Raw genomic sequence first — 72,089 nt, forward strand, 5'->3', positions numbered from 1 at the left:
GGTATCTGAGAATCTACTCAAAATATTTATGATTGCTCATTCTTTCTTTTTTTAAAAATCTTTTCCTTTTAGGCTACTTGGAGTTTATTATAGGCTGCAGCATATCCTGTTGTTTGTTTCTAGACCCCCACAGGCCATGATTGGCTAAATTGGGACTGTAAATTCCAACGTTCTGTGGGGGGTTTCTTCATGATTTCCCCCCCCCCCGTTGACTAGCATCAGTATCAGCATTATTATCATTATTAATATCAGTTGATGCCGATTTCACGAGGTTGCACAGCAAAGGATGTGTGATTTCCCCCAAGCTACTTTCCAATTCTCTTTTATAACTTTTGCTTGACCTTTCTGATTTTTTTTTCATGTGAGGCCAAGCAAAAAGGGAAAAGGGAAGGAAGAGAGTCTCTCTTTTTTTTCCAATGTAAATGAAGCCACTCGGTTTCATCCCTGCCCGGTGACACACTGGCAGGGATGGACACTTGGTTTTTTTGCAAGGGTCTAACCTTTGACCTTGCTGTTTTTTAAGTGGTTTGTCTAATCACCAGGCTACGCTGCTAACTTATGATTTGACTTTGTGTGTCTGTGTGTGTGTGCGTGCGTGTGCACTTCCATGACCAAGCCTACGGTGTGGGTTTGTGGCGTGCGTTTGAGGCTCGAGGTTAAATGAGGAGATGCCAGAGGGAGAATGTTGGCTGCAGCAGAGATCCCTTTGTTTTACTATATCAAGGTGAACTACTGATGTAATTCAGCCGTCACATTTAACAAGCATATTGCACCCGGTTCAGGGTCTGATATCCTCATTACCCTCATTACCATGCTGGTTTGGATAGACTTTCAAAAGCTGCCCTTTCATCCTGGCTGTGCTTTGTGTAAGATCTCTCCAAGGAGGTGTGCTACGTAGCTGTGTGGCTCACTTAATTCGTTGCGAATCAACTCAGAGAAATGCAAGTGTGTGTGTGTGTGTGTATATGTGTGTGTGTGTGTGTATGCATGTGTGAACTTGTGTGTGCACGCTTTTGTGTCTGTGTTTGTAGACCAAAGAATTATAGCCAAGATCAGCCAGAGACCCCTGAATTATACATCACCTGCTACCACGGAAGCATTTGCTGAATGTGCCTCGGCTAAACTTGAGGGTGTGTGTGTGTGTGGGGTATGCAAACGCATAAAACATGGGTTTTTTTTTTATTCTTCCACTTTTTTCTCCCCAGTTGTAATTGGCCAATTACCCCACTCTTCCGAGCCGTCCCTCCTCCCATACATGTGGAGTCGCCAGCCGCTTCTTTTTACCTGACAGTGAGGAGTTTCTCCAGGAGGACGTAGCACGTGGGAGGATCACGCTATTCCTCCCAGTTCCCCCTCCCCCCTGAACAGGCACCCTGACTGACCAGAGAAGGCACTAGGTGCAGGGATCAGGACACGTACCCACATCCGGCTTCCCACCCACAGACACGGCTAATTGTGTCTGTAGGGACGCCCGACCAAGCCGGAGGTAACACGGGGATTCGAACCGCCGATCCCCGTGTTGGTAGGCTACGGAATAGACCGCTACGCTACCCGGACGCCCCTCATAAAACATGTTTTTAGCTCGGCTCCTTCGTATGAAATGAGAGGGGAAACATTGTTCTCTACGGCTTTGACAAATGAGTTCAGGTCTGGTCCACGGATGTTTTGTGTCATAAAACGAGTTACACCCTCAGCTTTTACATTTATAGGGAATGCTGTGGCATTTTTGTGCTTGCCAAGGTTCAGTTACAAGCTGCTGGTTTGTAATTTCCTGGTACCATTTCCAAAAATTATGATCCGTTTTTAAACTTTAACGAATCACTGCAGTTCGCCTCAATATTCAGACGGTGCACATTTTCCATCAGCTACCCAGAGTTCTTTGCAGTGGGAGGTGATGGGCACTGATTTAAACAAAAGTGTCATCTGTGGTCACACCAATGACAAGTGACATTAGAGTGGAGCAGTCCCCCGGCACTTAGAGAGATTGGGCTGGGCTTGAATGGCCAAGGGATGTGCGGCGAGAGCATGCTTAGAGGACACCGCTCGTTTGTCAGGGTACTCCATATTCATAGACACATAGCAGGGATGTGATCATGGTGGTGGCCGCCAACCACATAAAGTCACCTCCCCCCTCTCTATTAGGCTGATAGCACTCTGCCCTCTACCCTCCCTGGGGAATGGAAGTCAATGAATTGGGACCGGCGGTGACTGGCAGAGGTAGATTATGGTACCGTGCTCTTCAAACAGCGCGGGTAGATTTGTTTTACCCCCACGCACACAACTACCCACATCTCCAACCCCTCTTTCACCAACCCCTCATTCCCCCCCCCCCTTACCCTTCCTCCTGCAGGGATGGTGTCTAATCACAGAGAGAATCTGGTGCCTTTGTTGCCCTCCTGTAGTTTATTTGGGTTAATCCACCTGTTTGTTGCCGAGTGATAGAATTCCATACCCGAGGGCACGAGATTCTGGGAGGTGCATGGGAGAGAAGAGAATTAAAAAAAGAAAGGTTTTTGTTCCACCTGGGTGTGTGACCACTGCTTTGAACAAGGACAGAGGAGACGAGATGTGAGTAACATGGGGGTGGGGGTAAGTGTGTGTGTGTGTGTGTGTGTGTGTGTGTGTGTGTGTGTGTATGTAGGATGTGTGTGTAGTATGTGTGTGTAGGATGGGTGGGGAGGATGGTGACAGAGAAAGAGTGGGAGTGGATAAGAACAGGCTGCAGGGAGGGAAAAAACCCCAAAACAGGACAGGTGGAGAGAGACGGCGGTGTTATGCTGTGTTGCCTCCTTTAAGGATGAATGTCACTTTGTTCTTCGTCTTTTTTTTCCCTTTCTTTTTCCGTCTCTCTCCCTCTCTTTCTCTCTGTGACCATCTTTCTCCCACATCCTCTCTTTGCTACTGTCTTCTCCACCTCTGTGATATGTTAGTCCTTACCGAGACCCCCCACCCCCTGCTCGTTCACACCATAAGACTAATCTCCCTCCACTGCAGTGGATAATTGTCTTTCGCCCGGCACAACAAAGAAGCATTCCAAGCATCCATCCATCTCTGACTCAGACGTAGCCTGCAGCCGGCGACACGCGGGCCCTCCTCCGCTGGACAGGACCGCGATCAACTTACGAGGCCTCCATTGGCCCCCAAGCCAACGGCGGCTCATTTATTACAAAGCAGTTAAAAAAGATAGTAACCTGAGAATGTTTCAGTGCAAGAAGTGGGCGGACGGCAGAGGGACGGAGAGAGGGCAGGGTGGATAGTAGATTGAGCGGGAGGAATGTGGGATCTGCTGTTGTTACAGGGAAGCTGTTTATCTTGTTGGCACCCATGTGATGTGGTCAGGCCATTCACTGTTAATGTGCGGCCATTGCGACCCGTTCATAAAGTGTTCCCCGCTGACGGTGCTGCAGTGGACTGCCGAAACTCCACGCAGGATCAGGTACTTCCACACAGACTTGATCTGTACTTGGCCTTAGGACTCTAGTCATCCTCAAATTATTCTTTCTAAAATTACTCTTGTGCAGATTAGGAATGCGAGTGCAGCAGTGAATAGTTAATGGAATTGTCCGGACAATCAGCGACATGTTTGTATTGTCTGGTTCGCTACCTGTGCATATGTGAGTGTGAACATGTGCGTATGTGTGTTTTTGTGTGTTACCTCTGTGTATGAATCTGTATTTCGGCCTTACTGTGTGAGTACATGCCCCGTCTCTTCAGTCGGCCAGCGCTGTGCTGTGCGCTGCGCTGTCCTGTCCTCTCTATGTTCCCATCATCCCTAGCTGTCCCCTTCCATTAGCCCTGACAGCTATTTGTCTGTCATTACTGACCTCAAAACAGCGCAAACACTCTCCATCACCACACACTCGCACCCCAGCCATGCCTTGCACTGCAAAATCATTTGTGCCTTCGTTGTAGTTCACGCTAATTATGTAGCACGCCTCCGCCGTGTTATGTGCTCTGGAATGCATTATTACAGACGCCAATTCAACATATTTTTTGTTAGGCCTATTAATCATTTCTTAAATTGGTTAGTTCAGGATGTTTCATGAAGTGCACATGTTCTTTTAAAGCATCATCGCCACCGCTGTCTTTAAGAAGGAACCAGAAACAAACTGGATATCAGCCTGGCGGGCTGGAGTTGAGCTGTAAGACTATACAGTACTCAACCGCGAATTAGGGCTGTCACACAACACCACTACATGTATTTCTATCTGTAACTGTCTTCGTCCATAAAATATATTTATTTGTCTCTGTGTCCGCATTTGAATCGGTCTAAACCAAAAGACATTCTTATTTTGTGTAGAACTGTTTCGGATTATTTTGGAAATTAATCCTGCTATGTTTGGATGAGCAGGCCAGTGATTAAAACATTATCTGACAAGTGACAGACGCGTGGACTTTGTGGTGCCTCGATACAAACCAGACTGAGTTGGCGTTCACAGAGTTACCATTAAGTTATGAGAGAGAAAGAATTATGGCTGTGTTGCAAGTTTCCTCTGGGATTTTACTTTTTGCCTGCAAGCGCTCAGATCAAAACTTCCAGAGGGAGGCGTCTGGGTAGCGTAGCGGTCTATTCCGTTCTCTACTGATACAGGGATCGCTGGTTTGAATCCCCATGTTACCTCCAGCTTGGTCGGGCGTCCCTACAGACACAATTGGCCGTGTCTGCGAGTAGGAAGCCGGATGTGGGTATGTGTCCTGGTCGCTGCACTAGCGCCTCCTCTGGTCAGTCGGGGCACCTGTTCAGAGGGGAGGGGGAACTGGGGGGAATAGCGTGATCCTCCCACGCGCTACGTCCCTCTGGCGAACCTCCTCACTGTCAGGTGAAAAGAAGTGGCTGGTGACTCCACATGTATCAGAGGAGACAAGTGGTAGTCTGCAGCCCTCCCCGGATCAGCAGAGTGGGGCGGAGCAGTGACTGGGACGGCTTGGAAGAGTGGGGTAATACGCCAAGTACAACTAGGGAGGAAAAGGGGGAAAAAAAACCAAACTTGAATAACGTGTCTCATATTAGGATGACATCCCTATCTGTTTAAGATGCATTGTTTGTGCCTTCCCGAAAAAAATGTAATCATATTTGGCTATATCCCTACCGCTGATACTGTCCTAGGATATATAGTCGGGTAATGCAGTGCCGGTGTAAAAAGAAATGGCTCGATGCACTACAGCTAACAGTGTACATCTGTGAAACAGGGAGGTCACGTCCTGCTCTTAAGAGATCAGTCTGCTGGATCCAACAGCGAATGTGTGTGACTGCGTGTGCGTGCTTGCGTGTGTGTCTGGCTGGCTGGTTAGTAGCTTGGCCATATCTTTCTATGTTTATATGTCGTTGCGTGCCCACCAATCCCTTCTCCAGTAATGGCACGGCAGACACTCGCTCACCCTGCGAGCAACAAAAGCAGTCAGCTTCCAAAAGTTTGCTTGTTGTCGGAGCAGGAGCCAGCAGGAGATTTATCCCGGGGATTAAGAGGTGGGCATCTGCTTCCGTGTCTGCAACACGTGCATCGGTCTGGGAGCCTGCATAGATGAGGGAAACAGGCGGGTATTTGAAGTATGCCAGCTACACTGTCCTCTCCCTCCCTTGTCTTTGCATCATGCCCACCTCTCTGTAGTTATCTCTGTCTTCTCCTCCCGGCCTCCTCACATCTACCTCACAATCCCATCAGCCCCCCTCATGTCACTTCCAAATAGACAGGATGGCAATTAAAGCCTTTCAGCCTTGATTCAGCTACTTAGGGGAGATCAAGGTTGGATCCTTTTGGGGGGGCTTTCTGGGGCCTTCTACCGGCATATTATCTCGCTAGGGTGTCATTACCACCCCATCCACTCTGTCATTACGCACAACCTTCCCCTTTGGGGAGACTGAAGGTCTACTTGGCTTAAAATAGAGTTTGTGTATAGTATGTGATGGTGGTGGTAGTGGTGTGTGTGTGTGTGTGTGTGTCCAAGAGAAATGAGTACGGATGAGAGTGCAAATCTATATTTGTGATGAAATGAATAGGTGATGATAATTGGAAAGGGATCTGGGCTTGAAATGGACCCATGTGGAGTTAAGGTCTCCGGGTGAGTTGCAGGGTGCATAGATTGAGTTTCCAATGTGTACGTATGTACGTGTGTTGGGGATTGCGAGGCTGAGTGTGTGCAGGGGGGATTATTCACTCGCCGTCTGTTGTCCTTTCACCTAAAATGTTCCACTCAAGGTTTTGGATACATCGATCACCTGCTTGGTGCCGTGTTGATCCGCTGTCCGTTTAACCCTAGACATATGAGTCAATTCTCCTCGGTGCTATTTGGGGATTTTTTCGAGCCTAACCACAAAGCAACAATACACACCATGTGAGCTTGAGTCTGTACTTACAATAAAACACATATGATAAAATTAGTGAAATTACTGTTCTTCTAAATTGGTAGGTATAGTAACATCTGAAAGACCTAAAATTAGCAAGGGATGTTTTACATACTACCTCCCACTGAGGCAGCAAAAAATGCATATGAACTGAATCATGTCTCCTGATGGCTGCATACGAAAACTTACATTAAGAAGCCAACATTAATTTGTAAGCCATTCAGAAAGTAGATGGTATGGTTGACTCTGTGTGTGTGTGTGTGTGTGTGTGTGTGTGTGTGGTTCTTGGTGTATATTTAGATTAGGGAGTGAAACATGATTGGACTAATGCTCAATGCTGTGCTGCAGTCATGAGCAGCAGGCTGCGGTAGCACAGCCCAATAACATAACCCAAGTTCCACAAACCCCACCACACACTTCATCAGAGCAAGGAGTAAACTTAGATACAGTCAGTCAATCTCTCTCTCTCCCTCTCTCTTTCTCAATATTTCTGTCTCACTCACACACACACACATACCATGCATGCAGCATGCGTGCAGTTAAGAGAAGCCAATAGACAGTTATAGCCATTAGACAAGTTTCAGCTTCCCCCTGCATAATCCCCCCCATTAAAGCATAGCATAACGCCGCAGTAGTTTGAGGCAGCGGATCAAAACAGATCTTTATCGCCATTGCACAACCTTTATAAACATGTATTACCCAGCACAGGAAGCTAGGAATTAGCATACCTAGATTAGGGGAGATTGAAGATAATGAAGGCTGATAGGGAGTTGCACTTTTTGCATTCTGACAGCCATTTCCAGCTTCTAGAAGGAAAACTTTATGTGACTGCTTTCAAGTCCAAATAGGGGCTCAGCAGTGCGCTCTTGTGGTCAGTTATAGTAGAACCTTGGCAGGTAGGTTGTTTTTTGTTTTTTTTTCCCGTACTTGGAATGGTGCTGGGAAATTCACAGCATGTTGTCCATTGCCAGGTTAGTCTTACTTTACTCAATAGCTCCTCTGATGAAGCACACCTCTGCCTCTGTGATTAACTTGCTCTGCTCAACGGCTGGGCTAGCATTGTGCTGCATTTTTTTATTTATAATTCATCCTTTGCGGAGGCTGCCACTGAGGCAGTTTTCTGGAGAAAGACGTGGAGTTACCGTCGCTGTCACAGCTGGCTGTGAAGTAAGCATCCGGGAAGGTAAGGAGCTAAGCACACTGCCGGCAGGCAGACACTGAATCCTAATGATCTACGCAGTGCACGGTAGCCTAGGCTCTTCTTTCTGACTGTCTTGTAGTTACAGCCATGGCTTTAGGCTGATTCCAGTGATCAGAAAGAGAGTCAGAGAGCTGAGAGAAAATGAGGGCTGGGGGGAGTGTGTGGGTGGGTGGAGGCAGAAAGGGAGTGGTCTGCGTCATGATGGACACTGATATGAACTTGGAGAGACATGTGAGTCAGAGGAATGTTACCCTTTCACAGGACTGGCTGCATAACCCCCCCCATGTGTGTGTGTGTGTGTGTGTGTGTGTGTGTGTGTGCGCACACACAAAAATCTAATTTACCATGATCGTGACAGGAAAAGAGAGAGAGCATGTGTGCACAAATTCAATTTTTTTGTTTTTTAATTTTGTGTCATGGGCGTGTGTAAACGCATGTCCCCTCATGTGTATCTACACACACAAACTTGTATACAACCGCATGTGTCTGTGTGCATGAGCCCGTATATCGGTTGGTGGCTGCTTTGTGCCTGTGCATTCATACTTTTCGGTGTGTGTGTCAGTGTGTGTCAGTCTCTGTGTGTACATGTATGAGCATGCATGTATGGTTGCGTGTGTGTGTAGGGAAGCCGGCCAGGCGTGGGTTCCTGCTGATTGTGCTGGTGATCAGGTGATGGTGAGGCACCAGCCTACTGCCGGGCCTTAGTCTGGAGGGGAGTACTCAGTGAACAAGACTGATTTCTTTTTATTCTGTCCTCTTGTATTCTTCTGTGTCCATCTGTCCCCATCTCTTTTGTTCTGTTTCTCACCCCCCCCCCATCATTTGGTTATCTGTTTCTCTCTCTCTCTCTCTCTCTCTCTCTCTCTCTCTCTCTCTCTCTCTCTCTCTCTCTCTCTCTCTCTCTCTCTCTCTCTCTCTCTCTCTCTCTCTCTTTGTGTCTATCTCAATCACACACAGACACATACACAGACATGCACAAACACTCCTACACTCCCTCTCTCCCTCTTTCTCTTTCAAATGTCTCTCGTTCTTACCATCTTGCCTTCACTGGCTAAATGAATTGGCCATTCCTGCAGGCCCGGGCAGAGCCGTGTGCAGCCCAGGGCCTCTATAGGAAGCACGCAGAGCAGATCATGAGGGCGGCAAGAAGGGTATGAAAGAGAAAGGACAAGAGACAGAGACAGAGACACACACACACACACACACATACACACATGCACAAGCAGATGGCCAGCTATCCGTCACACACGAAATAGCATTGCCAGGAATAATAGAAAAATCACAGCTTTGCTTGAGCCTCAAATACTGTAATCATAATAAGCCAGTCATTTCAGTTCATGAGAGTTTCCCTCCTCGGTGGTTATGACATAGTTTGGAAGCCCCAGTTTGTGTCGCCGAGTTAAAAGGCAGACAGCCACACATTATTCTAAACTGTCGACCCTGGGTTCTGAGGAGCTTCCTGTGCCTGGTGTATTCTGATGTGCGTGCATGTGTCTGCAAGAGCAAGTGACACAGAGAAAAAAAAAGGACACGAGATCCGACGAGAGACAGTGTTGAGCTCCCAGTGCAGCTCCGGCCTCTTTAAATCATCTCGGTTACCCAGAGTTCTCTCAATAATGTATACGCGGGCGGAGGGTAGGCTTTCTCAGGATTTAAAGCCAGCAGTTAGCTTGAAATCGTAATGTGCTGCACACACTAGGTCAATAGAATAAATTATGTACGCTGAATGACTAGTCACTAAGGCTGCTGCGGGACACAGCCTTTCACATAGCGGCAATGATTTCTGGTGGTTTATGTTATTTCAGTGTTGGATGCCAATTACGATCAGATAATGTGTTTGGCTAATAAATTAATTTCCCGCAGTTTATCCCATCCGTGTTTCTGTCAATGAATGAGCCATGTCTTGCATCGTTGTCGCATAAACGATGTCATGGATGGTCACAGATTCATCAAATATACCTTGCGCTCTCTTCTTACAAATTTTATTACACAATACATTGAAATTTGCTTTGCTGAATTCTACACTTTACACGACTTTGCTCTGTGTGTTTTTTGCATGTCTGTCCGTCCTAGAAGAGGGATTCCCCCCCCCCTTTAGCTGCTGAGGTTTTTCTGTCTTTTTTAATTTTCCTGATAAGGCTTTTCTTCTGGAGTTTTTCCTCATTTGAGTCGAGGGTCCGAGGAAAGGGGGTGTCGTATATTGCACTGATTGTAAAGCCCTTTGGGACTACCTCGTGGTTTTGGACTGTACAAATAAACTTGACTTGACTTGACTTCAGTTATGTGCTTGTTGTCTGCCCTAACCTGTCCTGATGTCATGTGGAGAACAGGTGCCCACTTCACTGCTTGCCAGAAAGGCCACTTGGCACCCAAAGCACAACCCCCCCTTTCTCCATGCTTCTTCTGCCAACAGACCTGGCACATCTGTGCCTATCCTGGGTGTCTTTTGCCAACCACCCCTTCCTCCATTGTTCTCTCCCGAATGCACCCAATGCCCATGGGGGAAATAGACTGAATACAGTGAAGCACCACCTACACAGCCTGTTAGATAATCTCAAGACATGAAAGACTCTCTTAGCCTAGATTCTAGAAACGCCCTCTAATACAGCTTTTCTCTCTGCAGTGTACATAACGAAAAGCACAAAAATGGTAATTTCTACCAGCTCGTCTCTCCGTCACTTCAGTTTCTAACCGCAGAATTACTGTGATTAACTGGTGTGAGCGCAGTCTTGTGTACACGTGGAAAAATAGGATTTTTCTCTACTTTACAATCATGGTCGACAGCTAAAATATATTTCATAAAATAAAACTGTATAATATACCCTATATTATCGTATGCATCGTATCACCGTGAGTTTTATACGGGATTATGTCGTAAATGGGAAATAACCGGGTGAGATGACAATCTGGCTTCTCAAATATGCACACACACACACATGATGCGTGCGAAAATATTCTCTGGAAAAATAATATTTTCAGCCTCAATTTGGTATTGCTCCTTGCCTGTGAGCTATTCCTTCACCACAGCAAACCCAAACATGTGTCCTGGTGTGAAATAGGATTGATGATGTTTGTGTGTGTGTGTGTGTGTGTGTGTGTGTGTGTAGGTGTGTGTGCATGCAGCTTTTGGGGTGGGGGTAGTGGGGAGGCCAATAGCAGAGTTATCAGGGCCAAGCAGGCTTGCGAATTATTCTAAATAAGGGAATCATCCTTCCCGCCTTTGATCTCTCTTTGCCCCTCTATTTTTAACCCTCCTCCTCCTCCTCCTCTGTCTATACCGCACCATCCCAGGATTCCTCCCTACCTTTCCCCCCACCACCACCCCCTCTCGCTCCACCAGCTTAGAGCCTATTTTCCCTCTGTTAACGCCATTTCCCGTCATCCTGACTCTCTTTAGCCATCATTACCGCGGCCGAGTGTGTATGTGTCTTAAAAAGTGTTTGCCTGTTTTTGCATCATCACCTTTATATGCATATATGCCTCAGAGACACAGGGAGCTGCCGGTGGTAATGTCCGGCCCGCTGGCCAAGTCCCTGCACAGCAGGCTGTTTAAGAGCTCTGATTATGGCCCCCGCGAGCTCGCCTGGCAGGATTCCTGGCTTGTCTCAGGATTTAACAATATCCAGATCACGGCTCTGGTCATCTCAGTTCTTCGGCAGCACTGTCTGTCTCTTGCACATAGAAACACATACACACACAGACAAACACACACACGCGCACACACACGCGCACACACACACACACACACACACACACACAAGTAAACACAGCTTGCATTGCAAGGGCCAGTCAGGAAAACCGAAGGAGGAAATATGCGGAGTTTGGACAGTCAACATAACGCCCTCTCTCGTAAAACCTCTAGATGGCAGGAACAGGGTTGGCACCAGTTGTTCCCATGTCACAGGCAGCGGCGCATGAGCACTGAGTGTGGCTTCATTATGGCGCGGTGCGTTTATGTTTATTGGTTAGCTTGCTTCCGTTATTACCCACTGATTCTCCAAAAGGACGGATCACACATGACTCGTCCGGTCAGGAGGTCTGGCTAAGCTGCAAGGTTATGTCATGCAAGCAGAGTAAATCTAAGTGGGGACCTCATGCAAGAAAGCCACAAATACAAACTCGCACAGGTCACACACACCCCTGCACTACACAGCGATATTTTTGATTTACAACGTGTGCTGGTCTCCAAAGTGAAGTTTAATTTAATGGGGTAATTATACACCGAGAGCAGGAAGCAGCCTTACTCTGATTTACACACACACACGCACACACGCACGCACGCACGCACGCACGCACACAAAGTCGCGTAGAGATAGGAGCCGTCTTTGCTCCAAGGGCAACTAGCCCTCATCGCTCCTTTCTCTCTCTTTCCCATTGCCATTTAGTTTCATGCGTTTCATTTACTCCTGGGTCAGCCGCTCTCACGGCCATCGCTGTGTTTGTCTATCTGTCTGGCTTGGTGGCTGTGCGGCTGACTGACTGACCTATTTCGGAGGCAGCAGCAATTTCCATGTTCAGCTACAGACTTACTGGGGGGCTGAAATCATTATTACTGTGCACTGGCTAGGCATCACTACCTCGTGTCCGTGCATTTACACGCATGTATACATAAGGACGCACACTGAGCAACGCACACAGGCTACATATCACAATGCTGCACAGTGTCATGAGAAATGCAGGCAGGAGGCAGCATATTAGTCATGATGTTAGTGACCACAGCCTCAGAGGAGGAGCTGCCTAAATCAGTCATGGAAGAGGAGTTTAAAGAAGGAGCAGCTATAAGGCCTCGCTTCAACTTTCACCGCAACACAATGTTACAGGGAAGCGCGCACAGCCCAATCGACTGGCCAAGGTGTGCCAGCCAAGCATTGTGTGAGACGTCAAGTAAACTGGCGAAGTTCATCCAGGTGAAGACTATGGTCCATGAAATCAGCTATGGTTGATCCAACCTTCTAGATCTACTATATATCAGCCAGCGTAGAAGAAGGGAGGAGACAGGTTAATGACGATTGCGAAAACAAAGACTATGCAAAGAAAGAAGATTTAAGTACATTATAATGGGGTACGATGGCAGGGGCCAGGAGCGAGAGTTTGAGTTTGTCCAAAACTGCAACACTGCTTGGGTTTCACACTCTGCAGTGTCCGGTGTGTAGCGCGGTGTGTATTTACACTGATGAGTGGTGTAGGATGGGGAGATAATCACAAGTCCATGCATCCATGCTGGCTGCTGTCAGTGGTGGTGTGATGATGTGGGATGGGCTTTCGTGGCACACATTTGGCCCCTTGGTAAAAGTGTAACTCTTAACGCCACAGGATATCCGAACTGCGTGCCAATCAAGTGCATCCCTTCATGCCAGTGGTGCCTCCCATCTGTGAATTTTTTTTTAAAATTTTTTCAAGAGGATGATTCCCGATGCCACGAGGCTTGGATTATCCAGGAATGATTCCACATGACATATTCCAACATGACAACGAATTCATCCTAATGGGTTGATGTGCCCAGTCGCCAGATCCCACTCCAATTAAACAAACGTAGGAAGCAATTTAACCAACTATTCAGATAGAGATCCACCTGCAACACAGAGTGTTGGAGCTGGCGAGAATCAGCAGCCCTGTCGAAAAGAAGTTGTTGGGTCAATTCAGCGTTGAATGAATTGATATTAATAATGAAAATAATAACAATGAAATGAAATGAAACTGAAAATGCACCAAGGAAGCATTAGAAGTCATGACAAACTCCCAAACATGTGAAATTAATGTGCAAGAAAAGATATATCCTTGGTGTGTGTGTGTGTGTGTGTGTGTGTGTGTGTGTGTGTGTGTGTGTGTGCATGTACTGAACTGTGACTCAGTACGTGAGTTTAGCTGAGTCTATGTGAAGAGAGAGAAGTGCGGGCATGACAGTTTGTCATGAGAGAGGCAGAGTGGTGAGTCAGCCTGGGAGGAAGGGACCAGTACCGTCTGCCAGCAGGAAATCTAATGGGTGTCTGGAGCACCTAAAGTGATGAAGCAACAAACTTAAGTCTTATTGTGTGCATGTGTGGTTTTTTCTGCATGTGTGTGTGTTTTGTCTTTTTGTTTTTTACTGCTGCTTTGAAAAGCAGCAGTAAAACTTTTTTCACAAGTACTGAGAAATTACAATTACGTCCTAAACAAGGAATACACCACGACTAATGATGATTATAATAATAAAATGATGATAACTTGTGTCCATGCATGTGTTCATACATGCATGTGTGTTTATAGGTGTGTGGCGTAATCAGTGGAAGAAACCTACATGTCTAACAAGGTTAATGATGCATTCCTCTTGCCCCGAGGCCCACAGATGTGCAGCAAAAGGCAGCTGGACTTCAGCTGAGATGGCACAATCACAGAGTCCCAAAAAGTCAACCTCTCTCTCTCTCGCTCTCTCTCGCTGTCTCTCTCTCTCTCTCGCTCTCTGTGTGTCTGCTTCTCTCTCTTTAATCCAACTTGGAGGCTGCATCTGCTGAAATGGCGCTCCTCCATGTGGCAGCTGTGTAAATCTTTTCAGATCATGTTTAAGTTGACTCAAAGTTTAGAGGAAGTGCAGAGGTGTCGAGCAAATGCACAAATTACCATGAGAAAGTGGAAAGGAGGAAGGCAGGTGGATTGGCAGAGACGAACTGCAGTGGGAAGTGGAGCAAGCAGGAGAGCGAGAGAGAGAGATAGGAGGAAGGAAGGAAGCGAGAGTGGCTTAGAGCAATCCCAAAAAGGAGAACGGGAGCGCTTTAGGTCTCGGGGGAATTTGAAAGCCGCAGAAATCCAGTTGCGGATATTAAGAGGCTTAATCTAAGAGCTTGCTGAGGCTGAATTTTGCTGTGTGGGCCCCATCAGTATCATCCTTGACAGAGGTTAGAGAAGAAACAGGGAGGGGGTTAAGGAGGAGAAGAAGAGGAGGCAGATGGAAGCGGTGACTGGGATAGGGAGCCGCGCATGTCATAATGACAGCCTGATATCCCTTTATAGGAGAATTAAATATTGACTTAGTATGCAGGTGTGTGTGTGTGTGCGCGCGTGTGCGCGCGCGTGTGTGCATGCTGTATGCACTTTCCCAAGTGCTCTTAAGAGACTAACTCTGTCCTTAAGCTCGACTGAGAATCCATTTAAACAGAAGGTTGGATACAGTCAGAGCCAGGGAGACGTGTCAGACATGAGTAGTGGAATCAGAGTCTATGATTCATTCATTCCCCAATTAGACATAACTAAGTGATCCAACTCAAGTGTGCTAGCTAGGATGACACAGAGCAACGCATGCTGAGACAAAACTCATTATCATCAAGCTGCAGATTTCTCCCGGGAGAGGATAGAAGAAGAAAAGAGCAGAGAGGAGACTGGCAGGCAGGTGGATGAGAGGGATCCCCTGCTGCCTCCGGAGCATTCGTTTCTTCTTTTCCCGTTCCTTTGCTTCATTCGATTTGCTTTAGTATAACAAAACGCCTCAGTGCCGAAGAGAAGTACGTAAGGCTCACAAACCCTCAATATCGCAGTGCTTTTGCGCGGCAGTGTCATCACACTTTGGCACTTCAGATTTGACAAGTTGTCAACAAAACCAGAGTGTCTGTCCACAACCATCCATCAATTGTCTTTGATGGCCAAAATGCTATGTGCTTTTCAGAGATTTGTGATCGTGTGCCGCTCTCGGGTGCCCCACAGTTTCCGTCTGCACCGTCTGCAGGGGAAGTGTCGAAAAAGCCAGCAGCCTATGCAAAGCAGTTATGGTTTATTGTACTTTCACTGTGGGGCAACCAGTGCACCATGTACGGATGAGCAAAACAATGAATGTTTGTTTTTACACTCTTTTTCTACCTCTCCCACTCTCCCTCTCTCTCTCGCTCTCTATCTGTCCTATCTGCTAGGAGGTATAAACCGGGCAGGGGCAGCAGTGCCAACGTTCTTGCGGACCCCCACGGTGATCCAGCCCCACCTGGACATGAAGCCATTCCTGCAGTTTCCCATGGAGACCGCCCCACCACCACACAGCATGGGCCTCTTCCACAACTTTAACACAGTGAGTTAACACACACACACACACACACACACACACACACACACACACACACTCATGCAAACATTTACTGCAGTCATTGGGGGGGGGGGGGATAAGGAGGATGTCGGTGCAGTAGAGCTTAAAGACACAGCAGAGTGCCTCGACTAAGTAAACAGACACAGGGATTTTCAGAGTTCTCATGGTGGTCACGTTCTTAAAAAAGACTTTCCCTGAGACCCAAGCTGTGTGTCGGGCATTGTATCGGCTAATCTAGCATATACTCACTTACCGTCAAGTGCTGCAGATTGAAGTTGTTTTTCCATTCAGAGTTTTGTAAGATTTCATGAACGTGGCAACACAACAGAAGGATACTATTGGCAGAATGAAATGAAATTTTGTTTGAAACTGTACGAAGCGAGAGGTTGAGACAGGAAATGCGTTGGCCATCAACTTCACTGTTTTAATTTGTGCTTCCTGGTGCAGTCTGTGAAAGGCGCTGTGCTGCTGTGCATCCAAAACGCATGTTGGAAACGGCAGAAAGTGGCGCGTGTGTGCGAGATACCTGTGCAGACTATCTGGTGAGACACATATGCCGCTGCCCTGAACTACACATTTTCTCCATTATTCAAATCAAAGCAGCGGCAGATGAAGGGGAGGTTTGAAGGCCATGGTCGTGCCCAATACTTCAAACCCTAGAAATTGTGTTTGATGTGCTATTTGGCTTCCGGGCGCTGGAGTCCTCCTGCGTCCCCATACTGTGATTAACATCTGTACATTTATATTCCACCGTGGGGACATTTACAATTTACCCGTCTCAGCATAATATGCCAAGCGCTTCCCCGGACTCCATTAAGGAGGGAGTAAACTCATTTCTAGTCAGCAGTATGTAAAAACATCTTAACACGTATAGGGGGCGATGCTATTTCTGGAGCACATGCCTGTGACATTTACTCCATATGTGTGTAGATGTTTGGGTCAGCCCCGTACATTTGGCAGCAATATACCGGGAATGGCATAACGAGGTCTTGTCGCCATGTATTCGGTATGTGCCTTGACTGCGTGTAACACTACAAGGAGAGTAACAGCAAACACCATAGCAGTCCAGAGACTGTTAGCCACAGTTTCACTGTGCAGCCATTTTAATCGTCCCCCATGGGCCATAACTGTAAGCACTCTCACTGAGGTTAAATCAAGAATGGACCCAGCAGACGTGCTAGATTAATAGAGTTAGTGTTAGTTTCCACTCGCACATCTGTTATTATAGCCCTGAAATCATTCTCTCTCTCTCTCTGTGCCTGTCTTACTCAATATCTCCCATCGTCTCACTCTCTTGCCGTCTTTGAGTCGTTTCATCCCCATCTGACGGTTTCATTCACTCCTTTTTTCTCGACGAATGTTCCCCTCACGTATCCCAGCACTCTCCACTCTCCTCCGAAGAGAACCGAGTACGTCTGCAGGTCCACAGGGATGTTGTGAATGTTAATAGCTTGAGCTGCTGCTAGTCACAAAGCAGTGGTGTTTTGCAGCCCTCTGGCCAGGAGATGGGGCCATAGGAGAGGCTCGGAGGACAGACTGACCTCAGCGCCGATGCGTACAGGGACACACTTTACAGGATTTACTGCATTCTGTGCAGTAGAAATAAAACACAGAGTGACTGACACACCAGGACGATTCACTCGCACGGGTGCGAAATGGGTTTTTAAACGAGACAAAGAAGGGAGAGGAGGATTTGGGGGTCTATATAGTACATGTTGCAACAGTTGTGTAAGAAAATCTGGCTTTGATTGCTGCACTTTAAGGTCCAGTTGTTGACAGTGATCATGTGTTTCAGTTAAAGTGAAAGCCCCTGCCTTTAGCTGTTTACATGGACATGTGTTTAAAGTTGTTGAGTCATTTAGTCAATTTATATTGAATTACCTAAAGTGAAATGAATGTTTTGTAGCTTTGTTTTTATTGCACATGAGGTTTTTAGGAAGATAAATGTGTGCACAATGAAGGATATTCATGTTCTGCTTTGGTCAAACCCTGATGAGTCACTTTGTGTTTGATCATAATATATTACTTTTCTTGGACTACGAAAAAGCATGCCAAACGTACCAATAATGCCACCTATTTTCATGTGGTTTTACCTTTTTTCGGAAATTTTCCAAAAGCAAGTGTTACGATTTTGAAATATGATGAATATCCCAATATAAATTCAGTTGATTTGAGAAAATTCTGCAAAGCAAACGATTTGCATAAGCAATAAAATGAATTAAGCCTCATCAGTGACAGATCTTTTTCACTCGTTTTCAGTAAAATTCCCCGGGTGCTGCATGGTGGCTGCCCACTGCTGCTAGCTACACAGCTAGGATGGGTTAAATGCAGAGCACACTTTCCCTACGGGGATCAATAAAGTATCTCAAAATCACAATAAAAAAAAAAAACCATTATCATTTGTGTGCTGTTCATTTACAGCACTTCATTTGACTGAATGAACGCAAAGTGTAAGCAGGATTAATTTACTATAGTTGGATCAAAGTCCATTGTTTTTGATTATTGTTCCTTACTTATGTGTGTCTGAACAACATATTGATAGTAAAATAAAGTCATGTGCACTATTTCAACAAAGGCACCTTATTACAGCATTAATTAAATCAGGTCCCTGTACAACAGAGTGGCGCTTTCAAACTAAGCTGGCCACCAGCTAATTCTGTTATTCTCTCATCCTCTATTTACAAGTCATCTGTGCTGAGTTTGTACAGTCTTAATGAGACCGTACTCCAAGTTGAGTGTTATCCACCCCATAGCAGAGAAATGGCCTCTCCCCAAGCCCTATACAGTTTTAATGGCTCTCTAATGTGATTTGTCCTCTACCTGCCTGTCTGGCCCAATGTGCCTTTAGACAGTGACGAGGCTGAATAATTTATCTGTAGCAGCTGGTCTCAGTATGGAGATGCACATGCACGCATGCACACACACACACGCACACACTTACAAACATGCATGCACGTGCACGCACATGTGCATGCACTTGTGAGCCGAGACACCTGCCTCAACATGGACTCGCTCTGCCTGCAAAGTCAGGAATTTCCAATGAAGGTGTCTAATCATGCGAAGCAGTGCGCAGACTTGTTGAAGCTCACCTGCTGCAGCGCCCTCCCCTCCCTCCTCCCCTCCCTCCCTGTGCATTTGCAGAGGTCTCTCCTTCGCTCTGGGCCTGCATCTCCTATAACATTAAGTTTGCCGCGTCTGTTTTGAGGTTTAACAAGCTTTTAAAGTCCCATCTTTGTGGCATTTAATTTAATGTGTTGTCCCCCCCCCAGTACTTTTTGTATTATATATTTGCCATTTTTATTTTGTCTTTATACATTTTATAAATCAGCTCGTTTCCCATTTATTTTGATTTGTGCACAGTGCCTTGTGTAGCTGCTGCTTTGAAAGGCACACTATAAATAACGGCTGACTTACTTGCTTAATGACCCTCTCCAAGCAGGTTTTTTCAATGGCCTTGGGGGTCCTAATCAGCAGCAGTTTACCTTTTTTCTTCTTTTCTTTTCTATTGTTTTCTGTGGTTTTTATTAATGCAATTATCTTCCAAGACAAATCTCCCGCTAGTTGTCAGGGGAAACACCAACCGCCATGGACCTTCTGAGAGCCTCCACGGGTTTTAACAGGCGGAGCGGTGTAATACTTACAGAGATGAATATGATAGCCCATTAGGGTGTGTTTTGCTTTGCACAGTCACACGTGGGTCTACATCACTTCTGATGTGTCTGTGTAATGAGGTCTTGCAGAAAGTGCTCACCCATGTGCATGTGATTGAACAGTTGGTGGTCAGTGTAACGTGAGGTCAGACAGGGATGGCATACAGTTGATGCGTGTGTATTTTTGTATGTTAGTGTGTTAGTATGCTAGTGTGCACGCGCCTGTGTGTGTGTGTCTGTGTGTGTGTGTGTTAGTGTACGGTTGAGCATGTGGGTTATGGTTTGGGGGGAATGCGGTTTTGAGTTTGTGGTTGGGGGGCAAAACTTCTGCTAAGCTTAGGATGACATTTGATAGATGATGAGAACCGAGGGAGGGAAGAAGGGAGGGTTGGGAGAAGGGGAGGAGAAGAGAGGAGAAGAGAGCATGACACACAACACCGGCTGCATCTGGACGGATTGTTTGAGTATGCATGAAAAAGAGGGAGAGGGGGAGGAGAAAAGTGGGAGCATACAGTGAGGGAAAAGTACTACAGGGAAGCGTGAGAGAGGGAAAAGAAAGAAGAGCGGAGAACAAAGGAGAGGAGGCTGAGCAGAAGAGACAGGCACTTGTTAGGTGATGTGTCAGTGAAGAAGGAGAGCGAGAGAGAGATTTTGGAGAAAACCCTCACGGCAAACACTTACTTCTCTTGGCAGCAACTTAGACACGAGGAGGGGCAGAGACAGACCCGAAAGGAGGAAAGCAAACAGAAAACTTAGCCGGCAATGCATCACTAGGCACCAGTCCCATTGTAGTTTGTATTTGGCATCGATAGCTAACCAGGAGTCTGAATGAGTGAAGACAGAATGCCACACGCTCTCACCCTCACACACGCCGAGACCCAAACACACACCACAGCTAGCAGCACACACACAGGAGGACCAATGCAGCTCCAAGCCCCAGCAGACCCAGAGGAGAAGAGGGTGAGTACTTAAACACAAACATTAGCGTTGGACACGTTCAGAGAACTGGAGCCGGGGGGAGACCTATTCACATTAGGCACTCCTCTGTGCCTCAAACTGGGCCCAACTTGAAAGTAAAACTTGTTTTTTTTTTTTACTATTTATTATTATTATTATTTTTTTATTTGGCATGCCTCAAAATTGACTGTCTCTGCCAGAAAAGTCCTTCTGAAAGTCGCAGCAGCGCGTTCTTGACCGCTGGAATTCAACACTCCCCAACAGTTCATCGTGGTGCATTGATCGAAACACACTATGGAGAGAGGGGAGGGGCAAAGAGTGATTGCGGGGGGGGGGGTACAATAGAGAAATAGATAGAAAATAAAGGAGTGTATTGTAATGTTCAGAGATGTATGGCTGGACAGACATGTCACTGTTGGGGACTAGAGCCAGTTTCAGAGTTTGCCCTGCATTAACAAAAGCCATTTCAGCATTAAGATATTGATGGCCTATGGAAATGCTGTTATGGCCCCCGCAGGATGCTAAAAATCAATAGGCTCTGTGGTTTACTTTCACCAGCCAGGTTCCTTACCATATTCAAATAGGAATTCCTAAATCACGTCTCTAGAGAGCGCTCTCATTTCAGGCCGAAAGGCTTTTTTTTATGACATTTGGATGAGGCATGTTGAGCAGGCACTTGGCTGCTGGATAGTGCTTTTCAACAACTGAGTTGACTAGCGGGGTCATAACAGACCTCCACCCAGAACACTGGGTGGAGGTCTCCAGTGACTCACTGTACATTACTCCACTAGTGGCTAGTGGGTCAGTGGTCATTAATGTGTCATATACATACATACGTGTGTGTGTGTGTGTGTGTGTGTGTGTGTGTGTGTGTGTGTGTGTGTGTTTGTGTGTGTGCGTGCGCAGCAGGGTGGGTAGGAGGGGAGGTAATGGCTTGGACACCATTCAGTTATGCTGGATGTAGATTTAGCAACATTTACAGTTGCTATGATTTCATCTGTTCGTCAGAGGAATAAACGGAAAACCCCACAGTTGACTGATGAAATATGTTACTTTTGTAGGATTTATCACGGGGCCCAGCTTGCTGTTGCAGACTCACTGCTTAGCGATTCATGCCGTTTCGATAGCTATAATCTGCTGACGTCATTGCTCAATATCCTTTCCTCCTCCCTTCATCACAGCAATAGCAGCGAAGGCTAGTCTATAACAAGGTGGAAAGGATCAGTTTTTTCTTTTGGGGGGGGGGGGTTGTGGAAGTCAGAGTGCAGGGAAGACAGCCAAATGAGATAAGAATGTGAGATGTGAGGATGTCCGGCCGAGGTCTCTTGCCTGAGAACAGGCCCTTTCTCTCTTTCTCACTCATTTTTTCCCTCTGTCTTACTTTTCTCTTTCTCCCTTTGTTTAATTTTGTCTGTCTGTTTCTCTCTCGGTCTCTCTATTCTAGATGAAAGAGTATCTGCCTCATCCTGTACCCAAGACAGCTGGCTTGCCCCCCATCATGCCCCCCCATCTCTCTCTCTCTCTCTCCTCTTCTTACTTTCTCTCTGCTTGCCCTGTTTTCTTGGGGTTGCCAAGTAACAAGCCCTGTGTAGAATTTCAAAATGTTTTTGTTTGACATACGAAAATATTCATTTCAGCCTCTCCCTCCCCTCTGTCACTCTACAGGCCAAAATCCTGAGCCATTTTCATATTAGATGAGACTGTAGCTGCTGGTGCAAGGTAGCTAGAGGGAAAGTTTGATGATTAGCCAAATTAAACTCAGTGATGAGCCAAATGGACTAATTTAGGCTCTGTCAGGTTCTTGGAATCAACAGGGTCGAATCAGAAATGGTGTGTCTTCTGGAAAATTCCTTCACTGCCTTACCAATACAAGGAAAATGTTTTTTTGAAGCCCCAAGCAGTAATTTACCGCATTGGTTAGTGCACAAAACTTACAGAATCAAAACAGATTTGTCCATCAGGCCAGGACACTTGCTTGGGGAGTTCCTGTTTTATGTCACATAAGCTTTTATTTTGCCTGGCCGAGCTGTCTGCCAATGCTTGCACATGCTAGACGAAGTGCCAGACAATTGTCTCTGGTGGAACTCTACACCAGCCATGGGCTCCAGGCTAATGCTAATGTCAATTAGCCATGATCGCTAGATAAATTCTACTTCAGACATAGACAGATAATAGTGTGGAGACTGTTCAGGTCAGTGTAAGCTGGATTTCCCAGGTCTTTTTGTCTGGGACTATGTTTAAATGTGGGTACTTAGCCACTAACACACTAGCGAGCTGCTAAAGCGAGATGGTTAAATTTATACGAGGTGCTTAACATCCCCCAGTGATGGACATCCCAGCTGAAACAATTAGTACCAGGCTAGCATGAAGCTATTGTAACAACCTGATTTGAATCATAAGTAAGGCTTTAATAGGCTGTATGCAATGTGTGTGATTCCCAGTTGTAGCAACACTCTTTCAACACTCAAGACCACTGGCTGCTAAACACACGTGTAGCCATTCTGACACTGTTAAGCACACAAAAATTGTTGAAAAAAACATTAACTGCATTCAACTAGTCAAATTATTGCATTCCGCTGGCAGATTTATTCAATTATTTTGAGAAGAATGTTATTTTAAGGGTGAATATGAGACAAAATGACTACATACATTTTTTGCTGGAGTCAGTGAGTTTGCTCTCTGTGCACAGATGTGTATGGTAATTTGATTTCTTTTGGGCAGTAAAATGGTGGACCACTGGTGGTCCTGGCGGTACATGTGATCTGTGGCCTCTCTACTAACCACTGGCCTCTACCATCTGGTATAGGGGGCATATTGCATTCAACCCCTATCAATATGATTGACTGGCCTGTCTACTCCAACCACTGGGACTCTTGAGTGTAAAAAACTATACTGAAGGAGAACTTTCTCACATATTTCTCTTATCTCCTTTTTTCTGTTTGTCTTTGTCTGCCTCCCCCCCTCCCTTTCTCTCTCTCTCTCTTGTGCTGTCTTTCTCGCTGTCAGATGGACCCGGTGCAGAAGGCGGTGATCAATCACACCTTTGGAGTTCCACTGGTTAAAACTAAGCGACCAGTCATCTCCTGTAACGTCTGCCAAATCCGCTTCAACTCCGAGGTACAGTAATAGACTCCAGTGCAACCAAACATAGTGCACACGTGTGTGTGTGTGTGTGTGTGTGTGTGCTCTCTCTATCTCCGTCTTCCACATACACTAAATACCAACACAAGTACAAATTCACACACATACACCGTGCACCCAGGAGACTTATCCAAAAAGAATGTCTGTCCTGTTTGTTGTTGTGCATCCTCCCCGCACCGCATATCGATAGAGAGGACATGTTTGGTACATTTTGTTTGGGTTATGTTTTGGCAGTTGAGCCGTCGCTGGAATTTTAGGAGAGCAAAGTTAGGGGTTCATAGAGGCACTAAGCTCTGGAGCAGTGGGCTTCGAGTGCCAGTGGAGACGCCCAGAGCGTGAAATTGGATTTTCTCCCCCATTTTCAAAGGGATTTTCTCTTGCCAATCAACATCAAAACAGCTTGATTAGGATCTTGCACATGTTGAAAGTCAATTTCGCATTAGCATCCTGTGAAGTTAAAATCTCCCCACATGTATGTGGCAAAGCTGCATTTTCCTGTTTTTGTACCACTTGATCATTCCACTTGCACAGCTTCAGCTCTTTGTCCATATGGTGTGGTTTATATTTCTAAACTCATAATGGGAGTTTAATTGCAATGACAAGTTTAGTAAATTTCAAATGACACATGAAGGAAAACAGCTATTGAGTTGTGAAGCAGTACTTAATGTGGAGTGTAAACGATCCACTCAGTGTTCGCTAGATGCCTCGGTCCGATAGGATAGGCAAATCACAGTATCATTGCCGGATCTCATAGTTATTCTTTCATGCAGTGTATAATTTGGCTGTGATGGTCTGTATTTTTGAGACACAAACTTCAGAGCCAGGGCAGTCTATTCCCCATAGCACACGATACAAGGGAGTGGACCTGAGCTATATATACCCACTTGGACCTACAATCATGGCTTCCACGTGGTCAGGGATCTGCAAGGCTGTAATCTTGGGCCTCAATGCTGCCAATGTTTCTGTCTGTATGTTTTCAAAAGCAACAGGAAACAGTGTGACAGGGATGTTTATATTATGAAATACTGTAGGAAACGTGATGCATCTTCTCATATAGTGACTAGCTTAGTAATAATAAACCCTGCTGGAGAAAATTACGATATAATCAAATGTAAAACTTTGAATACATTTCGATAATAACGCCAGCCTTTGACTTGTGCACAGAAGATATATAGATTTACAGTGGTAGATTGTGGCTAAACAACGAAATATATCAGACACGTACAATGTAGGGTATATTTTTGACATCGTATTCAGCCAAATATTTACCTTAAGACTAGAAAGCTTAGCTTGTCAGTGGGAGCTTTTCTAACACATGAAAACATATGCCGAGAGGGGCGAGGAATACTGCTCGTAACCTAGAACGTGACCCTTTTACAAGACACATAAGCATATGTGTAAATATTGATGCAGTCCAGCCAATTAGAGCTAAGCGCTGTACCTCGCAGGGAACTGTCAGTGACCCAAACAGCTGGGACATTCTGAAATGGACCCTGAGATGGGCGGTTTTCTGGTCTACTTTGCTGCCTCCAACCCCCTCCCCCCCTTACACAGACAATAAGCTCCTCCACTGCGGCGTCCCAACAAGACATTGGTTTACTGCACAAGTGACTCAAGGCTTAGGTTTCATAAGAACCTACTTCCCTCAATCAAGCTCCTTTTGTGTGTGAGTGGTATGCGCATACGCACACATTCATGTGGACGCAACAGTTTACAATGGAGGGAGGATTTGCTGCATGGCTCTGATGGCTCATACGACAGGTGCTCTTTAGCGGGGCGAATGAAAGTACAAGAAACTAAATCCAGGAATCCAAAGGAGTTGAATCAAGTGCAACTGGACTTGGTATATATCCGTGAAGACGTTTCGCCTCTCATCCAAGAGGCTTCCTCAATTCGTGCCTTTCTGACTAGACCAAGCTAGTCTGACTGGCTGGTGATGAGACTCAGTATTTATCCTCTAGGAGTCGTTGCCAGAGCTATTGATATGCGTGGCTCTTTGTGATCAGATGTTTACCAAAATCCAGGAAGTCTTGCTTGATATTAGGCCTTAAGTAGCACAGACAACCATGGAGAAAAGCTAAGGCACTCCGTCTTCAGGTGAAGTAATACTGTGAATGTATTCTTCAAGCATAGAGGCAGCCAAGCAGAACAACACGTATCAAGTCTTCATCTGACATAATCAGTAGGAATAATATATACCAGCCAACACATAAGGCCTTGTGTATATAACCAATAGAGGGCGCTAAAACAATAGCATGGGCCCCATACATACTACATACATACATACTACATACATACATACATAAATGCCAAAAAAAAAAGAATATACAATAAGACATAATAACATTAAGTGATTTACATTAAGTGAAAATATATTAAATCCTGAAAATACCCAACAGTCACTGATAAGCAATAACATTCATATGGACACATTTGTGTGTTAAGGTTAGGTGAGATCTGCAACAGTCCTTTGAATCCTGCCTCCATGGAGCAGGTGACAGACAGAAGACTGACACACACACACACACACACACACACACACACACACCCACCCACAGATACATACAAGGACCCAGTTGCTCTCAAGCATGTGTGACTACACCTCCGCTCTGCTGTCATGGCCACTTCCACTGCAAACAAGAATAAACACATACTGCAGCATATCAATAATGTCACATATGTATATAGCAAACTCTAGATAAGCAGTTTTAACCTACAAAATTAGACTTGAGAAAACCTCTTCCTCACGTGACAGCAGAAATGACTTCATCAGGCAAAGGCACTGCCGATGGAAACTAGCCTATTAGCTAACTCGGGTACATTTACATTTCTTTTGAATGTTGATTAATGTACATTGTCCCTTCCAAAACAAACGTTTAAACTAAACTAAGCCACACTTTTCCTGTTTTAGATTTGGTCAGGAAGGTCAGGATAAAGCTTTCATGGCTGAAAACACAGTTGGATACATCCCAGGCTCCTGTTTTTCATTTCCTCGAACATAACATAATATAACCTTGACAGTGACATTTTGCTGTCATCATCTGCCATCTGTGAGTTGATTTGATTACACAGGCTAAAGGAAGCTCTGAGGGTATGCCAGATCATCATCAATGTATCTCTCCTCAGACGACCCAGTCCTCCCATTTTGCACCCACTCCTCACTCCATTCATTTCAGGTGTTATTTTGCCATCATACATTTCCAACACAATACAGCTTTCTCTCTAATTCTCTTGGAATTTCTCTCTCTCTCTGTTTCTCACTTTTCCTATCTCTCCACCAGTCCCTCTCTGTCTCTTTCTATCGGCCTCTGTCCCTCATGCTGCATTATTTACAATGTAGAAAAGCCTCAAATTGGCTGCCACTACTTATTATAAGATGCATTCGTCAAGGGCATGGATTAGACTGGCTCTCACAGCCGCAGTGCATCTTGGGATGCAGTGAGAGAAGCGGGGAGGGACAGGGGGGTGGAGGAGCGAGGGGGAAAGAATGTGGGGCTGCTTTACCCCTGATGTCACTGCGTCTCGTGGGGGTGTAAGGTGCTAAAGGGTAAAATGTGTTGAATAACCTTGGTTGGTGTGCTGCATTAGTGACATCACAGGCTCCGTCTCGCTGCATTAGCCGATGTCACTGCTGCTGCAGCAAGGCTAGACGGATGCACCCCCCCTCCCCTTCCTCCTTTTTCTCTCTCCTTCACTGCTTCTCCCTCACTCACCGGTTTTTTTCCCTCCCTCTCTCTCCTCCTACTCACTCACCGTCACAGTCCCTCTCTTATTCCCCCCCCCCCCTTTCTTGCTGGTTTATCTGGAGCAGCAGTTGTGGTCTTTTGTAGCATCCTGGCACTCTTTTTAGAAGGAGAGTCATGCAGGAGGAAACTTGTACAATGTGTACCCTCCTTATAATGAAACGCATACAGCACTTGATCCTCTCTGTGATTTCCGTTTCTTTTCGTATCATTCCCATTTCCCCTTTTCCAGTTCTTCACATCATTTTAACTTGCCCTGTAGTTCTGTTGCAGGGCAGCATGCCTCCTCCACCCTCTCTTCTCTATTTCCAGTGCCTTCCTTTTACACCTAAGTGCTTGGCAGTTGATCTCCTGGCTTGGCAGTGGAGGTTAAGAATGCCATTCTGGTCGCTTTCCCTTAGAGCTCCCCACACCACCGCCCTCCTTCCCCAACGCGCCCATCAATTCCCTGTATTCCCCATTTCATCTCACCGAGATCACTTCTCTTAAAACATAATCCCTCCCTCCCCACCTCCACCAGCACCTCCACCCCAACCCCACCATCACTCATCCACACTCATCCACACTCATCCACACACACACACACACATACCTTGATCTACAGGCTTTGGCCTGGCAGCTTCTTAAGACCCCTGTCAAAGGGTACAGTTACAGATCAGATGCTAAATCCAGAGCCCAGACTTTCATCACCAATTAAAACCGCCACGTGGCTTTGTAGACTCCAGGTCATGTCTTCTCCTGCGTACCAGACCAGGACAGCCTTAGAGCACACAGATACATGCAGGCATTACTATTCACCATCCACCTCCCTTGCCAAGTCAGTCTATCTTCAGAAACGAGCCTCTAGTTTGTTTAAGGCATTCAGCCCAAGAAATTATTTCAGACATTTCAGCACCTGTGACTAACTGTCAGCAGACTCCAAGATCATCTCTCTGCCCAGCAATAGACTTGAATCCAGCTTCTTAATAATTATCTTGATCATGGTTCCCTTGGTGGAAATATGATTTGGCCTACTAAACATGCTTCTGGATATACATAAGGACCTTTAGGCAAGCTATTTTGAGGCTTTCTAATGATGTAGTTCAACAGCGACACTAGTTTATCAACACACTATGTTTGTTATTATGTCTGGCTATGTGTGGTTGAGAGAAAGCAAGAAAATGTGTGAGAAAAAGGAAGAAAAGAAAAACAGATGGCTTACGAGAAAAACACAAATGCCTATCTCTGTTTGTGTGTGTGTGTGTGTGTGTGTGTGTGTGTGTGCGTGCGTGCGTGCGTGCGTGCGTGCGTGCGTGCGTGCATGCAGTGGCATTTCTGGCCATTCTGGCGCCCTAGGCAAGATCTCCAACCCCCCCTCAAAAAATAGCGCCATCTTCAGGGGAAATAACCTTTCTAGCTTAGCTTAGCTTTTCTAGTTCTAGCTTAACTAGGTAGCTAGCTTAGCACACTACATTTCAAATAGCTAAAACCAGAGACAGACAGGTGCTTTTAAAAATGCGCATTAAAAACATACCTCTATACCAGCAATATTCAGACTTGGCCAGCTCAGAAGCCACATTGACAATTTTTTTTGGTTTTTTTGGAAAGAGCCACTTTATAAAAATATTCCTCCTCACCCAACCTTCGTAGGGTCATAGGTTGCTCTTACTGGGAAATTGAATTAATAATGTTACTGCTAGAAACTGTGAATCGTGCTTTGATGGAATGCACCAATTATCATACAGAGAGAAGCCACATGAAAGTAGAGCTGTCAGAAATTGGAGTTTTAGATCATTCATTGAAATCAATATTCAGCATGGAACATTGTGAAACAATAAGAACTGTTATTAATTTTCTCCATGGCACTGGACTCAGTGGAGTTCTACAAATGAACTGTGGAGGGCAGCAGTACACCTTTGCTGCGTATAGTCTACAGCAAATAGATCAGAAGAAGAAGGTTACCGCTGCAAGTGTCTCAGACAATTATATCTGGTGAAATATTTGGTTAAAAAGTGCTAGAAAATGCAAAATTGAAGACTTAAAAGAGCTGCAATATAGTCAACAAAAAGCCGCATGTGGCTCGGGAGTTGCAGTCTGAGTACCACTGCTCTATACTTGTATCTCCTTTCTTCCTCATCTCTCCTCTTCTTTCTAAACTGCACCCTCGATGGCTTCGATGCTTTCATTAGTACAGGCAGACTGGCCGAAAAGTTCAACAGATGCAATAAACAGTCAACTGGTGCACTCACCCACCGTCCACACCTGATCCCTCCCCCTCCGTCTCTCTCATCATCTCACTCATAACAAATAAGTCTTAATGCGTGTGTTATTTGTTTTATTTTTATAATCATTAAAAATACATATAGATTGTATTGCCCCCAAATATATCTTTAAGGCGGCGGCGGCGGGGGGGGGGGTTCCTGCGGCAGATGCCCTAGGCAACTGTCTAGGTTGCCTGTGCCTAGAAACGCCCGTGTGTGTGTGTGTGTGTGTGTGTGTGTTTATGCCAAAACTACATCCTACATCTCATCTGTCATGTGCGAGCCACTCTGTACACACAGAAACACATACACACACATGCACACAAAGACAGTCCGCTCTGATGTCCCTCTACTCCCATGATAGATGAACCACCTCTGTTGTTTACCCTCAGAGCAAACACATTAGCTAGAAGCTAGCTTTTCAACAAGAGATTAGCCATGCTAGCCTCTGTAATGCAACTCCATGCTGTGTTTTACTCTGCTGGAATGTGTGGCATTCTCTAGGCCCCGAAAAACTCTAGACTCAAAGTCTGTAATCCTTGTGTATCCCAACTCTGACATATTGCAGATATGCCCTCTGCTGCCCGGTAGTGTGTATATTTTGAGTTTAGCCCCTCTATAGGCAACCAATTAAGTCTAGGTTTGTCCAAGGGCCACCTAAACCTGTCCATGGAGCAGCTGGGGCCGATCACTGTATTTATGTTGTAAGATACCACGTCTGCCAGCCTCCCATCAATAATGTATACTGTAAATGTGCGTGTGTATGTGTGTTTGGTGGGGGTATAGTGGCTTATGGGGCCTTAAGGCAGACAGTATGGCATCCCATCAACCCAGAGTTCAACTCCCCTCGGTATGTCTGTCAGCCTGGCTGTAGTAATGAAAATGGCTGGAGCCAAGGTACTGCTGGGGTGTCCAGAGAGTTTTAGGCTAAAGGGATCTGTGAAGGCTGCATGTCAAAACCTTGCGGTGACTGGTAATGTTAAAGATAGACAAACAGATGACAGAGAGGCAGACATTACCATTGGATATAAAAATACTGCTCGATAAGTGACAGAAAAGTTCAGAGAAGATGACTGAGAAACAGTGAGATGCAAGATAATAGTAGAACGAGGGGTAAGAGAGCATCCAGGATCCTTATGGCGTTTCCATTACCAAACTCAGCTCTTCATTGTAACTCAGCTCTTCACTGTAACTCAGCTCTTCACTGTAACTCAGCTCTTCATTGTATTGTATTCCCATGCAGCCATCCAGCTATTTATCCTGCTTACAGTCTGTGGTCCTCAGTCCCTTCTGTATATTGAATGACATGCAATAATAATGACGTGAGCATGCATGAGCGCGTGTGCGCGCACAAGCGTCAGTTTGCCAAAACAAGTTTGCAATGTTTTATTCACCTCACCTGTTGGCATTGGTGTTTGCTTACAGCCTAAAGCCTGCTCTCTTTCCTCTGTGATCTCCTACAGAGTCAGGCAGAAGCCCACTACAAAGGCAACCGCCATGCCAGGAGAGTGAAAGGCATCGAGACCTCTAAGAGCCGCCCTCAGGAGGGGGAAAAACCTCCAACTGTCCCCACGACATCCTCCCCTTCTCCACCAGGAGCCCCTGTCCCTGCCTCTGACAGCGACCCTAGCAAACCAGGTAAGAGAGTAGAAATGACGTCCAATAACCGCATTATAAAGGAAGGTACAAGTACTGTAGCTCCACTCGAGTCATATTTTCTCCTCAGTGTTGTGGAACAAATCATTGGGAAATGAAGTGGAAAACCAGGGTACAGGAAATGACTACCCTACAAATATGAAGGAAAAACAAACAGGCCTTGGAATATGTTGTGTTTCCTCCTTCTTTGTCGTCTGCCCTGAGCTGAAGACTAGTGTCTGTTTCCATCAACCAAGGACAAAAGGCATCATATTGTGACTTGGTTGAGTCTCTAGCCTACACACTCCAGCATACTTCACTGGTTCCAACATAGTTCTGGACCTGTTTATAGTAAACACATTTCAAAACAGCTCCCTAGCTGTTTCTGTTTGCAATGAGCTGAATAAGGCTTAGGCGCCATAACAGATTTGTTATGGCACCTAATAAGACATTGTTGCATCATAGAAGAGGAGCAGAAAAGCAACAATGACAAAAAAAAAAAAAATTCTCACCCTGATTTAAAAGAAGCAGAGAGTTTCTGAAAGAGCCAGAGCACAAAATTTCACATGTTTGTACCAAGCTTCCTTTTTAAAAAGAGGAAGAGAGGTTTTCCAGTGATACCAAAAAAATGAGGAAAACTTAAGAAGTGGGACAAAAGATGCAGTCATATTCCCTGCAGTGGCCCTGAACACATGCAAATGCGTTATGACGGATTGCCAAGTCTTGAGCCTGAATCCTGACTTCAGATCAGCCTATTTTCGGCTACTTGTTGTGAATGGAACTTTAGCTCATTGTTGGCAAAGTCTGTGTGTAAACAGTTGATCATGAGGTTGAAGGAAGCTCAAAGCTTTTTATATCTAAAGCTTGTAGCATTCATACACTGTATGAAAAAGAGTGACGTAGCGCCTGTTACATCACACATTGGTTTCTGAAGGGGTATTCTGAACCCCAGTGCTTGCCATCATCTTGTCAGTTGTTGGAGCCAGAAAATCCACATTTGGGCAACAGGGTGGACCATGGATGTAGCTGGGTTGACACCATGACTGACAAGTTGACGGACATGTCAGTCAAGGCAAAAGTGCCTCAACATGCCACTTTTTTAATCCTCAATATCTTCTTGACGTGTAATTTAAAAATAACCACTGTGCCAGACTTGAACCAGCAGTTGAGACCTCAGTGTCAAGTAGAAAATTATTTAATGGCTTTGTATTTGAAGGTAAAAGTTGGGAATTCTCTTGTTGACTGGACAGGAAGGTTTTGGAGCCGGCCACCTAGTGGCCCAGTTGGAATTGCAACTTGGCGCTTGTGCATTGGATTCAACTTCCGTTCCTGGTTGTTGCTGCTTGGTTACATTGAAATTCAGCCATCCTTTATTTTACCATGGCTAAGAAATCATAGCCATAATATAAATCCTAGCATATCTTTAATATGAAACTAACTATAGAATCATATATTAATTGTTCAAGTGGTTCATCAGGCCATCAATGACTGCTGGGATAGGCTTCAGCGTCCAGTGACCCTGAGAGCAGGATAAGCGGTTTGGATAATGGATGGATGGATGGATGGATGGTTCGATTGATTCAAGTGACTTGTCTTTTTTCATTCATTTCATTTGGTTGAATCTTCAGTCTGAACTGGTAATTGCACTTGTTCTCCCTGACTTTGCTCAAGTGGCATACAATCCTAATCCTAGGAGCAAATATGTGAGAAATTCTGATTACATACATTGCCTAGAATAGAGAATCCAATAGCCTGGAACCTGTTCTAATGGAATTGCACATCGAAGTTGAATCATAAATTGCTGTTGAGAATAATGAGAGACAGTAGGACGGCAAATCTGAGTGCACACCACAAACTTTAAATCGAGAGAGAGGGGGATTTTTATTTCTTGTTATAGTATAGAACAAAATTGAAGTAGAGCATCCAGTTAACAATTGATTTTACCTTATCCAGCCAAAAGCTACACATGGCAGGAATGAAAAGACTGGCCAATATGAAAACCAGAAACCAAATCACTTGCTTGTTGATTGACAGGTTTATCTTAGTCCAGACATCATTATTGCACCAGAAATTATCCCCTGTATTGCTCCAGCCAAACCACAGTAAAGCTCTGTTCAGTTGGAACACTGTGAAGCTGGTTTAGTGTCCACCCTGTTTAGACAGTGAGCAGGTGACTTGGCATTACACGACATGGCCTGACAACATGGCCATTTTTGCTATCTTTACAAAAGACCCCAAGGCAGTGCATGTGCCAGAGGCACCATTGAGTGAGTTATTGGGAATTATAACACCATTTGTCAAAGAGTCAAAATAAACTGTTATGTCTCAGCCAACTGTGGGGGTAAGCCCTCTTAAACTAATGTGCAGGGGATTGTCTCAGAAATGTAAAGAAGATGGCACTGGGAAAGAGATCGATTGACTGGAATCTAAGCCAATATCTAAAGGGATGCAGACAGCACAGCTGATCTGACTTTAATGAAAATTGATTCAGCGTTGGTATTTTATTTTATTGGCTGTTGGGAGATGGAGAGCACGATTGAGTCTGTTGCACTTTCTCCCTTTCAAACTTACCAAGTTTAGAAGCGTCTCTCTTCTCGTCATTTTCAATTCTCTTTGTCTCGCTTTCTTTTTCTGTCTCTGTCTGTCTGTCTCTTTCTCCCTTCAATTTCAGACCATAACTCATAGTCGTCTGGGTAGTCTGTATCCCTGCCCATCTCCTCTCTCTCTACCCAGAACTTTCCATTCTCTCAGTGATGACACTGAGAGAATGTGTCACCACCGAGAGAATGCATGAAACACTAAAACACTGGGTGTACCCGCCATGTTTTGGTGACATTTACAAAGGTTTCTACATCTATAGGAAGGCACAGAGCAAACGCGATAAAAAGGGTTGTTGTTTTTCCCCCCTCAGATTCCGATAAAAGCCAACATACCACATTATGTCACAGCTCAGGCCTCAACATTTCAACGAGCCTGTCTTCTTCTCTCTTTGAAAAGGTAGCCATTTCTCTCCACCGTTGTTTTCGTCTGCTATCCGCCTAGCTGTGAAATACCAGTCCGTTCACCTCTTGTAAGATCCCAAAGGGGATCTTACAGTGAGACACCTCCAGCCCGGCGTCCATCAATGAAAGTTCCCTAAGAGAGCTCCAAGAGGACTGTGGAGCCAAAACAAGCCTGCCATGGTCTAAATCTGAAATCAGTAACATGTGAAAGAATGCTTTTTTCCATCCAAGCCTCTTTCTCGTGACCCTGCGAGCTAGTGCCTTCCTGGTTAGCGTACTTGCTTGTATGTGTGTGTGTGTGTGTGTGTGTGTGTGTGTGTGTGTGTGTGTGTGTGTGTGTGTGTGTGTGTGTGTGTGTGTGTGTGTGTGTGTGTGTGTGTATTTGTCTCAGTGCACCAGTACAATAACAGCTCCAATGACAGGGAACAGAGCTGTGGGAGCAGCCAGCTGTACATTGCCCCAGCTGGGAGACAGACAATCTGTGGCTTGGGCTGGGAGCTTGGTAGGGTTCACACTTGGGCTCTGAATTTAGAGACACACAGCTATACAAATGCTCACACACACACACACACACACACACACACACACACACACACACACACACACACACACACACACACACATATATATATATATATATATATATATATATATATATATATATATATATATATACATACATATAGTGCAGACAGGCCTGGTGAATATGAGTGCAGAGGGAATGACTGTGAGAAAAATGTCCCACACTGAACAACAACCACTGCAACGCAGTGCAGTATTGTTTGTTATTGATGCTGCTAGTTTGTTGATTTGGCTTATCAGCTTTACACAATTTAAAATTATTCCAGGGCAGTAAGATGTGATAGTCAGCCCAGCACCAATATTTCAACCTTCCCTTATTAATGACTGGCTGCATCATCCCCAGTGAAAATATGCAGCACGTCTTGTCAACACTACTGATAAATGGGGGGAAATTTAGAGTTTATTGTAGGCCTAAAAGTCAGACACTCGGTTACATTTCTTTTTTAGAATACGTTCTGCCAGCTCTTTATCTTACTACCAAACCACAAGTGTAGGGAATATGACTGTAGAGGGCAGGCCGAAGGGGTTGTGGTCAGCATCCCCCCCAGGAGAAGACTTTTGGCTTTAGAGGATTTGGCGCAGGGAGCATGGGGTTTGGCTGGGCCTGTGAGAGAAGGATAGGCAGCTGTTTACTCAGACAGAGACGCTCTCCTTCCTTCCCTCCTTCCTATCCTCTTTCTTTCTCCCTATTCTGACACTCCCACTCTAATGAGGGGCCAGGTTTAAACCACCCTGACATTATAGCACTCTTACCACACACACACACACACACACACACTCCCAAGGTCAATTAAACAGATGACTTTCATGTGAGGTCTAGAGTTGCATGGCTATGCGCTGACTATAGTGTTGAGTTTCACAGAGCTGATGCTTTCCGTGCTCTTTCTATATTTGTCGTCAGTCCCGGAGTTTGACAGACAGCGTACAAAGCAACGATAGGGCCCTGCTTTCTTTCTGTGGTTGACATGGATCAGTCAGTGGATCAATCACTTCTCGAATATTCAACGACATGAGTTTGTGAAAAGTCACACAAAAATTGTATTTGTCTGTGCAAGTGTATGTGTATATGTGTATATGTGTGCGTGTGTGTGTGTGTTCTTGCATACATATGTGCATGTGTGTGTGAGTCAGTTTTAGGATGCAGGCCAGGCAGGGAGGAGAAGGCCCTGTGCTGCATTATGAATGAGGTGCAGCTCTCGTTAGGACAGCTAGGGTTTCTGAGCTCGTTAATCATTAAGAAAAGGCAACAAGTAAAAGGAGGAGAGTGTTTGAGGGCAGGCAGGGGAGTTCATCCTCCCCTGAGAAACCCCTGTACCCAATCTCACTCAGGAGGTACACATACAAACACACCCACAAACACGCACCTTGACATACTTGCCATCAAACTGTCATAAACAACATTATGGCCGAAAACTGTGGTAAAACACCCTCTGCCGTCCTCGCTGGTGCAGTAAGTGCATGGGTTATAACTCATGGAGCATTCTTTAATTTGTTTACCTAGGTTTGAGCTGCGCTGCTGTCGTTTGACATTTAGTAGGAGCATACTGTACGCATCACCGCAAACCGTTCCACCAACGCACAGGATTGATTACGGCAATAAGTCACCTTTCTATTTTCCATTTGTCTACTTTCACCTTTATATTATATTGAACTATATAGAAGAGCCCATTCTTCTACTGATTCTCTTTTTAGTGGGATGCCTTATGTTCTGTAAACAATGATGCGTTTCTGCTTACATAAGCACTGTCTTGCTCATTTTACCTCCACCCAGCGATCCTGTGGTCAGCTTTTGACTTTTATGCTGCGGTTGCATGAAGACGGCAGATTATGTCAAGTCAAGTCAATTGTATAGCTCAATATCACATATTTGCCTCAAGGGGCTTTACAGCACCACAACATCCTGTCCTTAGACCCTCGCATCAGAATAGTGTCTCACAACACTTCGGGAACTGGGATGAACTTTGACCCCTGCCTTATTCATCTCCATTCTTTTTTTTTCCTCCCCAATTGTATCCGGCCAATTACCCTACTCTTCCGAGCCATCCTGATCGCTGCTGCCCCCCCTCTGCTGATCCGGGGAGGACTGCAGACTACCACACGCCTCCTCCGATACATGTGGCGTCGCCAGCCCTTCTTTTCACCTGACAGTGAGGAGTTTTGCCAGGGGGACGTAGCACGTGGGAGGATCACGCTATTCCCCCTAGTTCCCCCTCCCCCCTGAACAGGCACCCCGAGCGACCAGAGGAGGCGCTAGTGCAGCAACCAGGACACATACCCACAACCAGCTTCCCACCCAGACGCAGCCAATTGTGTCTGAAGGGACGCCTGACCAAGCCAGAGGTAACACGGGGATTCGAACCACCGATCCGTGTTATTAGGCAGCGGAATAGACCGTTACGCCACCCGGATGCCCTATTCATTTCCATTCTAACCGTCAAAGTACAGCACAAGTTCCTTTGGACCAAATGTGAATTATCTGTATTTAATCCCTGGGATTGATCAACCAACCTCCCCATTAACTTGACTCAGTATACTTCAGTGTACTTCAGTTCTTTTAATGAGTGAATGAGTGAATTAAGGCAATGCAGTCTTCATGCTGTGCATCAGAAAATTTGGATGGAGCTGTGACCTTACACTAACCCCTCCCAGTGAATTATTCACCCTTCCACATGGCTCTGATGTCTGTTATCAGTGAGGAATAGGTCTGTTAAGTGCCTGACCAATGTCACACAAGATCTACAGCATGTCCCCTGTTTCCGGAAAGTCAAGAAAGTCTTGATGGTATTTGCTAGAACATGATGGGTGACAGGGTACTCAAGGCAAAGGCAGGGGAAAAAAAGTTGGTAATCTCCCTTTGCAGCTGTAAGAAACTGACAAATCAAGAACCAGTGTTTCAGAGTTTCCACTTAAGAGACGAACATGACAAAAAGGAACATTTAGCTGTGTGGCGCACAAGACAGCCAGAAGTGCAATGAAGGTTTTGCTAGCTTAGCGTAGAGCTGAACTCGTGCTTAGAAGGCAGAGCGTATGAGGCATTCATTACAGTATGAGGTAAAGCAAGCAAGATGTATTGATGTGATAGTTTGGTATGGCTGACCTCCAGCCCATCAAGCATCATGAAATCCCCTATTATGTGTTGGCCCCGGCAATGTTATTTCTCTTCACTTAAGCTTAACTCAAACCACATGGTATGAGCACTATGGATTCTGGATTCTTTCCTTGTCATAGTATCGAGCTGGATGTGTATGTGTGCGTGCACATATTTGGGTGAGAATGAGAAATTATGTAAAATACCTGGCCATGAACCTCAACCGTAATGTTAAAGTAAAAGCGGTGATCAAACTGCTATTCTTCATTGCACTTTGCAGTGTACAAGCTTTCCTGCCAACACAACCAACCTAATGCGTGTTGTGGTGAACTACGCCCAGTCCACGTCTGAAGCCCCTCCACGCTCGGTCCTAAAGAGCACCCACCTATAACCCAGCACTTTGACCTAGCCACACTTACTCAGCCAAAGTATACTTTTTTTCTTCGTTTTCCTCTTAGTCTTTTGTCACAACATCTGTTTTACAAAAGCACTGCATAACCATCAGCTCAACAGCTGGAAACTTCCAATGTGGAAAGAGAGAATTTTTTTGTCTTGGAAAGCAGTGGAATGGAAAGCACTTACAATGGCATCTTCATCAGAGCTTATGCAATGGAGGAGCCATGACAAGTCCGGTTAACTCCTCGGCAAGTGGCCCTCATGTACAACACGTGATTCATTGAATGATCGGATTTCATGAGGCCTTTTTTTTTTTTTTTATCTTAAAAAATGAAGTAAAACAAATAGGACACCTTAGCATAGCCGGAATGGGCCATGTCATGCAACAAAAATGACAAAGCATACTGGAATCCTGGAAAGGAAATTTAACAGTTAAAGTCAATATTTGTTTTCTTCTCATAAATACTCCATCTTATCCTCTTTAAGACCCATAATCCTGTGGGGCCTTTCCATCCCAGGCCTGCGGCTCTCCATCCTGTGGAGGTTGGAGGAAGGGCTGCTAGTCCTCCCTGGTGGGGGGCAACCCAGTGGAGCTCTGAAATGTACCCCACCCAAATTTAGGGGGTCTTTATTCAGCCAACACCCATTGCTTAGTGAATACCAAAGCCATTGCATATAGGAGTGGCTGACCAGAAACATATGTGCAAAAAAAAAAAGTGTATATATTTATACAGGATATTCGTGTACGAGCAGGAGACCTTGACTCATGGGCAGTTTTTTAATGAAACATTTCACCAGGAAAAAAAAAGTAATTCATTAAAAACTTACCAGCTCACTCATCCTATACATACAGACACATATGCACATACACAGATGAGCAACAAAACAGGACTAAATATACCAACATCTGCAGTACAGAGAAGAAAAGAGAGAGAAGAAATTTTAAAAGCGGTGACCTCAGTCTGTGAAGGGTTTTTTTGTGGATATTAAGATGTTTCCATGCAGAAAAACAAGTGATAGCTTGCTCGCTTCCCAGCCAAAACCAACAAGTGTATGAGAGTGAGACAAAACATCCTGACATGGAGGTGGCTGTTTCCTGTAACCCCCCCCTACAGAAACTTTTTAATAATATGAACCCACATCAGTGAGAGAAGGGCTCAACTTCACACTTGAAAAAACTGAAACACGTGTGTCTGTTCCCATACATGCTATTTATATGTCTTCAGATCCTCTGTTCATCATGCTGCTTTTGAAATTACAGGGGACACAATTATGGAGCATAAGGAATTGAAAATACTTATGCATGCAAGCTGTGCAGGGCGGTTTGTCTGATCTCACCAGACTGTGCAGTCCCCTTTTCAACTGGCCCTGATTAGAGATGTGGTTGAAACGGCAAAGAATTTTATTTATTCATTTGTTTATTTATTCATTTTTTGTTATTCTTTCTAAATGGAGTTATGGAGCTCGCAGCGAAGTTAGTAGTAAAACTTCGTTCGAGTCATTTTATTTTTGTGGTTGTTAAAACAGCTCTTTGATATTTGCCCGCAATATATCTGACATAAATATTCTCCCCTTGTCTGTTTCTTATTTCATTTTTTATAGATGAAACACGGCCCATGTCACAGTTAAACGGGCCCCTGCTGGCCCCCGGGCCACTTCCTCCACTCACAACCCCACCGACTCCACCCATGGACTCCCCCGTGCCCTCGGTGTGCAACCTGCTGCCCACCCCCACACCTCCCCTGATACCTCCATCCTCCTCCTCCTCCCTAGGCTGTGGCAGTGGCAGCACCAACCCAGAGCAGCCTGGCTCAGGGCCCCCAGGCTCTGGAGCGCCCGGGGCCTCAGCTGCCAACAGCCCTTCTAACCCAGAGACAGAGGAGGACAAGGCCAAGAAGCTGCTGTACTGCGCACTGTGTAAGGTGGCCGTCAATTCCCTGTCACAGCTGGAGGCTCACAACAAAGGTAGGCTAATCTGGTCACAGTCAATCAGACACATACTAAAACACATCACACACTCCTGGCCGCCAAATCCCGTATCTTATACCATCAGAGCTTTGAAAATAAGAAAACAAAAATAAAAACAAACATGGACGCCACTTTGAGCCTTTTAGGATGACAGTGCATTCAGATACCAGAAGACAAAGCTACAAAGTAGTTAATCATTGCCAGCGATGTTGTTGCCAAGTCGCCCTTCAGGTGGCGCTCAACATGGATAATATGATCGTGGGCTTGTAAACCATGAATTGTGCATTTAAAAACACACCGTTAATTTTTACATACCTGGTGCACCAACAATTCCTGTCACCCTCTTCCGAGCTCCATTTTTTATCATGTAAGTGAAAAACGGGATTAGGTTAAAATGGCGACAGCCATGCGCGCAAGTCCATGAATACTGGGATGGCATCCAGCGCTTTACCTTTGCCCCCGTCCATAGGGTTGGTGGTTGTGTCAGGAAGGGCATCTGACGTAAAATGTTGCCAAATCAGTATGCAGACTGACAAGACCACCATTGGTGCTGTGCAGAAACAGGGAACAAGCCGAAAGAAGAAGAGGCTAAAAAAAAATGTTATTCAATTTATTTATTTATTTTTGTTTGTTTATTTGTTTTGGATTTTTCTCCCCAATTGTTCTTTGCCAACTACCTCACATCCCGGTCGATGCTCCACCCCTCTACTGATCCAGTGAGGCCTGCAGACTACCACATGCCTCCTCCGATACATGTGGAGTCGCCAGTCACTTCTATTCACCTGACAGTGAGGAGTTTCACCAGGGGGATGTAGCGCGTGGGAGGATCCCGCTATTCCCCCCAGTTCCCCCTCCCCCCGAACAGGCGCCCTGGCTGACCAGAGGAGGCGCTAGTGCAGCGATCAGGACACAGACCCACATCCGGCTTCCCACCTGCAGGCACGGCCAATTGTGTCTGTAGGGATGCCCGACCAAGCTGGAGGTAAAATAGGGATTTGAACTGGCGATCCCCGTGTTGGTAGGCAACGGAATAGACCAATATGCTACCCAGACACCGAGCTCCATTTTTTTTATCATGTAAGTGAAAAATTGGGGATTAGGCTAAAAATTAATTTTCATTCCATTTAGATGGAACTAGGAACTTTCGGTAGAGAGGACAGGGTGGTGAAAACAACAACAGATTATGATTGGATGACACTTTGCCGCATCATTGGAGCGTTAAGAAAGTTGACGCCAGCTCAACATTAGTTTTTAGCCCATCGGGTCTGTTACGGTGTGCCAGATGTCGGGTGTACGTTTGTAGCTTCATGTCGGCAACTTCTATTAAAAACTGAAATTTCAAAATTGTTGCATGTTGCTTCATTGCTGGTACTCTGAATGTCACATTAGAGGGACCCAGACCTGAAAGTAGCTCCGATCAGCAGATAACAGATCCATTTGACACGGGTCAAGTACGAACTCTGTAACCGAGCACTTCAATCCTGGATTCAGGAGCTGTATGAAGGTGCCCTGTGGCAGCATATTCCTCCTCATCTGTGTGTTCATGTTCTCTTGCATGGCTCACTGCTACGCACACCTGCCCCCTCACGCCCAAGGCATAATTATTTAGAGAAAGCTCTTTCTCTGAAAGATTTATGATTTATATCGTGATTTGCGTCATGCAGCAGAAAAACTCTTTCATAGCAGCCCAAGGCATTCCACTTGAGTACGTCACAGAGGAGGATGGGTTGAAGCTGGTTACCACCGCATCAGAGATTTAAGCTGCAAAATGAAAGGAGTAAAGGCCTCAGCATTCTGCCAGGCAGGTTTTACACATGACCACACATTTGGTCAAGGCCCATGAGGTGCCCGTCGCCTTGGCTAATCCTTTACTCCCTACCAGCCTACCTCTCCCTGTGATCTTGTTTCCTGCAAAGGACTTTGAACCTCTTCCCATTATTTAAAGAAATCTTCCTTTCCAGGTGTGCGTGTGTACCTTCTCCAACACATACACAATTGCGCACAGGCACATGCATAAGTATATATGTGTATATATCTCAATCATCAGTTCTAGGTTCTTGGCCATTGTAGTGATTGATGTAACAATCCTGAGTGACAGCAGCATCAGGAAGAAAGAGCATGAGAAGCTAGAGAAATACCAAGGGCAGAAGGAAGAACTAGATTGGATGTGGAAGGTGAAATCCACAGTAAATATAATAATATAGTAATAGCAGCGCTAGTGGCTGTGACCCCCAAACTGGGAGATTGGTTCCAGCAGATTCCAGGAACAACATCTGAGGTCTCTGTCCAGAGGAGTGCAGTCCTATAGGAACAGCTAAGATACTGTGCAGAACCCCCAAACACCCAGGCCTCTGGTAGAGGACCGGGGCTTGAGGAAGACACACACCATCCAAAAAAGGGTGAGAGAGCTGTGTATGTGTGTGTGTGTGTGTGTGTGTGTGTGTGTGTGTGTGTGTGTGTGTGTGTGTGTGTGTGTGTGTGTGTGTGTGTGTGTGTGTATATAGCGTTTTTCCCCCCCGGAAACCATCAATTGTGTTGATAAAAGTGCTCAACAAATGAGGAGAGGAATATCAAGATAGATGTAGGAAAAAAAACTTTAATGCGTTTCAGTACAAGCTGGTTTTGTGTCACGCACTCATCAGCTGCCAATGTGATTAAAAAACAAAGAAAAAACACAGTCAATAAATACTACGTTGCCCCGCATCACGCCCCTAGTTACGGTGGACAGCAACCAATGAGAGGATAGAAAACGTGAACTATTACAACCCATGGGGTAGGTAGTTACGATGCACAGCAACCAATAGGGGGATAGAAAACATTACAACCAATGGGGTAGGGCTTGGGACTTGTTTTGAAAAAGCAAGGATTTAAAGGGCCGGGGCACTGTGAAAAAGCATACATTTAAAATATAACAAGATAACATCAAATGGGGTACTTCACGTATATCATATAGTGGAGTGGTGCAGGGGCACAGTTGGAGGGGCAGACAGTTAAAATATAAAAACATAACATCTAATAAATGTCGCATGTGTACACAAGATGGCGCCGTGTAAGGACGTCTCGTTCCGTGCTTCCCAACGACCTTACAGAATTTTACTTATTTTACAGTTTGCCTGTATTTTTTTACCTCTAAAGAAGCCAGTTACTTTAAATATTATTACTGCTTTTTTGTTCTGTTTTGTTGTTATTTATTACTATTGCTGCTGCAGTGTTGAGGAGCCGAAACACAAGAATTTGACTCTCTAGTACTTGTATAATGAGACGTAACAAAGAATATTGAATCTTGAATCTTGAATCTAATGGGGGGGGGTAATAACGACATTGGTTTACTTGTAATTGCAAAGCAGATATTTTTTTTCTGTGTCTACAGCTGGTGGCCAATTCATTTCTACTGTTCAAGGTGGACATATCAGGCTTGCAAATAAAATATTTCTCTACCAAGCATAGTTTACATCTTTTGCTGTTAACTGAATATGCATTGTTCTTTGTGGGGATTTTCCATGAAATAGAGTAACTAATATTCTTGTCTACTAATGACCAAATGTGGCAGCTTAAGGCCATTGCATTTCTTGAATGCTCGTTCCTGAAGCTACTCATATGGACGATAAACCTAATTTTAAAAGGGCCCTCTGTTAGTCCAATGTAAGTGTCCACTTTGCAGTTGTCTTCTCCTGTCACCGATGCCTGGTAGATGACTTCCTTATACTCATATCAGTAGTGTCCTGGCCCTTAAAATCCTTGCTTTTTCAAAACAAGCCCCTACCCCATGGTTGTAATCTTTTCTATCCCACCATTGGTTGCTGTGCATCGTAACTACCTACCCCATTGGTTGTAATAGTGCACGTTTTCTATCCTCTCATTGGTTGTTGACAACCGAAATTAGGGGCGTGGCGAGGGGCAACGTAATATTTATTGACTGTGTGTTCTTCTTTGTCGTTTAATCACATTGGCAGCTGATGAGTGTGTGATGCATGAAACAAGCTTGTACTGAAATGCATTAGATTTTTCCTACATCTATTTTAATAACAATAATAATAGATCTGCCAAAACATTAACACCACTGACAGGTAAGTGAATAACATTATCTCGCTACAATGGCATCTGTCAAGGGGTGGGCTATATTAGGCAGCAAGTGAACAGTCAGTTCTTGAAGTTGATGTGTTGGAAGCAGGAAAAATTCAATTCAATTCAGTTTTTATTGTCATTAAAAACAATGTGCAGGCACATGTTAAAAATGAAATGAGGGCTGTGGCTTCACCAAACAGTGCAAGACAGACACAGACAAACACAGCAAACACAGTATAAGATATACACACATGAGGACCAAAGCTAAAAATAAAAAAAGAGCTGGAGTACAAAATATTTAAAAATATCTAGACATTCAGTGGGTAGCCAGGTTCAGGTGGGCAACAGCTTGTGGAAAGAAGCTGTTTTTGAGCCTGGTAGTGCGGGCTCTGAGGCTCCTGTAGCGCCTCCCAGAGCGCAGGGGGGAGAACAGTCCATGGTTGGGGTGGGTGGGATCTCTGCTAATGCTCAGAGCCCTTCGAAGGCAGCGTTTGTGATAAATGTATTTTATGGCTGGGAGCTGGGTACCGGTGATATGCTGGGCCGCCTTGACGATCCGCTGCAGAGCTTTCTGGTCTACTGTGGTGCAGTTGCCGTACCACACTGAGATGCAGATGGTCAGGATGTTCTCTATGGTGCAGTGGTAGAAGTTGGTGAGAATTTTGGGGGGTAGACGGGCGCTCCTCAGCCTCCTCAGGAAATGCAGGCGTTGTTGGGCCTTTTTCACAAGGGCCTGGGTGTTTAATGTCCACGAAAGGTCCTCGCTGATGTGGACTCCAAGGAATTTAAAGCTGGAAACATGCTCCACTTCCACCCCATTGATGTGTATGGGGGAGTGGCTGCAGCTTCTAGAACTCCTGAAATCCACAATCAGCTCCTTCGTCTTCTGCACATTAAGGACAAGATTGTTGGTAGTACACCATGATGTGAGGTGCTCAATCTCGTCTCTGTAGGCCATCTCGTCATTGTTGGTGATGCGGCCAATGACTGCGGTGTCATCTGCAAACTTAACTATAACATTTGAGGGGTGAGTTGGCAGGCAGTCGTGGGTGAAGAGGGAGAGAAGGAGGGGGCTCAGAACACAGCCTTGAGGGGCACCTGTGCTGAGGGTCAGGGTGGAGGAGGAGTGGTCACCTAACCTAACAGACTGAGGTCTGTTGGTCAGGAAGTCCAGGATCCAGTTAAAGAGGGAGGAGTTGAGGCCAAGGGAGAGGAGTTTGGTGGTTAGTTTGGCGGGGATGATAGTGTTGAAGGCAGAGCTGTAATCTATAAACAGCATCCGGATGTATGTGTTGTTAAGTTCAAGGTGGGTCAGAGCAATGTGTAGGGCAGTGGCAATAGCATCCTCAGTAGACCTTTTGGTACGGTAGGCGAACTGATGTGGGTCGAATGTGGGGGGGATAATGTTTTTGATGTGAGCCAGAACCAGTCTTTCAAAGCACTTCATGACAATGGGGGTGAGTGCTATGGGTCGGTAGTCATTCAGACATGTGGATGTTGGTTTCTTGGAGACAAGAATGATAGAGGTGGTCTTAAAGCATGCCGGGACTTTAGATTGGGACAGTGAGAGGTTAAATACAGGTGTGAAGACCTCAGCCAGCTGGTCGGCACATTCCCGGTAGACCCAACCCGGTATGCCGTCTGGTCCGGCAGCCTTCCGTGTGTTCACTCTGTGCAGTGATTCTCTGACCTCTGTGACTGATAGAGTGAGCACCTGGTTTTCTGGGTGGCTGGGGATTTTTGTGGCTGGGTCAGTATTGTCCTTGTCGAAGCAGGCATAGAAATGATTTAGCTTGTCTGGCAGGGAGGCATCATGGACAGCGGGACCGCGATTAGAGCTTTTGTAGTCTGTGATAGACTGAATGAATGCCTTGCCACATTCGCCGAGGATCAGAGTTATTGTGAAAGTGGTCCTCTATTCGTAGGGAATATTTATGTTTGGCTGTTCTGATGCCCTTTTTGAGGTTTGATCTGGCTGCGCTGTAGGCCTCACAGTTACCTGACTTGAATGCTGCATCCCGGACTTTCAGCAGCTGCCGGACCTCACTGGTCATCCAGGGTTTCTGGTTTGGAAAGGTGCGGACTGATTTTTTTGTTGTGACACTCTCAGTGCAAAAGTTAATGTAGGCTAGTATGGCAGATGTCTGTTCATTAATGTCTATATGGGAGCCATGGGTAGCTGAATGTGCAAAAATACTCCAGTCTGTGTTTTCAAAACAGTCCTGGAGTTCAGAGACTGCTCCTTCTGGCCGGACAGTGATTGTCTTTACTGCTGGCTTGATCCGTTTTATTAGGGGTTTGTAGGCTGGGACCAGGAACAGGCAGAGGTGGTCAGAATGCCCCAGATGAGGGCAGGGAGTAGCTTTGTATGAGTCCTTGATGTTTGTATAGAGATGGTCCAGGGTGTTTTGTCCCCTAGTGGGGCAGGAGACATGCTGATGGAATTTGGGCAATACAGCCCTGAGGTTAGCCTGATTAAAGTCACCACCTATGATAAAGGCATTGTCCGGGTGTTTGGTCTGTTGTCTGCTGATGGCACATTGTAGCTGCTTAAGTGCTACCTTAGCATTAGCATGTGGGGGGATGTATACAGCGGCAATGGTAATGGCCGTTAGCTCCCTGGGCAGGTAAAAAGGCCTGCACTGAATCATAAGGATGGGAATGGCAAGTGTAAGGACCTGAGTGACTTTGACAAGGGCCAGATTGTGATGGCTAGATGACTGAGTTAGAGCATCTCCAAAATGACAGGTCTTGTGGGGTGTTTCCAATATGCAGTGGTCAGTACCTACCAAAAGTGGTCCAAGGAAGGACAACCGGTAAACCTGCAACAGGGTGATGGTCACCCAAGGCTCACTGATTTGAGTGGCGAGTGAGGGCTCGCCCATCTGGACCGATCCCATAAATCCCTATTGTAGCTCAAACTGCTGAAAAAGTCAATTCTCAGCCATGATAGATAGGTGTCAGAACACACAGTGCATCGAAGCTTGATGCATATGGGGCAACAAAGCCACAGACTGGTCAGTGCCCATGATGACCCCTGCCGACCACTGAAAGTGCCTACAATGGGCACGTGAGCGTCAGAACTTAACCATGGAGCAATGGAAGAAAGTGGCCTGGTCTAATGAATCATGTTTTCCTTTCCTTTCCTTTTTTTATTTTGGATTTTCCCCCCCTTTTTCTCCCAATTGCACTTGGCCAATTACCTCACTCTTCTGAGCCGTCCTGGTTGCTGCTCCACCCGCTCTGCCGATCCAGGGAGGGCTGCAGACTACTACATGCCTCCCCCCCGATACATGTGGAGTCGCCAGCCGCTTCTTTTCACCTGACAGTGAGGAGTTTCGCCAGGGGGGCATAGCACATGGGAGGATCACGCTATTCCCCCCAGTTCCCCCTCCTCCCCAAACAGGCACCCCGACCGACCAGAGGAGGCGCTAATGCAGCAACCAGGACACATCCAGCTTCCCACCCACAGACACGGCCAATTGTGTTTGTAGGGACGTTGGACCAAGCTGGAGGTAACATGGGGATTTGAACTGGCAATCCCCCTGTTGGTAGGCAACGGAATAGACCACTACGCAACCCAAATGCCCTATGTTTTCCTTTCCATCATGTGGATGGTCAGGTGCATGTGCATTGTTTACCTGGGGAAGGGATGGCACCACGATGCACTATGGGAAGTAGGAAAGCCGGCGGAGGCGGTGTGATGGTCTGGGCAATGTTCTGCTGGGAAACCTTGGATCCTGGCATTCATATGGATGTTACTTTGAAATGCACCACCTAAACACTGTCTTTATGCATGCTTAATAATCCAGGTAAGAAAATCACAGAAAGTTGAATCAGTTCATCTGGACACAACGTTTACTGGGAGAAACATTTCGTCACTCATCTAAGTGACCTCTTTAGTCTCAACTGACTGCAGATATCCCCACCCTTATATACAATAATGCTGCATAACAACCGAAAACAACAATCGTTGATGAACTGATTCAACTTTCTATGATACCTAAACACTGTTGCAGACCAAGTACACCCCTTCATGGCAACGGTATTCCCTGATGGCCTCTTTCAGCAGGATAATGCATCCTGCCACACTGCACACATTGCTCAGGAATGGTTCGAGGAACATGACAATGAGTTCAAGGTGTTGCCTTGGCCTCCAAATTCCCCAGATCTCAATCCGATCTGAGTATCTGTGGGATGTGCTGGAAAAATAAGTCCGATCCATGGAGGCTCCACCTTCCAACTTACAGGACTTAAAGGATCTGCTGCTAATGTGTTGGTGCCAGATACCAGAGGACACCTTCAGAGGTCTTGTGGAGTCCATGCCTTGATGGTTCAGAGCTGTTTTGGTAGCACGAGGGGGACCTACACAATATTAGCAAGTGGTTTAAATGTTTTGGCTGATGATTGGTGTGTGTGTGTGTGTGTGTGTGTGTGTGTGTGTGTGTGTGTGTGTGTGTGTGTGTGTGTGTGTGTGTGTGTATATATATATATATGCACACACACACACAATACAGATGCACCCACAACATCCAGCTGACCTCAGTGTTGAGCCAGACATGAGAGAATTCAAGTGTCACCAATTTTTTCAGCTGTCTTATATTCTTAATGCATCTGCATGTACACGTGTTGGCCAGTGCACAACAATCATGTATGTGCGTCTGTAAGTATAGACAGAGATCACACACACAGCATAATGCACATCGAACACAAACATGACCATGTGACACACAGTGTCAGCTCAATTGCCTTCCAGTTCAACTCCCGGAATAATTAAGAATGTGAAATCAGCTCTTTGGAGACAACAATCTGGAAGAAATCTTTCTCTCAGTCTTCAAAACAAAATTCTGCATGTTACCGGCCTCCAAAAATAAACGCATATGTCGCGCAGACATCGAGACACAAGCAGTGTGCGTGGCGCAGACTAAGCAAAAGAAAGAAGAAAAAAAACAACACGAAATGAAGAGGGGAGAGGAATGATGCCGTGTGTTCAACATTACTACAACATTTATGCAACCGTTTCCTTCTAATGTTTTGTTTATTTTTGTTTTGATACATGCCTCATCTGTTTACGTGTCGCTTAAGCGCGCAAAGACAAGAAACGTCCACAGGGCCGTCTATTGTCAGCTGAGAAAAGAACAGAGGAGAGTAAAGACCATGTGCACCTCAAGTGCACATTTTTGGCCGCAAGTGAAATCAGTCATTCCAGCCCCTTCCCTTCCAGTGAAACCCACAACCTCCACATTACCCCATCCCCACCCCTCCTCCAGTGTTTTCGCGCTTTTCTGTCACCTTAACTCTGCTCACAGCACAGCACGGGGGTTTCAGTAAGCGCCTCAAATTCACAGCCAGAGCCAGTAAAATCAGCTTGCTTTACTCTTAGGGGAAGGCAGGGGTAAGCAGAGGGAGAAAGGACTGGACACAACTGGAATTTTTTTTTCATCCAAGAACAAAAACATGTAATTAGTTAGCGTGAAACTATTTTGGCAAAGCCTTTGGTGCTTCTATGCAGACCACTTGAAAGGGAAAATATTGCACATGGTGTGTGACCTTGCAAATTCAGACAGATGGCAATGGAGGTTGTCCAAACTAATTACATTATAGACATTTTCTGTTCACATAAATACACAGATATATATATATATATATATATATATATATATATATATATATCTGTGTATTTATTTATATATACACTAAAGCAGTTCCGAGTATGTAATTTGCATTTACACATTTAACATATCCTGCAAATTCTATTTGCTGAACGAAAGAAACAGAAAACGCTAAGGAACAACCATTGTATTTGGATAGTAATGTTGTACAAGTTAATTTCTCTGTCTTTTGGGCTAGCTTGTCAATTCTGAAGTCTAATGTTGAGATTCTTTTCATTCTCTTTAAAATAAAATGAAATTTCCAAAACACAAAACCATGCAAATTTAAACATGAATTGGTGTCTATGGTCTTAACACTGGTTAACTTATACCGACATCTGAATCGGACACAATTTCCACTGCATAGCTCAAACCACATGACCTCACCAGCCTAAACCTCTTAAATCCTCCAGATCAGACTTTCCCTATTAGTTTTCACCATATTAATACTGGAGAAAGATTTCGAGTCCTCTTCCAGATCCTCAGCCAGGAGACTCTCGTTTTGCAACGTTTTGTAACAATTCTGCACAGCCGCTATTTCCCTCTAGTGGTGAATGGGATGCACTACGCTGTTAAACACTTCCCCTCTCAGGTGCCATGTGCCCAGTATGCTCCACATATGCGCTCCTTCAGAGCAGAATCCAACCACGTGCCCTTCCTTTCATATCCTGATAGTTGTCATTATTGTGGTCTCCCCGCTTTGTGCAACAAAGGAATGCTGTGCAGATCCATTTCAGCTGCAACAGATGGAAGCAGCATGAATCACATCGCATTTCGGCATTGAATAGTAACTCGTATACACCGTTACTTCATTATATTCAATTAACTTCTACTTACCTAATTTCATCATGGTTAGAGTCAAATCTGATGTGTTTTTGTGCGTTTTGTTTGTGTGTGCGTCTCCAGGTACTAAACACAAAACCATTCTGGAAGCACGGAGCGGGCTGGGACCCATCAAGGCGTACCCTCGCCTGGGCCCCAAGCCCATTGGAGAGCAGGGAGGGGGGCCGGTGGACCCCAATACTCAGGAACGCACCTTCCACTGTGAGATCTGCAACGTGCGGGTCAACTCTGAACTGCAGCTCAAACAGGTTGGAGGAGAAAACTAGCAAGATACCTGACTAATGAAATCCCAATAACCATGTTAGGACCATTAGAAGAGTCTAAAATGCTTGATACTTTGGAAGTTGTTGCTAACTGGGAAGACTAATCTGTGGTTTTTCAAATTTCACTAAAATGTGCTCCAGATTTAAATTGACTCCCTAATTTGAATTGTAAGCATACAATACGAATTTTTACAGAGAGCGTTTTATAAGTGAAGCCATCGCTTTTCCCAGTGGTTTTCTATGGTGCTTATTGCACCTTAGAGAGCGAGCTGAACCTTGAAGTGCCAGTAGAAATTTTAAATAACAGTGAGCTTGTTTAAGCCAAAAAATGTGGCACCAAAACTCATTAAAAAAATTTCACATCCATTCACAACACAAGAAATTCCTCTTCTTTTTTTTTTTTTTACAGCCAATTACTTTTATGTCCAATCTATTTGGAAGAACTTGCACTTGGAGACATGGGAATGATTTGTGATGCAGCCTGACACTGCCCCATGTCTGTGTCCCCTCTCCTCTCTACGCAGCACATATCAAGTCGAAGGCACCGGGATGGTGTGGCAGGCAAACCCAACCCTCTCCTCAGCCGACACAAGAAGCACAGGGGAGCTGACCTCACGGTAACTTTTCACCTGTCACCTTTGAACTTTGACACACCGAAATCAACAGATCAGATAACCAGAGTTAATCTTAGATACCGGGGGGGGGGGGGGGGTCTGCAAGGCCTTGGAGTGGTTCATGCTTGTTGATTTTATCCTTTACCGAAGCCTTCCAGTCATTTCATTTTGGGCTGCTCCCTGGAAACATTGTGTGATTGAATTGAAAACCTCTGCATTATGACAGATCAAAAGATCCCCCTCCATGTGTTGACCCTCTGGAGCTAATCATTTTATCCCTGTCTCTGCTTCTCTCCCCCCCCCCCCCCACCCATCACCTCACCTCTTTCTCTCATTTCTCCACGATCCTCTCTCCATCTTCATTTGTCAACTCCCTCCTCCTTTCAGTCTTCTCTGACCTTCTCTAAGGATCTCACCAAAGCTTTGGGTGCAGGGCTTTTGCCCAGCCCCTTGGCTGTTGCTGCAGCAATGGCCGCTGCAGCTTCCTCCAACCCGTTGGCTCTCCGTGCCGCAGCTCCCGCCCACCACCCACATCACCATCTACTGCAAGGCCCGCCACTCAGCCACGCCATCTTGAGACCCGCTCCCGGGCCCATCCGCACCACCCACGGGCCAATCCTGTTCTCCCCTTACTGACACAACCCCCTCTCACCCTGGCCAGTGAGGAACAGCCACTCCAAAAGCACACTGTGAAGAAATAAACATAATCAACAGCAATCAATAGGGGAAAAAAATCCACCCATTTAAATATCTAGATGAGAGAAAATCAAGGGAAAAGAGCACTGGAAAGGAGGAGAAGCATATGTCCCTCCTTCTCCCTTTACCTGAAACTCTCCCTCCATTTCAAAGACTTCCAGGTGACAGACAGATGGAATGAGCAGAGGAGAGATATTCATTATGCATTGAACTCCCTTCTACATCTCTCACCTCCCTTCTTCCCTCTTCCTTGCACCGTGGCCCTGTCACAGCCACACTGATAGCTACAGAGCAAACTAACAACACATGGATCTTTCCTGAAACACTACATCGCACCCAATGTCAAACTGATATGTTGAGCCAAGCTGTACCCCCCCCCCCGTTTTCATGGTTCAACGCATCCTACTCGTCCTATGCACCACCAAAACCATGACAATTGTATGTCAGTAGGGTAGCTGCTTCCATTGGTCTTTGCCATGATGAGCGTGTTTGTGCCCTATAGCTACAGCGGCTTCCACAGTACTGTATGTACGTACGTCTCTCTCAGCGCTAGAAAGCAGTGCAGGCAGCGCTCCTCAGCATGTTGACATTAGATCCTCACTAGATTAAACATAAGACTTTGGCTGGTGGCCACATCTTTACATGTGTGAAGCTCAGGGGGGGTGGGGATGGGGTTGCATGCCCCTGTCGTTTCCTGGGAGGGTGAGGTGGGATGAGGGCTGGCACGGGCCATTGGACTCACTCACCCCAGGCAGCAAGCAGACGCACACAGGCCCAAACGAATGTGTTTGAAAATAGACTGTACCAACATAGATAGCCAGAGGGCAGATCTGTCAACCTCCATTATAGTCAGAGAAGGGCCTCCATCAAAAAGTGGAGAGAGGATAGGAGACTCTGCTGAAGTCATACATTGGTACATACTGTACTGTCCTTTTAATGTCGGCATCGCTCCGTGATCAATATGTTGACCTGAAAAACAATGGGTTCATCCTCCTGGTCAATATATAGATTCCCTTTTCACTGCAAGCTGAATACCCTTGCTTGACTCTTAAGATGCACCCCAGTGAGGAAATGCTGAGAGTACAACTTAATTCATGGTCACTGTATAAAAAATCCTTAAAACTGAATTGAATTCTGTTCACATCGAGCCATCACAGAGCGACACCATGCAACACTCCCAACGGCGTTTTCTACAACTACTCACCAATGTAAACGTGTAGGTGGTGAGGTACAACTAAGGTATGACCCTGTATGTTCCCTGTGTTTTTCACCAGTCATTCTCCTGTCCTGTAGGATCCCGCTCTCCCCCCACCCCTCCTCCCCCGACTTCCTCTTCAGTTCACCCATCCTTCACATGAACATTAAGTGTTCATATGAGATGATTCGGTCATGATGCTGCCTCCATAAACCCACGGACACAGAGGAAATGCAGAGAATGGAGAGGAAGGAAGGAGAGTTAAAGGAGAGGATGCGGTATGATCCTAAACATTAATGACATCCTAGCCCAGGGCCCAGAGAGATCACCCGGAGCACAACCCAGGATGCCCTAGCCAAAGGCTTACGGATCCATTGGTTTTTTCGTCTTACAACTGAAAGCCATGATAGTAACCGTGATTTTTTTTTTTTGCAACAATTGGTTAGTGCTCTGTTTGGTTTCGTATGATTTGGTTTGAGATTTATAGCACACAGGTATAAACGAACAAAGTAGCATCTGCACACATCATAAAAAATCCAACCATATTTTCCTAGATGGAAAATTTTGCTAAGTGCACTCGGGAAGGTGAAGAGGCAGTATATTCTAAGGATTCAAGTGTTGGCAGTCTGAGTACTGAATACAGAAACCTCGGCCACCCAGACAAACCGTCCTGCAAACAGACCGGATGACTGAGCGGGGAACCACAAGGGTATCAAGGCAAATGCATTTTGTGTCCTGCTGAACACCTTGAAACTATCACCCCATTCTGATCGAGATGTACACTGTGCCCTTTCATTGAGAAGCAATGAGCTCTAATGTCTTACCTTTTTTTGAATATTGCAATGCAATGAGCATTTTCTAGCGGACTGACTTATATCATTGTGACATGGTGTGTGACATGTTGTCCAAGGTCGTGTGTAAATGGGGAGCATGCCAGCCCATGGGCTTTTCCGATCTTCCATAGAGTACAAGCCCTCAGAGGAATGGAGAGGGAGACACAGAGAGAGGAGAGAGAGAGAGAGAGAGAGAGAGAGAGAGGCAGAGCTGGGCTTGGGGACCGGCCCTTCATATTAAAGGGTCTTATTATTATTATGGTAATCTCTGCTTGGGGAACAGGGTACAACACCAGGTATCAAGGGATTAAAACTAGATTTGCTTATTAGGTTCTTCTTTTTTTTTTTTAGCGTGACCTTTTTTTTTTGTGTTGCATTGTTTTCTTTTTTTTCCCCTTGTGATAAATATGGTTAAAATCCCCAGAAACAATATCAATGCCATTACTTAAAACAAAAGCTGGCTTTGGGTCAGCTTCCACACCATTGTGCTTTTTTTTTCTTCGTTTTTTTTTTATTAATCGGAACCTTTTCGGTGGAGTTCATTTTGTGAGTGAGTTGCTGTTATAGGATCAGTGCTCTCCTTCCTGTTGGTGTGTGTATCACGTGTATTGTTGTGTGTGTTGAGACCTACTCCTCTTAACTCCCCACCGGTCAGATGCAGATGCATCCTGGAGCTAACGTGGCCTATCACCTCAGAGATTGGCTGGGGGAGGGCTGAGTCTTCATACTGGATACTGTATCAGAGACTTGATCAATGACCCACCCTTTCCAAGTGTTGAAATTCCCGTCACTGGTAGTACCATCAAGTAGCAGCCACCTGGATATGTCCATATTGTAGTCATCCTCAATGATTCATCCTCATCATTCACCCTAAGGGAAATAAACGTTAGATTCCTATTTTCTGGACAGGTGTTTCATGTTAGCTGTGTTTAGGCTACTAGCCTTAGCCTTATTCCGCCCTCAGTCTCTCCTGGAGCAGAGAAAGACATGGAGAGGCTTTGGTGTAATTTTGTCTTGCCAATAAAGTTATTTTTGAATTTCATTGTCAGAGGGACAAAGACTTTGTATGGCGAATTGTAGCAATACCCGACTCATACTGGCTACTCTTGTTTATTGCAATAAGAAAATCAACCAATAAATATATATAGATATATATATATATGTGAGTAAGATATTATAAATGTAATTTAAAAACTAAAAGAAAGTTTATGGCAAATACTATTGGTACCAAGAGAAAAAAATAAATGTCAATAAATCATCAAATGAAATTTTATCTCCGATGTTTTATTGAATGATTCATAATACAAACCTAGTATATTATATTTCCTTGTAGATACTGAATATGTCCCTCAAATATTTTAGTCATTTGAATTAGAATATTGAAATATATCCTCAAGGCTTTCCAATGTGTACTACCAGGCACTGTAATAATGACATAGCATGAGCTATAATATCATTTCAAGGATAAAAATATGAATGCATACAGTACATGTGAATGTGTTTAAATGCACAACATTGCTCATTATTTTTTGTTATCTGCAAAACACAAAAAAAACTATATCAAGTGTAGTCATGGCTGTAAAACTATATATATATATATATATATATATATATATACACACATTCCTCAGAGATCTTCAAGAACACTTTCGAAAGTTTTAATGAACCATCTGTCTGGGGACCAGAGACTGCAATGGTTCAACTGGGAGGAGAGGCGTTAGACACTGGCGCTTTATTGTAGCCTACTGTCTGATGAAGAGCACCATTGTGCTGTCTGGTGAGCTTCACTGGATTCCCATAAAAGACTGCCTTCATAGCATGCCCGAGGGACTTCTTCTGTGGGTCATCCACAGTGTTTCAAACATGCGGGGGACAGACCGGACCGATAGCTTGGCCGCTGATCAAAGTACGCATTTCTGGGAAAGTATTTCCTGCCACCAACAGCCGGTTCGCCTCCGCTTTATTGTGTTGCAATACGCAAACGAACCACTAGATGGCTCTGCAATCACGACTGTGTCGAGGACTCCACACTGCTGCGGTACCATAGCGCCACTGTGCTCATCGGATCACGGCCATTATGGACCGACCGATGTTAAACACTGCACAGTGAGAGGTGAAAATCAAACACATCATATTACCCTGCTTTACCTAGGATGAAATGTTAGGGCCGAATAAGAGCTACATTATACCTGTAAACATTCTTGACATGATGATAGATTATCGACGACATTCAATACTAGAATGTGTTTTTTGCCTTTGGACGTAAAGTCGTACAGATATGATTTATAATCCTGCAGCGGTCCTTCCAGATGTGTGCACATAAGGATAAATGTGCAGCATGTAGTCATGCCAGAGAAAAGGCCTCAGGCGGACTGGACAGATGGTTGCTAGGCTATACCGTCTTTATTATCATTCTCATCCGTCAAAGCCGTTGTAAAAGCAAATGAACCATAGGGATTTTCAGCACTTTCGAAAAAACCAAAAAACCAAAACGGCAGTGTCAGAAGTCATCTTTGTATGGTTGATCTGCATCGTGCTACCTCAACGCTGCAACTCCCAACAAACAACAGAGACACACAGGACTTTATTCAACTGGAGACTTACATCAGTTTGCCAAGGGTGGCCCGTTCACTTTAAATTTAATTTAGCATTTCAGCATTTTTGTTAATCTCTTATCAATTACAGATTAAATGTGGCTCTCAGTTTTGCTTGCATGTAATCTCATTTCATCCTTATATATATAATCCAGTTAGTCAGGTAAATTCTTTATGAATTTACTTGACTAACTGGATTATTTTGCTCCTTATTTGTTCAGCACTTTCCCGACCGTTGAGTGTTTCTTTTAGCAAAGATATACATGTATATACACTACCGTTCAAAAGTTTGGGATCACATTGAAATGCCCATATTTTTGAAGGAAAAGCACTGTACTGTTCAATGAAGATAACTTTAAACTAGTCTTAACTTTAAAGAAATACACTCTATACATTGCTAATGTGGTAAATGACTATTCTAGCTGCAAATGTCTGGTTTTTGGTGCAATATCTACATAGGTGTATAGAGGCCCATTTCAAGCAACTATCACTCCAGTGTTCTAATGGTACAATGTGTTTGCTCATTGGCTCAGAAGGCTAATTGATGATTAGAAAACCCTTGTGCAATCATGTTCACACATCTGAAAACAGTTTAGCTTGTTACAGAAGCTACAAAACTGACCTTCCTTTGAGCAGATTGAGTTTCTGGAGCATCACATTTGTGGGGTCAATTAAACGCTCAAAATGGCCAGAAAAAGAGAACTTTCATCTGAAACTCGACAGTCTATTCTTGTTCTTAGAAATGAAGGCTATTCCATGCGAGAAATTGCTAAGAAATTGAAGATTTCCTACACCGGTGTGTACTACTCCCTTCAGAGGACATCACAAACAGGCTCTAACCAGAGTAGAAAAAGAAGTGGGAGGCCGCGTTGCACAACTGAGCAAGAAGATAAGTACATTAGAGTCTCTAGTTTGAGAAACAGACGCCTCACAGGTCCCCAACTGGCATCTTCATTAAATAGTACCCGCAAAACACCAGTGTCAACATCTACAGTGAAGAGGCGGCTGCAGGATTCTGGGCTTCAGGGCAGAGTGGCAAAGAAAAAGCCATATCTGAGACTGACCAATAAAAGAAAAAGATTAAGATGGGCAAAAGAACACAGACATTGGACAGAGGAAGACTGGAAAAAAGTGTTGTGGACGGATGAATCCAAGTTTGAGGTGTTTGGATCACAAAGAAGAACGTTTGTGAGACGCAGAACAAATGAAAAGATGCTGGAAGAATGCCTGACGCCATCTGTTAAGCATGGTGGAGGTAATGTGATGGTCTGGGGTTGCTTTGGTGCTGGTAAGGTGGGAGATTTGTACAGGGTAAAAGGGATTCTGAATAAGGAAGGCTATCACTCCATTTTGCAACGCCATGCCATACCCAGTGGACAGCGCTTGATTGGAGCCAATTTCATCCTACAACAGGACAATGACCCTAAACACACCTCCAAATTGTGCAAGAACTATTTAGAGCAGAAGCAGGCAGCTGGTATTCTATCGGTAATGGAGTGGCCAGCGCAGTCACCAGATCTGAACCCCATTGAGCTGTTGTGGGAGCAGCTTGACCGTATGGTACGCAAGAAGTGCCCATCCAACCAATCCAACTTGTGGGAGCTGCTTCTGGAAGCGTGGGGTGCAATTTCTCCAGATTACCTCAACAAATTAACAGCTAGAATGCCAAAGGTCTGCAATGCTGTAATTGCTGCAAATGGAGGATTCTTTGACGAAAGCAAAGTTTGATGTAAAAAAAATCGTATTTCAAATACAAATCATTATTTCTAACCTTGTCAATGTCTTGACTCTATTTTCTATTCATTTCACAACATATGGTGGTGAATAAGTGTGACTTTTCATGGAAAACACAAAATTGTTTGGGTGATCCCAAACTTTTGAACGGTAGTGTATATATATTCATTCCAGTGATTCAAGTAAATTCTTTATGAGACAGTCACTGGATTATTTTGCTCCTTATTTGTTGAGCACTGTTCCTATCGTTAAGGGTTTCTTTTCACAAAGTTTTATATATATATCCATCCATTATCTGAACGGTTTATCCTGCTCTCAGGGTCACAGGGATGCTGGAGCCTATTACAGCAGTCACTGGGCATCAGGTGGGGAGACACCCTGGACAGGCCGCCAGACCATCACAGGCCCCCCCCCCCCACCACCACCACCACACACACACACACACACACACACACACACACACACACACGTTCATACCTAGGGACAATCTAGTATGGCCGATTCACCTGACATACATGTCTTTGGACTGTGGGAGGAAACCGGAGCCCTTGGAGGAAACCCACACAGACACGGGGAGAACATGCAAACTCCACACAGAGGACGACACGGGATGACCCACCATATACTATATATAGCTGATGATTGCTTATAGTATGAAACAGGCCTGTACTGTCTCATAGAGAATTTACTTGACTAACTGGATTATTTTGCTCCTTATTTGTTGAGCACTTTCCCTACCGTTGAGTGTTTCTTTTAAACAAAGTTATATATATATATGAAACCACTGACAGGTAAGTGAATAACATTGATTATCTCGTTACAATGGCACCTGTCAAGGGGTGGGATATAATAGGCAGCAAGTGAACAGTCAGTTCTTGAAGTTGATGTGTTCCCAGTATACAGTGGCCAGGACCTACTAAAAGTGGTCCAAGGAAGAACTACCGGTGAACCTGCGACAGGGCCATGGCCACCCAAAGCTCACTGATGCGCAAGGGGAGTGAAGGCTAGCCCATCTGGTCTGATCCTACAGAAGAGCTACTGTAGCTGAAATTGCTGAAAAAGTTAACACTGGTTAGGATAGACAGGTGTCAGAACACACAGTGCATCACAGCTTACTGTGTATGAGGCTGCATAGCTGCAGACTGGTCAGAGTGCCCATGATGACCCCTGTACACCACCAAAAGCACCAACAATTGCCACAAGTGTCAGAACTGGACCATGGAGCAATGGAAGAAGGTGGCATGGTCTGATGAATCAGGATTTCTTTGACATCATGTGGACGGCTGGGTGCATGTGCATTGTTTACATGGGGAATAGATGGCACCAGGATGCACTATGGGAAGAAAGCAAGCCGGCGGAGGCAGTGTGATGCTCTAGGCAATGTTCTGCTGGGAAACCTTGGGTCCTGGGATTCATGTGGATCTTACTTTGTCATGTATCACCTACCTAAACACTGTTGCACACCAGGTACAGCCCTTCATGGCAACGGTATTCCCTGATGGCAGAGGCCTCTTTCAGCAGGATAATGCACCCTGCCACACTGCACACGTTGTTCAGGAATGGTTTGAGGAACATGACAAAGAGTTCAACGTGTTGCCTTGGCCTCCAAATTCCCCAGATCTCAATCTAATCAAGCATCTGTGAGATGTGCTGGAAAAACAAGTCCGATCCATGGAGGCCCCACCTCGCAACTTACAGTCTTCAGAGGTCTTGTGGAGTCCATACCTCGGTGGGTCAGAGTTGATTTGGCGGCACAAGGAGGACCGACACAATATTAGGCAGGTGGTTTTAATGTTATGGCTGATCACTGTATACATATTGTATAGGTAAAATACATAGAAAATTTCATTAGCATAATTCAGGACATGTCCAGGGACTGTAGTTCGATGTGCAGTGGGAACAACAAGCGAGTTTGAGTGAAGGTAGGACTGCATCAAGGATTAGCATTGAGCCCGTTCCCGTTTGTGATACTGATGGACAGCCTCACAGAACATTTTAAGAGCCACCAGGGCATCCGGGTGGCATGGCTGTCTATTCCATTGCCTACCAACACAGGGATCGGCAGTTCGAATCCTGATGTTACCTCCGGCTTGGTCGGGTGTCCCTCCAGTCACAATTGGCCGTGTCTGCGGGTGGGAAGCCGGATGTCAGTATGTGTCCTGGTCACTGCACTAGCACCTCCTCTGGTCGGTTGGGGTGCATGTTCAGGGGGAGGGGGAACTGGGGGGAATAGTGTGATCATCCCATGCCCTACATCCCCCTGGCAAAATGCCTCACTTTCAGATGAAAAGAAGTGCCTAGTGACTCTACATGTATTGGAGGAGGTATGTGGTAGTCTGCAGCCCTACCTGGATCGGCAGAGGGGGTGGAGCAGTGACTGGGACGGCTCGGAAGAGTGGGGTGATTGGCTGGATACAATTGGGGAGAAAAAGATGGAAAAAAAGAGCCACCATGGAGCATGATGTTTGCTGATAACACCATGCTAGCAAACGAGGAAAAGGAAAGGTTGTAGAGAGATCTTGAAGACTGGAGAGAAGCGCTAGAGATTAGAGGACTAAACATCAGTAGAACAAAGACTGAGTACCTGTGTATAAATAATCAAGTACAAAGTCCAGCAGTGACCTTAGGAGGAGACGATGTCCTTGAAGTTAACGAATTCAAGTGCTTAGGATTGACAATACAGGCAGAAGGCGGTGGTAAGAGGGAAGTGAAGAAAAGAACAATCTGAATGGAATTAATGGAGAAAGGTAGCTGGAGTACTTTGTGACAAAAAATGTTGTTGAGGGTAAAGGGCAAAGTATACAAATCAATGGTTAGGCCTGCCATGCTCTATGGTATGGAAGCAGTGACAACAACAGAGATGTTAGAATCTACATTACAGGTAGCAGAGATGAACATGCTGTGTTGGTCCTTGGGACTGACTAGAAAAGACTGGAAGAGAAATGAAGAAGTGAGAGCTACCTTCAAGATCAGAGGAATGGATGAGAAGTTGAGAGAGACAAGATTGAGATGGTTTGGACATGTACAGAGAGGAGGCATAGACTATATAGGAATGAAGGTATTGGACCTGGAAATACCTGGCAAAAGAAAAAGAGGAAGACCAAGGAAAAGATGGAAAGACCAGACAGAGGAAGACATGAGGAGGGTTGGACTGCAGGAGAGGAATGTGTCAGACAGAGAGCTATGGAGGGCAAAAATCCGCTGTGGTGACCCCTGAAAAACAGGGAACACGCCAAAAGAATAAGAATGTATACATATAGTGTTCAATACAGGGTCCATTTGGTCAGTGTAATTGCCAAGTTATAACTCGCACAGAAAAAAAGTTTACACTGTGTGTTGTCTTTCATGTGATTATTTTCCATAATACTACATTCTTGAAATTAATGAAAAGACACACTTCTCAAAACTATGATTTTTTTTTTGAGTCTTGAAGTGCATACGACGGCTGTTAAAAGTAGATGCAGCTGCCCTGTTCCTGTGAGCATAATGCATTGAGGCATGACAATTGTCAGACGCCACAAAGGAGAAGACTGACAGGGAGCTTTAAATGGAGTTTGGAGAGGCAGAGACACTTGAGATTTTCTTAATGGATATCTGCTTGAGCAAAGTGGACACTCTCCTAAGTCTCTTCCTTTCTCTGTCTTCATTTATCCACCTATCTATCTGTCTGTCTGTCTGTCTGTCTGCCTTCCTATCTATCTGTCTGTCTATCCGTTTATCTGTGCATGCTGTACCTAGTTGGAGGTTCTGAGAGTGACCGGTAATATCCTCGTGCAGTGGAAGGAAAGATAATTATTCCTACTCAGATGTTCCTGTGGTAGGGCAAGAAGGAAGGGTGGAATGAAGAAAAGAGAAGGAAGGAAGGAACCAATGAATGAGAAGATGAACGGATGAAAATGAGATGAAGATGAGATGAGAGATGCTGACAAATGACATATGAAACTGAGAAGAGTAAGAGCTGTACTTTTTGTACTGGCCAAAAGACACTAATCAAATCAGAGGCATTCGGGAAAAAATCCAACTGCTCAGAAATAGGAACACACTTTAAGAGCATCCGAGCAATTACAGTTTAAAAAAAACATATAGAAAAAAAAATACACACACACACACACACACACACACACACACACACACACACACACACATATATATATATATATATATATATATATATAGAGGTAAAGCCGGTGTTTTCACTTATTGGGTCCAGGCTGCAAACACTAATGAATTTCTTGACTTCAGAGACATGGGGGACAAGTAAAGCTCTGAAAAAAGAAGAGGTGACATTTTGCAGAGAAATGTGCTCATGATTAAGATTTAACAATTGCATGCTGCAGGCATGCCAGTCTAATTAAAATAATATTCTTTTCTGGGCAAAGTAAGCTGACAGAATAAGAACCGATTTGCACAAGCTTTGAAAGCTATCCGTTAGTAGGTTTCCAAAGGAGGAATTTGACTATTTAGATTCACGTTTTTCTCATTTTCTTGTGCTTGACCTATCTGCAGCAAGAATATTTAACACAGAAGTAGGACTTGTAAACCACAGTAAATCTGATTATGCACCCGAAACCTTATGCTGAAAATGACAGTGACTGGCAATGGTTATAAACAAAACACCATATACTAAAATGTATGTTTAAAAACTTTGCCCAGAAGACAGTGAATCACACACAAGCCCCCAAAATGAGTGAAGAGACTAAGGGAGGCATCAAGGTTAAAAATGGGGGATGTAAGTGCCAGTCCTGCTGCTTTACAACTCAAAACTACACAGGATTCAACTTGAGAAAATGTTAACAAAAACATATGCAATATGGAAAATAAAGAAGTGCTTTTAATGATCAACTGCAAAATGTATTTTAACTGGTTGAAGTGGACACAATTAATAGATACATACCTCAAAACAGTCAGTGATGTTACGAAATTGAGCCATCTACCTGGCATTGCGTACATTGGGACAAAAATTCACCCAACTCGTCCGTCTGAGCTTCCCATCATGCAAACAACACATTCTGTTTAGCAGTGCTGCAGGACTGTGTAAAGTACCCCCCCCTTGCAGGCTGTAGCCAGAGAATGACTTCTCATTCGAATTGCACACAAAGCCAACTTTAAAGACTTCAAAAGGAAGAGGAAAAAAACACAATCGAGTTACACATTTAGAATTTTCATAATGTGTCTCGTGAACAATATGGATAATATGGACATCAGTGACACGGACCGCATGTATGCTCCACACTGCATTTCAAGTGGCCCACTGAGGCAAATTTGTAATTTGCGATATCGGGCTATACAAATAAAATAAATTGACTATTACAAAATGTGAGGCCATGAAAAACTACCAACCCTCAGCAGTGGATCGCACTGCTGCATGTAGCGAACCACAGCTGACATCATGAGAAGCACGATTAGACGGCACAGCCTGCATCCTATGCAGAAGAACAGATCCATCTAGATCTTTCAGTGTTACAGTAAAAACTATCCAGGCCTATATTATCCCATGTGCTTTTTTATCCCATAGCAAGCAATGAGCCATCACAGGTTCAGATGACTCTCCACCAAGCAGGTTATTAGCTCTGTCTCCACTGGCAGAAAAGACGCAGTACAATATAGGAGCAGTCAAACTCCGGGCCGAAATGGTGAACGATATGGTGACCACCTGTGCTTTTCGGGAGGCTCCATTTGTTTTGAACGTGGTACTTCACTGCTGCAATAAAATGTTTTGTAGCTAATGTGAAATCAAAAGTTGTTGTCAGACACTCCCCGACCCCCACCTCCACCTCACCGAGGATACAAACTGCAAATACAGTCCAGGCCTTTTCCATAGGGAAATAGTTACTCATTATAATTACAAATTCGATCTTACTTTCCCTCCATTTCTCCCACCTACCAAATGTCGCAGGCCTCCTCCTTCTATCCCCGACTTATCCCATCCTCCTTCTCTGTCTATCTAGATCACGTTCCTGTCTTGAGATTAAGGCAACACCCCGCTGTGCAAAACATGCACAGATGCTCAGTTTGCTGTGATGCGTGGGATGCAACCTCAGGCCACAGAAGAGGGGCAGACCACTGACAAATCACTGGAGGGAGAGGGATTAGTCCTCAGAGCAACACTGTCTCTTTCATGGGGAAACTGGGAGAATCCAAAACAATCCACACAATAAGCACAATTACACACCAGGTCAGGCATCAATAAAGTAATGCTCCATCAGGTAATCACTGGCTGCAAGGGGACATTCATGCAATATTTACACAGGTGCTTACAACCGCAGTTATTGTCCGATTTGCTCATCCTTCGGGGATCCACGGTGACAGCTACCCAATATTTGCTGCTTGACTGATGTCTTACTAATGCTCTGAGTTTTTCCAGGGCAGGGCTGACGCTGGCTGGGTGGTTAGGCTGTGTTGGCATGGCAGCAGGCAGAGACAAAAGCCAGCACTGTGGGACGCTGAGACGGATGATCTGGAAACCGCCCTACCGCAGTGGGTGGTCAAGGCAAGCTGCTCTCTACCACTGATGCTGGCATCAGTCAATACAGGTCATGGTAGGAGTGAATCTAATTAAATGTCTCCAGGCAGTGAATAGCGATCATCCTATAAAATGTGAGGTTTGTGTCAAGTGTCGTTATGTAAAAGAAAAAAAAATGTTTCAACCTTGAGGAGGAATATGACTTATTGAAGGAAGAATCTGTGCTCTGTATACGCAGTTCCTACACAAATATTAGCACCTTCATGTGGACTGCACAAGTTCCCAATGCAGTTCTACATGATTAGGCCTATCTTGAGCTATCATGCAACGATTATCATTCTGATCTTAATGTTTTACCTGTTCTCTCACTGGACCATTTACCATTCATGTCTTTTTTTTTTTAACAGGGGCTTTGAAAATTGACATAACTAGAACATTTTGTTTTTTTTATAAAAAGATTTTTTTCTTTTTTAATTTATGACACAAAAATTGAAAAAGGTAACCAAAGAAAGCAGACTCTCTCACACTCTCTCTCCCCATTTGTTTTGTTTTTTCTGCTCAAACTTACAATGCACATCATGTACCACTCACAGCTAGCCAGGTCCTGACTAACACCTATATGTATACGTATACATATACGTACACGCACATAGGCTTGTTGACATGATCGCCCAGAGGACACAGAGACACACAGATGTCCTACACGTGCATTTTCTATAGAAGTCTTTCATCAGTACGTGCAGAACAGACCCTGGAGCTATTTTTAGGAAGTGATGAGGATGCTGACGATGATGATATTGATGATGAGGGAGATATTGATGATGAGGATCTTTATGATGATGATGATACTGATGATGATGATGACGACGATGATGAAACTGGTAGCGCGGTGGGCGGGTTTGCATAGGGCGCAGTGTCATTGAGGCTGATGGTCGGACATTGGATTTAATGTGAAAGATAGGGCGCCACTTTTAATTAGATGATGTCTTACTGACGGACGGAAACAAACAATGTTGTCATTCAGCTGTATCCTGTTCTGACAGTCACTCACTAATTATCTCTCTCTCTTCTGGCTACTCTCGCTCTCTTTATCTCAGGGTCTCGGGTTCTATCTCATTTTAACACACTACCATAATCAAATATTCGTTATCAGAGGAAAGTGTTTGTTTAATGAATGCTTGGAAATGCAGGCGTTTATGAGCAGTTCTGCTCTGAAACTGAAAACTAACTGAATAAATAATGCTATTTGCTAGTGTGGGATCCTGAGGAAAGCATGGCCAAGTTGAATTGGAGAGCATGCCAACTCTGATTAATTTGCTAAAAAAAAATAAATAAAAAAAGAGCGATGGTTATATTAGGCACTAAAAAACTCCAGCTAACAGGTGATGGTTTGTGCCCGTAGGCCTTCAGATGGGCTACGCTCAATTTTAAACCATTATATGTCCAGTTAAACCACATGTTGTGTTTTCAATGTGTGTGTGTGTGCGTGGTGTGTGGTGGTAGGAATGGGTGGAAACTTCCTGGTTTGGGGTAAGCATTGAAGGGCAGGGCAAGTGGCATACTATGGCACAAACAGTAATACCCTTCTTTCACGTGGAAGATAGACCATGTGGTTATCAAAGTGCAAGAAATGTCACTGAAAGAAAGCGACACCAATTTCAAGAACTCTAGTGGCTATTACATACCACTGGCATATCATGGGTTGTTGCTCATGGGTCACAAACCATCACAAGCCCGCTATAACCATGTTGCAATCACTATCATTAAAACATGACAGAATATGCTACACAAATTGCAAATACTCCAGGAATTTTGTATATTTGTATACACATGGGTTGAGCGGAAAACAATTTCATTATACATTCATACCAGATACATAATATCTTATAATGTGCATGATTTCCGGGTACGCACATAACAGATGTAAATGAGTTTTTAATGCGCTCATGACGCCCCGCAATAGGGTTAAACCAAAGCCTTCTCTTGGTGTCTTATCTGTGTTCCATCGTCTTATCTCTCCCATCATGCTTAAGCCACCCAGATGTCCTGTGCTCCACACGATTGGCCATGCTACATACAGTAAGTGAGGTAGACTGAAGATATAGTCCATTTGTCTGTCACGCGGCATACGTATAACCCCTCCGTGTTAAGACCCACCTGAAACGCTCCCAACACTTTCACATGGCGAGCAATTTACCCTCGTGCCTTGCATGAGGGATGTGGTGCCAGTTGTGTTTACTAGGACGTGGTGTGTTATGAAGGTAATCACTTTACCAGCTCCAGCCTGCCTGTTATGGATGGCACTTGTCACTTATGCAGGAGAGCCTTGAGCTATCAGCAGTAATAGACTTCAGTGCAACCAAACATAGTGCTCACATGTGTGCATGCGTGTGTGTGTGTGTGTGTGTGTGCATGTGTGTGTTGGTGCCTTACATGTTTGTCCCTGGTTCAATGGGAGATAGAGCATGACAATCAGCCGATTGCCATCTTCTTCTCAAGAGTCGCCATATGAAGAAACATGCTTCACTGAGCGAAAACACTTAGATGAGCACACACACACACACACACACACACACACACACACACACACACACACACACGAACTGACATATAGCTTCACAATTCAAATGTAAACCTAAATCAGACAGTTCTACCCCTCAGTTCTGACTCGCTGAGAGCGTACGAATGTACACAAGTGACCAAATGAATATTTGATGAACTCGCCAGCTGAAAGACACCACTCGCGCTGATGCTAAAAACCGTATCGCTCAGGTGAAGAGCAAGAACTATGCATCGAACTATATTTATTTTTGATATAAAAAAAAGAAAGATTTCACTGTGCGACTGAAAACTTTTATTGAATGTGAGTGTTAATCTTTATGCAACGATAATGCGGCACTGCCATTTTTTCTAAAAGTAAGCAATAAGCCACTCAAGGTTTTACTCCTGCCGTATCTAACAATGCCTCTTGGTTGCTTTAACGTCCCCGTCAGGCACAGCGCCTCACATCCTGTTGCTCGAACCAGCACAGACATTATTGGAGAGAGTAAGGTAGGTTATGCTTTCGTTCCTATAAACCATTCAGGAGGTCAACCAAAGCCAATATCTGTGTAAAGCCTTCGGGGTCCAGGTTGGCATTTAAATTCATAATTCACCCGCTTCCCATCACAGCATCACTTCTGTGATCAGACTCGTTCTTTGTGCATGGTAATATTTCCCTGAAAATGTGAACTGCTCCAGTCTATAGGTGACGCAGCTGTGCCAAGAAGCAGTGCACAGTTTCTTTGGCTTGTCAGGACTCATCAGCAATGACCTCTCACACCACGAAAGCAATAACTGCTGTTTCTCAAAGGTAAAAGCACGACGGGCAAATTGTGTGACCGGGTTCGTGAATAATGTATTTCATTGACACGGTCTCTTGTGAAAAGAGGTGCAGAGCAGCGGAGAAATGTCGGAGACATCCATAAAAAAAGCTTTTATTGATTCTCAAACTACTTTCATATGAGAGTCATCTTTGATCCTTTCTGACTTGCATGCCATTTTTGACAGTAGTTGGAGCATATTTAATTGCAGGAAATGTGACGAACATCTTTTATATTTTCCATCCTTCCGTCCATTAACCAAGCTGCTTATCCCAATTCGGGTGGTGGGGATGTTGGAGCCTATCCCAGCAGTCATTGGGTGGCAGGCGGAGAGACACCTTGTACAGGCCACCAGTCCATTACAGCCCCCCCCCCCCACACACACACACACACCTAGGGACAATTTAGTACGGCTGATTCACCTGATCTACATGTCTTTGGATTGTGGGAGGAAACCGGAGCACCCGGAGGAAACCCACGCAGACACGGGGAGAACATGCAAACTCCACACAGAGGACAACCTGGGATGACCCTCAAGGTTGGACAACCCCAGGGTTCAAACCCAGGACCTTCTTTCAGTGAGGCGACCGTGCTAACCACTGCACCACCATGCCACCCTCGCCCTCTTTTATATTTTGTTGAAACATATTGTTAACACAAGTAAGTAGTGGACACTTGAGTAAGTCAGTGATGTCTGAAGATGCATTCAAGTCTGTACTACAATAACCCAAGTATCTAACCCGCTACCACAGCAGCGTTTGACAAACAAGGGACTGAAAACGCCCTCCAGGAAACCACTGAAATCATTGTTATAGGAAGGTGTCTGGAATAAATGCCAGTGTAGGAACTTGAAGCCCCCTCCGCCTCCCAATTTTCAATACTGGCATGAGAAATCCTCTGTGTGCCATGGGCCATGGCTATCTATAGATGTGTAGTACATGCAGTTTTGCAAGTGCATGAACAAACCATATGCTTGGTTTTGTGTGTGTGTGTGTGTGTGTGTGTCCCCTTCCATGCTCTTTCATTAACTAGTCTTTTCACGTTAACAGCATTTCCTGAAGGCACACACACACACACACACACACACACACACACACACTTTGCCCTCATTGAGTAACAAACCACAAAGATGCACATATCAAATGCTCAAATTCAATCACTAGGTGCATAATGCAATCATAAAGTGTTTAGCACTTTCCAATCTCAGTCTCGGTTATTAAGTTGCACACATTGATCCCTGGCATTCCACAATTTCCGTGACACACTTTCGATGAGTAGGCAGCACAGAAAGTAATAAGCAGCAGTAATGGGTCAGGTAGCCAGACATGATGAAAGCTGGACTGGACAGTGTCTGTTCTCACTCATTACCCCGGTATGAGCAGTGCAGCCTATGGAGCATGTCAGTCGAGCTCTCTGGACGCAATGCGTTGAACAGAAAACATTGAATTAAAACTATGCCAGGTTTTCTGCTCTTAAGTGTGTGTGTAGGGGGGGTATATCTCAAATGGCTTTTTGAGGAGTTGACAAGTTGATATGTGTAATTTCTATCGCTGTAACAGTTTCAGTTCTGGGCTCCAAGGCCTCAGATACAAACAAAATGTCCAAATGGTCAATTTGGCTGCCGAGATGGCCTGACTTACCCAGCACTAACAGAAAGCTCAATACCTTGACACTCGCTTACAAAACAGCAATTAAAATAGATAACAACCTACCTGAACTCCCTCATTCAGGTCGATGCTTCCTCCCGCTCACTATGCTCTGCCAATGAAAGGTACCTGGTACTACCACATCAGGGCCCCAAGTCGCTAGCCAGACTCTTCTCCTCCCTCCTCTCAAGCTTTAAGAAAAGACTAAAGACCCAGCTTTTTCGCGAACACCTCTGCACTTGATAGACTGAAGAAAAAAAGAGGGGGGGAAATAACGTCTGTTTCTATGCACAATCAGAAAAAGAAATACTTTATTAATCCCTGAGGGGAAATTGGGTATACCTGTACACTATGCCCTCCTGTTGGCACCTTAGTCCTATCGGACTCCTACTTAGCTTCAAGGCACTTACTCGTGTTGTTCTCTCCTGTCTGGATCCTTGCTTGTGCTGTGTTGCATCAGCTCTCAGTACATCGCTTTGGATAAAAGTATCTGCCAAATGAAATTGTAAATTGTAAACTGTAAGAAAGCCTGAAGTTGAGGATCTATCAAGAAACCAATGAGATGAACAGACTGAGATCCAACAGCAATGGCAAGATGACAGAGAGATCTAACAACTGTCTCGATTAATGTAAGACTTTTGTTGATGGTTCTGGTATATAAATATATATATAGCGTTTTTTCCGAAACTGTCAATGGTGTTGTAAGTGCTCAACTAATGAGGAGCGGAATATCAACAGGGATACAGGAAAAAAAAGTTTTACTGCATTGCAGTACAGGCTCGTTTCATGCGTCTCGCACTAGTCAGCTGCTAATGTGGTTAAACAACAGTTTATGTTAGTTGGAAGGACAGGCAGTTAAAATATTTAAAAAAAGCTCTAATAAATGGCATATGTGTATCATCTAATTGGGGGGGATAATAAAGACGTTTTACTTATAGTTACAAAGGAGATATTTTTTTCGGCGTCTACAGCTGGTGGCCAATTCTTTTCTATTATTCAAGGTGGACATATCAGGTCTGCAAATAATAAAATACTTTTCTGCCAAGCACAGGTTACATCTTTTACCCCTAACTGAATATGCACTACTCTTTGCAAGGATTTTCCATGAGACAGAATAACTGATATTCTTGTCTACCAATGACCAAATGTGGCGGCTTAAGGCCGTTGCATTTTTTGCATGCTCATATCGTGTCCTCTTGAAGGAAAATGCCAGATAGAGGGAGTCATCTACCAGGCATCAGTGACAAGAGAAGACATCTGCAATGTGGACACTTATGTGGGATTAACAGAGGGCCCTTTTAAAATTAGGTTTAACACCCATATGAGTAGTTTCAATTGTATCTGTAAAGACACCCAACCAAGCCGGAGGTAACACAGAGATTCAAACCGCCGCCCCCCGTATTGGTAGGCAATGGAATAGACCGCTACGCTACCTGGGCGACTGCACGATGATAACACCTACTGAATTGCAGGCAACGACGCAAGTCCAGCGCTGTGTATAAGGGAATTATCAGTCTACATCACTCTAACGTCACGAAGGTTCTACTGTGCTTGTCGGCTGCAGCAAGGAAGCGGCCGACATCATCATGTCGTGTTGTGCAGTCGGTTGCCAGAATCATTTTGACAAACAAGTTTTAACGAATTCCATCAACTCGCACCCCTTTTAAGGCTAACCGGAGACATCTTTGGTTTTAAGCATTCAGAAGAAGCGATTGGAGCGAGGAACTAATTAAAATGCCCACATTTGCAGTGATCACTTCATAACAGGTAAGTTGACGTTGGGCCTCAGCTAACAGGCTAATCAGCCATAACGTTACACTGCTCGTTTTAACTTAGCGTTAAATAACGTAATTACGGAGTCCTATGCATATATAACTAACAATGTTTGCAAGCAACAGAGTAATTATGTTCAAGTTTGAGTCGAACTGGCTTAGAAGCTAATGTACCTTGGTTCTGCTAAATTTTGCTAAAGCTGTGTTGCTAGTAACTGTTAACGTAATAATGGTAGGCCAATGACCTGTTTTGGTGTGTTAACATTACTGTAAGTCACTGGAATACACTTAATTTGTACAAGAGAGGCATCTGAAGACTTCGACAGTCCTGACTTTGTCCTGTCTGTCTTCTCCTACTCAACCCAGTC

At 44.8% G+C, this 72,089-nt stretch overlaps 1 protein-coding gene across 3 annotated transcripts; it reads left to right on the top strand.

The window, feature by feature from the left end:
• Positions 1-15,480: 15,480 nt before the first annotated feature.
• Positions 15,481-52,062, top strand: znf385a (zinc finger protein 385A). Of its 3 annotated transcripts, XM_056274759.1 has the most exons (8): positions 15,481-15,573; positions 23,202-23,312; positions 30,783-30,965; positions 37,967-37,993; positions 39,648-39,987; positions 50,613-50,797; positions 51,337-51,429; positions 51,814-52,062. In XM_056274759.1, the coding sequence occupies exons 1-8, from the start codon at positions 15,496-15,498 to the stop codon at positions 52,060-52,062; spliced, it is 1,266 nt and encodes a 421-aa protein (XP_056130734.1). In that variant the 5' UTR covers positions 15,481-15,495. The 3 variants fall into 3 exon arrangements, with proteins under 3 accessions (XP_056130734.1, XP_056130732.1, XP_056130733.1); XM_056274757.1 differs by lacking the exon at positions 37,967-37,993 and having other exon boundaries at positions 30,783-30,957; positions 39,625-39,987; XM_056274758.1 differs by lacking the exons at positions 37,967-37,993; positions 39,648-39,987 and having other exon boundaries at positions 30,783-30,957.
• The last annotated feature ends 20,027 nt before the right edge of the window (positions 52,063-72,089 follow it).

This window comes from Lampris incognitus, chromosome 2 (genome assembly GCF_029633865.1).
Source record: "Lampris incognitus isolate fLamInc1 chromosome 2, fLamInc1.hap2, whole genome shotgun sequence".
NCBI lineage: Eukaryota > Metazoa > Chordata > Actinopteri > Lampriformes > Lampridae > Lampris > Lampris incognitus.

Excerpts from the sequence above, each read along its gene's own strand:
- znf385a (XM_056274759.1), top strand. The coding sequence starts at position 15,496 with ATGAAGCCATTCCTGCAGTTTCCCATGGAGACCGCCCCACCACCACAC. Across the intron at positions 23,313-30,782 it reads AAATCCGCTTCAACTCCGAG|AGTCAGGCAGAAGCCCACTA; the intron begins GTACAGTAATAG and ends GATCTCCTACAG. Across the intron at positions 39,988-50,612 it reads GCTGGAGGCTCACAACAAAG|GTACTAAACACAAAACCATT; the intron begins GTAGGCTAATCT and ends GTGCGTCTCCAG.